Below are 72,089 nucleotides of genomic sequence, written 5' to 3'. Positions count from 1 at the left end.
CAATAAATAGTCCTGACACATGTGGTGAATTATAAGAATCAATTTTCTAACATGAATCCAAGCTTGTATTTTTGGAATAAATGCAGTCAGCTCATGCTGAATCATCACTTTTTAAACAGTGCTAATTTGCTTTGCTTGATTTTAAGACCTTCTTCCATAGGACATATTGGCCTGTAAGTTCCCTTTCTTATTCTGTCCTGGTCTCAGTATCAAAATTATACCAATATCAAAAAAAATTAATTTGGGAGTGAAAACTTTTTTTTAATTCTTTTTTATGTGTGTTAAAATTATTTCCTTAAACTGTCTCTTTATTGCATTAGGCTGTAGTATCAACCTCAAATCACTTCAGTTAAGTTTCCTGCCATACAGGTCTCCTGTATTAACACAACCTGAAGTGAAGGGTGATTGTTTTTCCTCTCCTCCAGGTGCCAGTTTAAGACAGGTTTTATTTGTTTTTTTTGTGGGTTTTGTTTGGTTTTGCCGTCACTTTCTGCTTAGCAGTTTCATTTTCCTTTTATCCTTCTGATGCCTGTGAAATCCTTTTCTCAACTTTTCCTATAAAGTCTCTTACTTGGGCCCCCACCCTAGGTTAGACTTTCTCTCCTTATTCTCATTCCCATACAACTATCAGAACAGAAATTCAAGGTGTCCATGTTTTTCCAGTGCTGATTAAGGGGAAAACAGCCTTCCTCTGTGGTTTACCTTTGTGGAATTTAAAAACCTCATTTAAAATCAGAGATGGGACAAGCTTGTAGGGGTAGCTCTCATGCCCTGCCATCCATTAACAACTGCTCCAAACAGGAAGAGACATAAGCTTGTATCTCGACAGGAAGGTTTGGCTCCTCTACTGTCCAATGGTGGAAAATAGACTTCTCTCCCACTGAGGACAGCCCGACCAGTCAGAGACTGGAACAGCCAATAAAAGGCTTCTATACATCAGACTCTCAGCTTCCTCCAGTGAACTCTTTGGCTATCACAGACCCTCTCAATTCTCCCTTTTCCCCAATAAAAGCAACTTCCCCTTCCTTGTTCTCTGGGTTTGCCTGTGGTTTGCCATAGTTTGCGTATCACGAATTGCAATCCCTTTCGCTACTCCTGAAAAAAAAACCTCACTTTTGCAGGTAAAATAACTATTTTATTATTAAAGTGGATACCTTGTGGATCTTCTGCATCTCATTTTTGTTCTCTGTGAGATTCTTCCTGTCTTGCCACCACCACAAAGCAGGTATAAACATGTTTATAGTCTTCTACACACACACACACACACACACACACACACACTCCAGCTTTCCAGCTGTTCCAAGTAGGAAAGTCAGTCAAGGTCTCAGAGTTGCTTTCCGACCAGGAAGAGAAGTGACAGAGGACACTAGATCATCCCTCCTCTCCTTCATTCAAAGTCTCTGTCATTAAATGGGGTCAGTTATTTAACTCTCTTATCACACACGTCAGTATAATTAAAATTTGTTCATTACTTTTACAAAAATGTACAACAATGAAATGGTAGTTAAGCATCACTTTCCAGGGAATTGCTTTATTCCTTTTTTAAGTGAATGTGTTCCCTCAGAATATACCAGGTTACGTGACTCAGCTGTTTATAAATCTTTTCATACTCACCTTTGACTACGGAATGCTGCTCCTACTCCTTCACCTTACATTCAGAGAATCTCCAAAATGGCCTCAGTTGACCACTTCTATGGTTTTCCGCAAACATTTCCTTCAATTCCCGGTTCTCTGCGTCTAGCTTGGCTGATGCTAATAGAGCAGTCTTGGTTACTTCATGAAAATTCTCTTCACTTTCTCGACCTGCTGCCTGTGATACTGAGATACTAGCTACCTGGACTGGTTTCTGTTCATATATCTAACTATCAAGATCTTACCCTTAATAATGAATTCAGTGATACCTCAGTCACTTTTCAGATCCACTAGCCATGAGTAATAGTGCCCTCATCCCTATTTCCAAAAAAGTTTTTAAAACCTTTTCAAAATAATTTCATGATTCATGTTATACTCATTGCTCTAGCTGTCTATCCATCTCCCTAAATCATGTCACTTCTGAGAACGAAGACCGTGCTTCAGTCACCTTGGAATCACTCTAGGAACCCAGTACTTTACTCGTTAATGTATTTGTCAATATACGTTTATTGTATTCAATTATATTTACCCCTTTATGTGTCTTTTAAATCACAGCATGATAAACTTTAGATTCCTAAAGTTGTGCATGTTAAGTATTGGAGATATTTTCCCCTAACACTTAAACTTCAAAATAAAGTGAAATAAAAAAAAAATATTAAATTAAAAGTAACATAAAATAAAAAGCATAAACGACACTAACAAAACAAGGGGATTTTTATGAGTGGAAGGATTTAACCTAAAAAGCAGGAATCTCTGCGGGCCTCTTGGAAATATGCAGCTGTACTGCTGGCTGCCATCTGAAGTTCAAGAGATATTTTCTAAGTCTGTTGTTGTTATTAATTTGTGGAGAAGAGGTCTCTGTAGAGGAAAAAAATCCAAGATTTTTTGTTTCCTTTTCCATCACTCATAGTCACTGTAATGTCAACACCATTTAGGTCAAATTTCAGGCATTCAAAATGTGCAGCTTCGTCCAGCTGCAAGGACTAAAACTCTGAGCACTGCAGCCTGACCCATAAAATATGTCGAAGGGTGTTAGTAACAATTAACAGGTGTGTACCTTCCCCAGAAAGCTTTCAGATGACATGAAATGCATAAAGTAGTGTATGTGGATCTCATAAGAATTACATTTAAGCAAATATGTATGTTTTTACTAGTGGACCTCAAAGAATTGAAATTATTCAGCCATGTAAATTAAACCATGTAAATATATGTTACAAAATGGCCCTTCAACCTATATCATTGTCAGTGTGCTCATTGGTTGGTTCTGCTGCTCTGGGCTCTACTGCCCAAGAGCCTGGCCCTGAATCTCTTCTCTTCCACTACCAGGAGGATTAAAACCTCTTCAAGCTACTTCATTTATCTAATGTTTGGTTTCTTCATACATAATGTGGAATAATAATACAACTGATGGATGGCGTTATTGTGAGAATTCAACATGGTAACACAGGTATTAGTTTTAGCCCAAGATGAGCAATCATTAAATGTTAGCAATCCTTTTTTTTTAAAAATTATTTTAAAGAGAGACAGACCCCTGTCCTTCCCCCCTCGAGTCTTCTCATCTGTCTCCGTCTTCACCACACTCTCTAGCAGCTCATCTATTCACTCCTCTTCTTGGCTGTGAGCCACACCCTTCCTCTCCACTCTCCCAAAACCCACAAAATTAATCAGGTCAGTAATGCACTTATAACCTGCTCAGGTCTCCCTCCTCTTTGTTCTTTTGTTATTTCCACTTTACCAATCCCTACATTTCAGTAACCCCTCTTGCCCAGTTTCTCTTCCTGTGTTCATAGACTGCAGCAAGTCGCTAAACAATAGTGACCAAGTCAACTGACCTCGGCTGGGCTCTGATTGTATCTCAGCAATTCTTTTATTTATCACTTGTTGACTCCCTATTGCATTCCTTGCTGCAGCTGTTCCAAATGTTTCCGCTCTGCTCAATTCCCTAATCCCAGCCCTCCTCCCTCCCCTCTTAGTACATAACCTCACCTCCTACTGAGAAAATTGAAACCATCCCAACCTAAGTTTACACCATTGCCCTCCTTTTCTGCTTAAAAAAATCTGTGCATCTCTTGCTCGTTCTTTCATATTGACTTGAAGAAATGGCTTCCTTTGCAGGGAAACAGCATGATGTTATGCTGGAGGGCTTTAGGTTTAGCGTCAGATAGACCAAGTTAGGAAATCTGTGTTGACATAGTAAGACATAGACAAATGTTTCAATTTCACAGCCTCACTAGCATTGTCTCTAAAATAGAGGTAATAATTTCTACCTCATAGGATAGTAAAGAATAATTAACAGAATTTTGGCAGATAGTAAATATTTAACAAATTGCAGCCATTATTTTTATTTGAAAAGCCAAAACTCTTAACCTGAATTCTTGAGTTTATCTATCCTAATGATGATGCTGATAATGGTGATAAAGGTAAATAATAACCCCCATGCCTTTCCTATTAAGTTCGTTATTCAATTATCTCTTTTCTTTCTTAATGCTTAACTCAGTCCAGGTCATTGCTCAGTTCTTTTTTTTTTTTTTTTTTTAAAGAAAAATAAAAGGACTGCCTTCTTTTCAAGCTAAAATCCCAATGACCCAACTTTTGGCCAGTATCCTTGAGAAAATTGTTACTCTAGCTGCCTTGTCCAAATAATTCTTAAAGCCCATTAATAATAACTTTTTCATTGTATTTAAACTGTTCCTTAAAAAAACACCATTGAATATATGCTCATCCACCATCATTAGATTCTTATAGTGGACACATACTTTTTTGTATTCTCTGCAACATTTTTTTTTCCTTACCAATATGAGTACCTGTGAGTATTTTCAGTTTGATATTTACCTTAAGGTCTTTTTTTTTTTCCTGCTTTTTAAGCTGCATAATTCTAGTGGACTCTAAATATTTATACTTTAAAGTCCTATCTAAATTTAAATTGAGCATAAAAATATAAATTTATCTTATTTCATGGAACATGGTCTTCTTGAGTTCTTTATTTCTATTCAATAATTATATCATATTCCAAGCCACCCAAACTTGAAATCGTAAAGATGCTAAATCAGCAACAGATATTCATTGATCCCTTGTCTGTGACAGATACGGGTACAGAGCAATGAGCAGAAAAAAGTGGTTCCTGAATTCTTAGAGACTGAGGTCTAATATGAAGGCACACATTGAGCAAATGATACAACTTCCTATGTCTTTGCACCACTCTCAAATTGCAGTTTCTGAACGGGAGAGTACAAGATGCAGTGGAAGTTTTATATGCTAATGAGAAACTTTAGTCTGTAGAGCTAGTGAAAAGGTGTCAGTGGAAGTTACCTGAAGGAATAGTTATGTACAATTGGGAAAGATGAAGAATACAGGCAGAAGGAAGAGTATGTGTGAATGTCCTAGTATAAGAACAAGAGTGGGGGCCTGAATAACTAGTGGAGACCAGCTTAAATGGAAGTAAGCAGAAATATGACCTTAAAGAGTTTCTAAGCTGCGTTAAACTTTATTCGAAAAGGCAACATTTATTCTATAAGGCAAGGGAAGTCATTTGAGACTTTTAAGTGAAAGACTATGGAGACCTCCATCTGTATTTTTTGTTTATTTTTTTCTTTTCAACTTTATTGAAATATAATTGACATATAACATTATCTAAGTTTAAGGTGCACCATGTGTTGATTCGATACACTGATGTATTTGCAGTATGACTACAACCATAGCATTAGCTAACATCTCAATCACATCACATAATTACCATTTATTTTTTGTGGTGAGGATATTTAAGATCTACTCTCCTAGAAATTTTTGGGTATACAATACAGTACTGTTTACTATAATCACCATGCTGTACATTAAATCCCCAGAATGTATTCCTCTTATAACTGGAAGTTTGTACCTTTTGATCAATATCTCACTTTTCCCTTCACTTTCCAGCCCCTGGTAACCACTATTCTACTCTCCATTGCTATGAATTTTGCATTTTTGGACTCCCCATTTAAGTGATATTATAGGAAACTGATGGAAGACATGTAATAAGACACAATTACTAAATTATGTATTTATGAGTAGAAGAAACTGCCAAAATGCTAAGAAAAAGTTAAGAAGAATAAAATTATTACTCATCATGTCATTAAACTGTGAAGAGTAATAAAATACAAATTTAGAATAATATTCAATAATTGTGTTCTTATAAATTCTGCCTTGCATATGTCAAGTGTTCTTTACATATACATTGAAAGAAATAAATTAGTAGTTATCGTTTACAAAAAATATTACAAAATGATATGAAATATGTGATGTTTGAAAATTTAATAATTGACTCTAATTTGTACTTTGTTGGGAAACAATGTCTCCAGGTCTATTGATGCAATTTGTATGAACATAAATTAGGTGTGTTCATTATATCTGGACTCACCCCAGTGTTCAAATCATTATCAGCTCTTCCTCACATTACTTTGGTGACAATGAGTAGGAACTAATTAGGGGGATTGTATTTCATAATATGCCCATATTAAATTGACAGAGAGGAGGTATAGGGGCTCAGTGAAATTTGCTGATAGTGTTGGTTTTTTTTCTGTACAATGACATCAGTTCTTACTCCTAATGAGTCAAAAGGTAAAGCTGGAAATCAGATGATGTTGAAATTACTCTCCTTTGTGATGAGCATTAGTCAACTATAAAGTGTTCCCTATTAGAAGGCAGCTTTAGTGAGTGACTATTGTGAAAAACACATTATCTGTGTCATCAAAACCTGGATTTTAGTCCACTTCAGCCATTTCTTATACATCTGACCTTGTACACGTCATTACCATTTCTAAGCTTCAACTTCTTTATCTATAAATGAAGACTAGTAGACAGTATAAAATTCAGAATTTTATAATTTACCTAATGATACCATGATACTAAGTTTTTCTGTCACCAATAGAAGAAAAAAATAAGTAAACAAGTAAACATCTCTTACTGTTCACATACTTCTGGGGAGAGAGGGAATAAAATATGTTTACCTTAGTTGAAATCACTCTTTGGCAGTACTCAAGTACACTGAATTCCAGAAACCATAAAAACAAAATGCAAAGCAGTAGACGGTATACACTATGGAAACAGTATTCTCCACAACAGACCTCCTGAAGCATTGTGCATTTCCCTAGGACTGTCTCCAGTTAGGGCAGAAGCTAGATGTGGTGAAATGAACTGGACAGATCAGGTACATCTGTTTAGCCAGATTTCTACATTCTGCATTTGGCTTTGTGCTTAGGCAGCACCACACACCAGCTCTCCTTTTCTTCCCAATGAGAGGCTTAATGGAGTGAAGTCATCTATGTGTTGCACTTGTTCTGTGTTCATTTTTGCAAGTCTGCTCTCAAAACTCATAAAAAGTCCAAAGTGGTGGATCATGTGGTGACTGTCACAAGAGTAAATTAATTACACTGACTGGAGGTTACACTTTGACTCACTTGATTTATGTAAACATACTATTTAATAAAATGTTTATTTCACACCCAAGTAAATACAAACTAAACTACAAAGGCATGAACATTACTATAGGATGGAGTGATTTTAATTCTGAACTCCTGGGCTAATAAAATGCTCTTATCTGATTTTGGTAGAGCCTGAAATGGCCTTTCAATTATAAATAATAAATGCTTACTACCTAAGATCTTCTCTCTGAATTATTCAAAGCAGTATGTACACACCAACTTATTAAATCTTCATAAAAACCTTGTGATGACACAGCCTGCTATGATCAACAACATCTCAACTCCATCTCTGTCACTGTGAGTAAACTCTAAATCTTCCTATGTCTTTGTACCACTATAAAATTTCAAAGTCCCATTGGAAACATATGATTGGCTGAGCCTAAATTATGTGTCTAAAAGTTTCAGGGATTGAAAGAATAAGGATTATCTTCTCCCCACTCACCAAAATCCATCTAATAAAAGGTTTTCCCCAAATAGAAAGGTAGTTTAGAACTAAGTTGGCCACAGCAATTACTGATATCTAATATAGCTCATCCTTTTGATTACTCAGTGCTTATATGACCCCTGCCTTGATAATCACTTTACCATAAGGGAAGACCCCCACAGAGCAGAATACTTTCAAATTTCAGGCAACTGAAGATATGTTCTCACCCTCTCAAAAGGGAAGCAACACGGAGTCCAATCACATATCATCTCCAGCTCAAAATACAGGTTCTCTAAGTGATAAACAATCCTTCTCTATTTCTGTCATGATCCCATATTCTATAATTTGTGAACTAAGTTAAGAATATAAGCAGATAAAAAAAAGAATATAAGCATGATAAATAAACCCTATTTTTTTAATGGAGAAACAGGCAAAGCAGACTAACTGTAAGGGAAATACGGAATATTACTGGACACCAATCATCTTTGAATAATTTTCTTGTGTTTAAAAAAATCATCACATTATGAGTCATCTCCCACTCTGTAGAACTAAAATTCTGAACTCCAGATTTGAGGAATGGTCCAGGAGCAAGATTATTGTTCTCATGCAGAGGTGGCATCAGTACTGGTAGTGATAATAAAAGTACTGCAGTAAAGTTGATTTACTTTTTTGGCATTTAGTTTTGAGAGAAAGCTCCAGAATGGGTTTCTTGGGGATAAATTTTGCAGCATGGTTCTACATATTACCATCTACAAGTTTAACCTCAAATTTTGTTTTATTTTTGTTTACTCCAATCATCCTAGTGATCCTATTAAATATCTAATATTCTTTAATGAATTCCTTTTTCCTTAAACTGGCCAGCACATTTCAAGTTTTTTTCAACTACAAAAATGACCAAAAGAATAATGACATTGGAAGTGGTTGTGGTAGTAGACATTCAATGACAGGAATCTAGGACTGGTCATTCGATAGGCATAGATCTGGACACAGTGAGAATACAGCTACAATTAAAGAATAGGACTCCACCAGTCCCTTACATGCAGAGGCAAAATAGTGCATTTTAGTATCTGTGTTCTCCTATGCCCATTAAGTATGAGTTTTGATTAAATGGCAGCTACCATTGAATGAAATGTTGATCATGGAATCCTAGGAGTGTGGTAACCCTTTCCCTAACTGACTTGGGAGACCTAAAGAATGAGAACAAAAAGATCAAAGTCCTAATTCTTCTGGACACTCTTCAATAATAGTTCTTTACTGACTGCAACAGAAGGACTGAGGAAGCAAAAGGACTTGGCAAATAAAATATTAATAATATTTACAAACACACTGGCTGACCTGAGGAAAAAGGCAGGGGCATGAGGTAAACTGAGAATTAGAATAGTCATAGGATTGGGTTAATATAAAATAGATCACTTTGAACCACTAAATCCTAAATCTCAAGCCAACAGAAGTAACTAGTTCGTCCTTGCCTTGTTTTAAGTTCCTGTAATGACCATGCCTAAAGCATTTACCTTTTAAGGACAAGGAAATTCTGCTCACATCCCACTTTTTACCACTCTCATCATTACCAGACATATAACTAGAATACAACTCCAACCTTTTCCTTGAGAAATGTACATATCAAACCCTAGAAGAGATGGTTTATATGCCAAACGGCTGCAGAAATGAGGTTAATTCCCTGTTATTCCTATTTTGATGAGTTTTTTTTTGAATCAGGAATATGTGTTTGACATTGTCAAATGCTTTTTCTCTACCAGTTGAGATATTCATATGGTGTTACAGTTTTTAGTATGTTAATATGGTGAACAATATTACTTGGTTATTGAATGGTAAATCATCCTTGCATTCCTGGGATGAACTTCACTTTATACATTTATGGATTCCCTGTGAAATTTTGTTAGGATTTTTTGTATCTATGTATATGAGGGATGTTAGTCTGCAGTTACTATTTTTGCTGTGTCATTGGTTTGATCACAGGGTAATTAATTTTGGCCCCCTAAAATGAGTTAGGAAGTGTTCTTTTCGCTACAGTTTCCTGGAGAAGTTTATGTAGAATTGGTATTGCATCCTCCTTAATGTTTTTGTTTTAAATCCCCAGTAAAGCCATTCAGTTCTGGAGTTTTCTTCTTTGGAATGTTTTAACTACAGACTCAATTTCCTTAATAGATATAAGGCTACTCAAGAAATGTATTTCTTCTTTGTTTCTAATTTTTTTTTCATTTTATCTTTTTTGTCAAATTTCTTTGCAGAAAGTTGTTTAACATATTCCTTATTGTGCTTTTAATATTCATGGAATCTCTAGTGATGTCATTTATCTCATTTCTGATATTGGTACTTTTTTTCCATCTTTTTTTTTTTTTCTGACTGCTTTAGCTAGTACAAAGAACTCTGTTGGTTTTATTATTTTTTCTCTTTTAAAATTGCTTTCTACTTTATTGATGTATACTCTGATCTTTGTTATTTCCTTTTTTCTGTTTATGTTAGCTGTCATTTGCTCTGTTTTCTAGACTCTTGTGGAAGCTATGGTGATTAATTTGAGACCGTTTAAAAAAATAATACATGTATTTAGTGCTACCAATTTTAAGTACTAAATAAATAAGTCCTACAATTTTTGATGTTTTTTTTAAAAAGTTTTATTCAGTTTAAAAAGATTTGAAATATGACTTATTTAGAAGTATGTTATATAGTTTCCAAATATCTGAGATTTTCCAGGGATCTTCATGTTAATGATTTCTAATTTTATTTTAATCAGAAAATATACTTTATTTAACTTGAATCTTTAAAAATTTATTGAGACTTGTTTTATAGCCCTAGATATGGATTATCTTATAAATTTCCATTAGAACTGAAAGAGAATGTGCATTTTTTTCTTCTTGGATGGAGTATTCTATTGTGTCAGTTAAGTTAATCCATTTAATATTGTAGATCAAATCAATATATGTTTACTGATTTTCTATCTGCTTTTTAATTTTTGAGATAAAGGTGCTGAAATCTGTGACTATAATTGCAGATTTTTCTATTTCTCATTGACATTCTGTCAATTTTAGTTTCATATATTTTGAAGCTATATTATTAGGTACATAAATATTTAGGTTTGTTACATCATCATTTTATCACTGTGAAATAATATTCTTTGCTCTGGCATATATTATGTCTATTATTAATATAGTCACTCCAGCTTTTCTTTGATTAATGTTAGCATGGCATACAATTTTTGTCCTTCTACTATTAACATACATGTGTCTTAAGGGACCAGTTCCTCTGAGAAGTGAACAGTGGGACTCAATTTTGAAAACATTTCGGGAAAGGGGAAATTGGCTTTCTGTTAGTTGGCAAATGTTCCAGTTGGGGCCCTGTTTTGGTTGGAATGTGTTACATTGTATGTACACATATATGGACCAGAGTCTCTGCTGAGTTTATGACATTCAGAAAAGATGGTTGATAAAATCTTGATTTTTGTTTATCAATGAAAGCCCACAGGAATTCCAAAAAAAAAAAAAAAAAAAAACCAAAAAACCATGTGTGTCTTATAATTTAACACAGTTTTGTTTTTTAGGCACATATAATTGCATCTTGCTTTTTTAATCCAGTCTTGCAATATCTGCTATTTTTTTAATCCCATTTGCATTTTTCTTTTTTTTTCCCAGCTTTATTGAGAAATAATTGACATACATCACTGTATAAATTTAAGGCATACAGCATGGTGGTTTGATTTAAATATATTTTGAAATAATCACCACAATAAGGTTCAACTAACATCTATCTTCTCATATAGGTACAATAGAAAGGAAAAAGGGGGGGAACGTCTCCTTATGATGAGAACTCTTAGGAGTTATTCTATTAACAATTTTCCTGTATATCATAGAGTAGTATTAACTACAGTCATCATGTTGTACATTACATCCCTAGAACTTATGTACCTTATAACTGGAAGCTTGTACCTTTTGACTACCTTTCTCCAATCCTCCACCACCACCCTTCACCTTTGGGAACCACAAGTCTTATCTCTTTTTCTATAAGTTTGGGGTTTTTTTTTGTTTTGTTTTGTTTTTAGATTCCATGTATAAGCGAAGCCATACAGTATTTGTCTTTCTCTGTCTGGCTTGTTTCACTGAGTATAATGCCTTTAAATTCCATACAAGTTGTCACAAATGGCAGGATTTTCTCATTTTTCATGGCTGAATATCCATTTACATCTAATGAAGTGTTTATATGGTTAAGTTAAAATCTTTCCCCTTTTTTAACCTCTTCTTTTAGTTTAATATAATATTTTTCATGGTTCTATTTTATTTGGTTTCTTATTTACTATAACTGTTGTGTTACTTCAGTGGTTCTTTTAGAGTTTATGTGTCTTTAACTTCACCATCTGACTTCATGCAACATTATGCCATTTCCCACGTAGTATAAAAACCTGAAACAATTTATTTTCATTTTTTTCCCTCCTGGCCCTTGAATTATTGTTGTCATACATTTACTTCTACAATTTTCACAACCTCCACAATACATTGTTATTGTGTTTGCTTTAATCACTCAATATCTTTAAAATGAACTTAAATAGGAAGAAAATTTCTTTTCCTGATACTTCTGTAATGTTTCTTGTAACTCAGGTCTGCTGATGACAAATTCTTTAAAAAATTTTTTTTGCCTTTATTGTCTATTTTGGCTTTATTCTTAAAGATATTTTTGCTAGGTATATAATTCTAGCCTGAGATTGGTTTTTGTTTTTTTACAGTTTGTTAAACATATTATTCAACTGTTTTATTGCTTACATTGTTTCCAGCAAGAAATTGTCTTTGTGCTCCTAAACATGTATATTTTCCTCTGGCTACATATACAATTTTTTCTTTCTCACTGGTTTGGGTCAATTTAATTATGATCTATCTTGATTTAAAAGTATATATATATACATATATACACACACATATATGTGTGTGTGTGTGTGTGTGTGTGTGTGTTTATTTTGCTTGTGCTTGGAATTGAAGTTGAGGTTTTTGGAACTCTGCATTTATAGTTTAATCAACTTGGTAATTTTCATATCACTATTTCTTCAAATATCTTTTCTACAACTCCTTTTCCCCATCTCAGCCAAACATCATGCTTCCAATTGCAATTGTAACTAGGATTTTGAAGTTGTCCCAAAGCTCACTGATGCCTTGTTCATTATTTAAATTATTTATTTTTCCCTGTGTGTTTCATTTTGTATAATTTCTGTTGCTTATCTTCAAGTTCACTAATAATTTCTTCTGCAATGCATAGTCTGCTGTTAATAGCATCCAATGCATTTTTCATCTCAGTGATTGTAGTTTTCACCTCTAGAAGTCTGGCTATATTTTGATACCTTTTCTCTCACTACTTAACATACTTGATTTTTTTTCCTCCAGCTTTTAGAACATATGGAATACAGTTGTAATAACTGCTTTAATGTCCTTGTCTGCCAATTCTAACATCTGAATCAGTTTCAATTTATTTAAATTTCTCCTCATTATGAGCTTCATTTTCCTGCCTGTTTGCATGCCTGATAATTTTTTATTGGACATTAGACATTGTTAATTTTACCTTGTTGGGTGCTAGATTTTTTTTGCAATCCTGTATTCTCAACCTTTGTTCTGGGACACATTTATGATTCTGAAAAATAGTTTGAGACTTTTGAGACTTACATTTAAGATTTGTTAGGTGAGTCTGGAGTAGTGCTCAGCCTGTGGCTAATTATTCCCCACCACTGAGGTATGATTCTTCTAAATACACTACCAAATGTTCAGTCAATTATGAGGGTTTCCAGTTGGGCTGATGGAAATAGGGTTTTATTCCCCGTGCTGGGTGAGCTCAATTTACTCTGTTCTAATCCTTTTAGGTGGTTCATTTCCAAGCCTCGGGTAGTTTTTCACATGCTTTCAATGATCAGTACTCTGATGAACACTTGTGGGATCCTCTAAAGTTCTCTCAAGTTCTCTCTCTGTGCAATTCTATTATCTCAACCCTCTGTCTTATGAATTTGAGCTGCCTTGCTCTCCCTGGACTATTAGATCTGTGGCAACTCTAGAGAGTCTGCCAAACTCTATCTGGGTTTCTCCTCCTTGCTCTGTGACCTGGGAACTCCCACAAGTTGGTAAACTTAGGCAATTTTAGGGCTCATCTCATTTGATTTCTCTTTCTCAAGAGTCACTATCTGCTGTTGCCTGAAGTCCAGTATCTTGAAAAACATTGTTTCATTTTTTTGTCTAGTTATTTATTTTTCTTAGGAAGCTAAATCCTGTCTTTGTTACATATTTGCTATCCATGTTGGCCAGAAACAAAAACTTCTCTAAAACAGATATTTTTAAAACTGGCACAACCCCCATATTGCCTTTCCAATTTATGGAATGAGAGCAATTTTGACCACTGAAATTGCCTGGAATTTACTGTACCTTTCAAAATTGTAAGGTAAAACCAATATTACACCCCTGGAGGAAACAATAAGTAATTGCCATTACTACAACTTTGAAAGATTTCCAGGCTTGGGATTCCTATTACAAACTTATTTAAACTGCCTACTGGCTGATTCAGGTGATAATTATTCTTAGTATATGCAAGTGAGTTCTTACAAGCTTAATCATCAGTTTACTCCAATTATAAAATCAACACAAATCTCAGGATTTATGGATCTTTCAAACAGTACAGAAATAAAATTATTCTGGTAGAACCTGGCAACTCAGAATTACCAGCTATCATGAATGACTTTATACACTATGCTTATGAATAGGGAGAAAAATCCTGGAGCCTGATACTTCTATAAAATTGCTGACGTTCCAGGAGTTCAGACATGTAGGTTAGTAACTTGAAGGTGGAAAAAAAATCACTCCATTTGAAAACTCCACCCTAGGAATGTCTGTTTGGATTTTAAAGGTTACCTGTTCCACTTTAGATATACTGTTTAGAATGGACCCACTTATCAAGTTGACTCTAAAATCTGCCAACTTCGATTGAGGCCCAGGGGAAGATAAGGCTCTCCGGCTAGTCCAGGCTGCAGGGTTCTGCCACTTGGACCTTTTTAAAGTCCAAAAGCATCTCCTATAAGTATAAAAAGAATCACTTCAGTTGGTATCTGTATTTTGAAAAAGAAGTCATCTAATCAGGTAGTTAAAGGCATAATTTTAAAAAAATGTGGCTCAAAGAAAAAGAAAGAAGTGAAAGGCAGAAAAGAAGGCACACAGAAAACAATTTTAGGGAGTTAATCAGGAAAATGAAAAATAGAGGAACAGTGGATTTTTCTGGAGGCACATTCCAACCTAATTCATGCTCCAAACCCAAACTCCATCTGTCCACCTTAGTTTTCTGGAACAAACTCCCACTTATTCAGACCCACCCATCCTCCACAAACTATTCCTTTTCCCCAGAGAGTCTTACCTCCCACACTTAGAACAGCATCACGTATCACTTAGAATTTGTAATGCTTTTCATTTTGCACATCACTAAAACATTTGCCTCTTAGGCAACAAGATAATCACTTCTCCCTCTGCCAAATTATGTCCTTCTATTTCTCTTCCTGAAGGAAATAAAATCCAGGATAAGAAACTTGACAGCACTTGCATCATCTCCAGGCAGCACATCCAAAATATGTATCTGTGGACTCTAAGGGAAGGACCATATGATCGGAGTTTTTCAATAGAAGTCAAGAGCTGAAAAGTTTGAACAAAAGATCCGTTTGTTTTTCAGTGATACCATACTAGAACTATTTGAAGGAAGGGAAAAAAAGCGTCTCTGTCTCAAAGAGGTGCTTTTTGGAAAAATGGATTTCTTAAAGGAATATCAAATCTCTTTTTTTTTTTAATATGTGCTAAATGCATACCTAGTAAATACACCTAACTCTTCAGGTATAAGCAAACACAAAACTTTATGATGACTTCCTCTATAATATATTTAACATTAAAATGTCAGTACTATTTTTTAAATGAAAATCATCACTCAGTAGGCTGTAACAGTGATACTATTCTCATTCTTAACTTTAAATTGTAATGCCTTTTAACACAACACAATGAAATCTTGGCCTAAACAGTCTTGTTTCTTAGTGTTAACACAGTATTACGTAAAAAGCATAAAATATAATATATTTGTATTCATGGGATTAAAAATTTCAATAAAATAGACATACATTCCTCTGAAAATGCAGTTAAATGAGTATTTGCCAAATACATTATCAGTTTTGTATGTCATTAAATATCATAGGAGAACATATTTGCAGAGATCTAGAATTCCTTTGTGCAAAGTGAGGCTGAACTTATTGCTATACGATTTTTTTCAAGCTGCTTCTATTCATCAGTTTTTCCAAGTGTATAATTTTCATAAACTCACTTTAGGGAATTGGGCAGATCTGGGTTTGAGTTCTAGAATCTCTCTTTTTATTTTTTGATTAGAGGAAGTCGCATAAACGGTTTTGCATGTGGCAATGGGAGTAGCTTACTACTTATTTGATAGATTACATAGCATGCTTAGCCTTGGCTCATAGTTACCAATCAATCAATAAAAATTCTTATGTTGTGATACTCTTTTCTTTTCCTTCTCCGTCACTACCCTTTTCTTCTTTCTCCCTCTCTTTTTACCCTTTTCTCAATCATCATCATCACTATCCTCAACATCTTCATCATCCTCTGTGTCATTCCTGACAATATTGGGAAAATAAATGACATAATGACAAATGCATCAACCTATACTTTTTAAACATAAAACATATAGGTTGAGCTCTTTAGCAATCCTACTAGAAATATGCATGAGGGGAAACAAGAACCATTTCAAAATACTTGATATTTCTGAAAGATGGAAGGGGACAGGTGGAAATGCAACTGCTCCTTGGAGAGCACTAAGGTGTCCTTTATCCGTATTAAGCACAGCACACTGAATTGATAACGGGCACTGATCAGAAACCATTTTGTAAGAAACATGCTTATCTGTTTCTCTATATCCAAATATCTGTGCGTGATTAAAGTGCCAAAGAAGCTAACTACAGTTAGATAACTCTCTTAAATAATGGCCTGTTGGGGTTCTTGATAATTTATAAGGAGGTTAAGCTAATCAAGCTTGAGTAAACCATTACTTAGAACTAATATAAATATATGGAAGCTAAATGACATACCAGAATTTTATAGCATAGTTCTATTATTAACTAACATTTCACTGATAAACTCAGAAAATGCATAATTAGGAATAGCTAAAATAATAATTTTTGTTTGGACAAATCCAAATTCTCTTTTGCTATTCTGTGCTGTATAAGATTTTCCTATATGGCAACCCTAACCCATGAGTTTCTCTGAATGTGTTAGTGACACAAAGTAAACACTTTGTCAGTGTTGATGCTTATTATTGTTATTTGAACTGTTATATTATTGCTGATACATTTGTATCTGGTTTATAAAAATTAATTTTTAAATACAAAATTTAATTGATCTCCTAATTATTCTAACTTAAGCCCATGTACATTCTAGAAACCTAGGAGATACAATTGCTCTAATGCAACTGACTTCTAGGAAATGCCTTCTAGGATTGCAGTGAGAATGTTTTTTACTCCCCTGGTTTTGATGCAAATGAGATTATCTTTTACATTATTTGGTCGGGTTCCAAAATTTGGCTAGACATCAATATTGTTGGAGTGGTATTTTAAAAAAACAAATTCTTGAGTCTTAACCTCAGAAATATTGCTTCTGTAAGTCTTTAGTAGGGCCCATATTCACTGAACTTTCAAAAACTCTATTTAATTTTACTACATAGTAGGAGCCAAGTGTCAAAAAAGCTGGTCTAAAAGACAATTACCTTTTACAGATAAGCCCTTCTTACATGTTTGCTTCTGATGCCCCACATTCATTTTGCCCTTTGATAATGTTTGGTTATTTCATATATTTTTGTTCAGATAATTGTGGATTAAAATCTGATTTCTTAACAAGTATCCTATTTCTACCTGCTTGGCTATGTATTTACTGGAAAGTGTTTCCTTCCAGCATAGCTAATGTTTTCTCAGATGGACTGGGAAGAATTACATATCACACTAATAAACACAAAAGTGGCTTAACTTCATCCCAAGAAAATAATTTTTCTCTAAGCTAGGAATAGCTACTCAAGTGATCTATAATAATGAGTAGGATTAAAAAAAAAAAAAAAGGATTGTTTGCAACAGTAAAAACAGAAATGTTTCTAAGTCTGATTTACCAAGAGTCATGTTCTAGTTGATTGCAAATACAGTACAAAAAGAAGCAAGGCGTGCCTTTACTTAACTTTCTGCTTAGACCTGCGGGGTTTTGGAAGGGCTGGGATATCAGTCTGACACAGTCCATGGTCTGGTCATAGCAACAGGGATCAGACTTGAGGTTACCTACAAGGCTCCTGTCCCTGCCCGAGGACACTGCCAGTTTTAACTGGGTGGATAGGTAAGGAGACAGATGAGGGAGACTTTCACCAGTAACACAGACAGACAGCAGCAAAGAACTCCTGGTCACAGGCCAGTGTCATTGAGGCCCAGAGAGAAGCTAATTTCCTTGACAATAGCCCTGGACTAGAGCAAAGAAAACATTTTTATTTGAAGACAGCATGGCTGTCCCTATTACATTAGCTCTTTCCCTGAAACTGAGGGTTCCAGGCAGCAGATTCTATCTAGCTCCAGCGAGGACACAATGTTCCCTTAGTGTGTTGAAGACTAGTCGGGGTAATCCATATCCCCATGCCGTGAAATCTGTGGGAGGCCTTCCTGGCTTCCTTGAGATTCACTGCCCCTGTGTTTTCACCTACGATGACAGTCAAAAGATTTATTCAGACATTAGGGAGAAGGTCTCTGCCCTATGCCTTGACACAAAGATAGGCTAGGAAAGTATGACTGTCAGTTAAATTGCTCCAAAATATAATAAGTCACTTGAATGCATATTATGTAACATGATCATTGTTTCTACTCCCAGCACAGGACTTCATGTATGCTCTGGGCATTAGCACCTTAAAGAGAATCATAATGAGTGATTGGTTGATGCCAGAAAGGCAATTAACTTTCCACCACATTCTCCAAACAACAAATATTTATCATAAAAGCCAAATGAAATGTTGCAGGAGGTCTTAATATATAATTAAATACTCTCAATATTTAACCTAATCTCCATGAGGGCATTTTAAGAACAACCATAGAATCCCCAGCGCTAGGAAAAGCATGGCTCTGGAAGACAAGGAGGAAGGAGGAAAAGTGTACTTCCTGTTCCTCTGTCATATCTGACTATTTTTTTTCCCTCCCAAAATTGCATTTGTCAGGTGGGTGGATAATTTCTTTCTCTTTAGAGTGTGTATATATTCATACATATATACATATACATACACATACACATATAGACATAGACATAATATGTGTGTCTGTCTATATTATCCATATTTAATTAATTGCTTTTCCCATTTTTGAAATTTAAAGAGAAATCAAATTAATTTCTATATGGTATTGCAAAAGGCATCATTCATCATTTCCAAGGCTTTATATTTACAAATAATTTCCAAATTAAGGCTTCTGTCGTGAGTGTTAACTTATTGAATACTGCTTTCACCTGATGGGAAGTTAATATTCATTTAATGGCATGAGGCCCTGGTTGAAATGGACCTAGATGTAAAGCAGATTCTCTTTCATTTCCTCTCCTGTGGTACTGATTTTGATTGTGGAACAGAAGGTATGAATCTATAACACGATGTGTGATTGAGTAACAGCTGTCAGTAATTCGATGCAACAAAGATTGTAATGAAACCTCAAGTCATGAAAAATTTACCTGATTTTTGCTTCACTACAAAGACCCAAAATCAATCTAGGTTATTGAAACATTTGGCTTAACTTCCGAGTTTCTGCCACCCTGAAAACCCTACCTCAAATAGTTGTTTCTATAAGGGTAGACCACTTGATTTTTTTGTTCATGAATTTGTGGATTAGAGTTGCCTCTCTCCAAAGTGACAGAATGTTACGTTAATATACTTTATATTGAGATATTTGCACTTCTCTGAAATATAGGTCCAGATGATTAAAAATTTTTCCAGGAATGAGTCTGTGTAAATGAAGAGGCACATGAGTTTTCAAGGGTTTTTAAAATATTTATTAAATAGGACTTCATTTTTAAACCTATTGCAATTAAGACAAAATCTTCTTTTCTCTAATGAAGAGGAGATCTTAACTAACAGTTTAAAACCTGTTAAAATTTGCTCAAATAAGAGATTAACTTTAGGGAGTATAATGAAATGGAAAGTCAATTAAATGAAAAGTCAAGACACCCAAATTCTTCATGAATGCCCAGACAATACTTTTTTGTATTTCTGCTTCATTTCTTTTTTTTGAAGGAAGAATACTATTGTGAGAGAATCAGAGGTATCAAAACACTACAAAGCTTTCTGAAATCAGGTAAATAATATTGGCCACAGCTTAGAAATTAAAAGTTCCAAAGTAAGGAAATAAAGAGAATATTAAAACCCATATGGTCCAAACCATTAAAGAACATAATAGAATCACTGTGCATCAAATGAAATGAATATAGCTACCTTACATTTTGTTAAATCTCATTATTACACTTTTCAGTGGATTCATCTTAGTACTTCATTTCATAAGCAACTAAACATGTGTATTCACATCGACTCTCATAGCTTTTGGTTTCTGGAACAGGAACATCTCAACAATTATTTTTATGGTGAGGATTAGCATCCAGATGTGTTTTCACAACTTAACAGTCTGTCCACCTCAGCACTGGAATTATCAAGATAACAGAAGCTTCCAAAGTCCAAAGGACTTTTTATAAGTGATATTAAAATAATTGTCAATAAACTATCAACATGCAAGTAGGTTCTTTTGTCTTCTATGGTGGGAAAAACATGTTTTGGGGCTTTTAAAGAAAGACTCAGAACTGTGGTCTGAAGAGGACGCTAAAATCAGCAGAAATGGAGATAGGCAGCTGGCAAAAGATTATACACACAAAGTATGACTTAAATTTAATACAGTCAGATCAGTTCTTCATCCTCAAGGGCTATAATTTTGCAGTTGGACAGTGGAACCTATTTCTTATAACAGTAAACCAGTAGATTGGGTAAGAATAGGTTTAACTGTCATGCAGCGCTGTCTCATTTAGTTATAAACTCATGAATTAGTACATTATTAGTAAAATAAGTTAACTAGGCTTCAGGTAGTTGATAAAGATAATAGCAGATCCTCTTTTATATGGTCTATTTTATCATTAAAGAATTCAAACATACTGAAAAGTGTTGAGAAAAATACAGACTTTTTTTTATAAACCCACCTGCGTTCAAGACACCTTCACATTTTGCCCTATTTGTTTTGAATCTATTATAATCTTTTAATTGTTTATCCCTCCTTGGTTTTACTTCCCTCCATCTCTCCTCTGAGGTATTCACTAATCTGAATGCAATGATTTTCAATCTGATGAGAACTTTTTATATTTTTACTATATGTTTATGTATCCATAAACAAAACTGAATTTTGTTTTGAATATTTTTAAACATGTAGAATAGTATCATATTGTGTATGTTATTTTCCATTTTGCTTTTGTCACTAAAAATTGTACCTCTAAAATTTGTCCATATTAATTTCCTCCTTAAAGGGCCTGTCTCCAAATACAGTCACAATCTGAGGTACTGAGGGTTAGAGCTTCAGCATATAAATTTGGAGGGGAGGTTGGATGGCAGCACAATTTAGCCTATAATACAGGACGTCCATATTTTGCATTCTTGAGTGACATTGGACAGTTTACTTCTTTCAAAGGATTTATCTACTTGCAAAATTTATTGGCTTAAAATTGTTCATAATGTTCCCTTAGTATTTTCTTATTATCTGTAGAGTTTCTAGCTACATGACCTCTTATATTCTGTCATTGCTAATGCGTTTCTCCTTTGTTCTCGAACATTGTGAGTACATATTTATCAACTGCATTGATTTATTCAGAGAACCAGAATTATTAAGAACCATTTATTTTTCAGAGTTTTAAAAATTGATCTCTACTCTTATCTTTATTTCTTCCTGATTTCTGCAACATTATGATTAATTTACTTTTATTTTTCTTGTCTCTTACCCAAATATTTACCTTTTATGGAGCCCATCATACTTTTTTGTAGCTCCATATTTTTATGTGGTATCATTTTATTTGTCTACTGAATTTATGTATATATGCATGTGTGTGTGTGTGTGTGTGTGTGTGTGTGTGTGTGTGTGTATACAGTATACACAGTAATACAGGCCTGCTGATGATAGACTTTCTCCCTTTTGGTGGCCTGGAAATCTTTGTTTCACTTTCAATTTTGAAAGATGCTTTGACTAGGTATATAATTCTAGATTGACAGTTTTTCCCCTTTTCAATATTTCAAAGATATTGTTCCATTGCCTTCTGGTTTGCATAGATTTTTCATGAGCAAGTGAGGCAGTGACTTCTGAGGACACTACTTTATGCCCAAGTGTTATGAAGGGAATTGTTTGACCTATTGTTTTAAGCATTTTGGTTGCCCCCCTGCCCCTACCCCATGGCCTTGAATAGTTCTCTCATAACTGTAGATCAATACTAACACCAAAATGCAAGAGGCCCTTTCTGAAGATCTTCAGTGACTTGTGAATATAGTTCCTTTCCCTCCATTATGCTGTTCCTGCAAGTTCTAGCTTACTGATCTCCACAATCTCTGAACTTCACCTCCATGAGATAGCCAGGCTCTGTCCGATTTTCCCCTACCATCACTGCATTCTGAAAACCGTCCAGTGCTGTGGGGCATCCATGGTGGTCCCCTCTGTCACTAATTTTCCTTCTTTCAAGGATCACCGCCTTTTGCTGCTTATTATCCAAAGTCTGAAAACCAACGTGTCATGGTTTTTGTTCTCTTTTTAAATTCTTAAAAGAGAAAATTAAACCCAGTACCTGTTACTGCATCACAGTCAGGAGTATAAACCTCTGGATGTACTCATTTTAAACCTTTTCCTGCTGCCCAGTTTGTTCTACCCTTTAAATTTCATCCAGCTGATAAACAGTTTTCTTAGCATCATATTTTTTCACATGTTTTTGAAATTTGTTTTGTAGTCTTATTTGGAGAAGTGGAGAATTTCTGTTCTTTTTTATCTTGTTCTTGTTTTCGTTTTTGTTTCTACTCATTTTTCTGTGTTGAGGTTTTGCAGCCACCTCCACCTGGCCCCCAGGGCCTCTTACAGGGAGGCGACTCTCAGAACATCCGTTTCAGATACTGTTAGTGACATTATAGGTTCAGTCAAAGGGGCAGTAGGAGAATTAAGTCACTCTAATCACAAGTTTGTATCTGTGACCTCTGACCTCCTTGGGCCAGCAGTTTTTTGTAAGGCAGAGCACATTTTTTTCTACTGTTTTTGTGGTAAGATATAAACAGCATAATATTTACCATTTCAACCATTTTGAGTGTATAATTCAGTGTGATTAAGTACATTCACAGTATTTTACAACCATCGATACTATTTATTTCCAGAACTTTTGCATCTCCCCAAACAGAAGCTCTGCACCCATTAAACTATAATTCTCCATCCCTTCCCCAGCCTCCAAGAACTACTTTCTATCTCTATGAATTTGCCTGTTCTCAGGACCTCTTACAAGTAGAATCATACAATATTCCACAAAAGTCAGGCTCTCTTTTCAAAGTTTAGCAAGTGTTACTTACTGTTTGAAACAGAGTATACCTAATCTAGACATTTTACTGTTTTGACTATTTATCAGTAGGAATTTTAGTAGGGTGAGTAATGGCCCCCAAAGATATTAGGTCCTAATCCCTCGAATCTTTAAGGATCTTGAGATGGAGGTATTATTCTGGATTATTAGCTGGGCCATAAACGCAAGCACAAGTGTCCTTGTAAGAGACAGGCAAGAGGATATTTCACAGACAAAAGATGTGAAGGCAGAACAGAGAGAGATTAGAAGTTGGTGGCTTTGAAGATTGGAATGAGGTGGGCACGAGCCAAGAAATGACAGCAGCCCAGAAGCTGGAAGAGGCAAAGAATAGGCTCTCACCTGGATCCTCCAGAGGAAGCATGGCCCTGCCAACACCTTGATTTCTGTCCACTGGTACTGAGGTCAGAATTTTGGACTCCAGAATTGTGAGATACTACATGTCTATTGTGTTAAGCCACTACATTTGTGGTAATTTGTTACAGGAGCCACAGGAAACTAGAACAGTGTTCTTATTTTTTGCATTAAAGCCATATAAATGCATACATTTTAATATATTGAATACAAATGCATACATATTTAAATATTGTATATTATTCACAATTCCATTTGGATCTATGGCATACAGAAAATAGTCAATAATTCTTGTGAATTATGTGACTCTTTATGCTGAAGGAAGAATTAATTTGAGAAATACAGGGTTCGCTCATATCTTCTCCTTCTTCCTCACCACCCACATTACCAAGCATTTGTGAGTTTATGCTTTAAGGAGCTCTCAACTATGTCAAATTCTATACACATCTGTTATCATTGTAAACCACCACATTAACCCAGAAATCCACCCTTATTATTTCCCTAGAGCAACAGTCTACTAACTGGCCTCCTACCTTCCAACCTCACCATTCTCATGTCTACCCTCTACCCCAAGTTGGAGTAAACTTTCTTAAAGTGCGTATCTAATCACATATTACTTCTAATTAAAATTCTTGGCTTCCTCCTTTAGCTTTCTGGTCAAAATTCATGCTTTAATTTAACTCACAAGGCCTTTGTGATTAGGACTGTGCCTAACACTCTGGTTTAATATCCTGTTACTCTCATCCCTGAACACTCTGTTCTAATTCTACTTTTATCGCCAGTCTGCATGATTTAACTGCCCCTGTTCTGTGCTCACCTAGGAGCCTACAAATGCCTTTAGCATAGCTATTATCACACTATATTGTAAAAATGAATCCACCTGTCTCACTTGGTTTAATAATAAAGTTTCCTTAAGATAAGGGTCACATGATTATTCTGCCAAGTATGCTCATAAAAAGTGTAACACTTGCTTCAGTTATGACTAGTTAATGAATGTTTTTGAATGAAAAGATCTGTATTAAAGCCAAAATTTCTAAAAATGTACAGATTTCTTCTAAATGAAGAAAAAGTTTTTGGTTAAGAACTATAACAAACACTAGGTAAACTTATGACTTTGAATAGAACAAGAGTAAGCATTAAAAATCATTTTAAAATGAGAAGACATACCCCCAAAATAAAAAAAAATTAAATTAAGATAATAACACAACACTGTAAATCAACTATACGTCGATAAAAAATAAAAATTAAAAAGGAATAATGATAAATATATGAGAGGACACATATGTTGTGTTCAGTTACTGTTTTACATCTCTGTCTTTAAAGGGAGAGTATAACTGGTTATATAAAATGAATGTGTGTAAAATTCATGTAAATTTACATAAAATGAATATAAACTGCTAAGCACGTATTTGAGTTGTACATTCCTTAATAATAACCTATTTTTCTTCCATAATGGAGTGATCAATTTAGATTCTTTTTGAAAAGATAAAAAACTTAATTTTTTTCCCTTTGGATTTTTTTGATGTTCCTAGCTCCTTTCTCCTTTTCCTACTAATACCATTGATATATTGCCAAGATTTATTATGGCAACTAATGAAGTTTTAAATATAAGACATTCAGTCCAATGTTAATAAATAATTCAAGAATTAACTGCCTCTAAGAACAGGGTTATCTTTATTATTCAAAAAGAGTTTGTTTTATGGATGTTTTATTTCCTCACGTGAAAAAACACTGGTAAAAAGAAAAGAGATACATTGTAGAAACTAGTTTTTTCTAAGTTGTATTTCAGTGCTTTAAAAGAAATATATACAGGAACAGATGTTACTGCCGTGTCAAGATACCAAATAGTAGACCCAGTTGGCCCTAATTATTGATAGCTTTCCACAGCGCTAGCCTTGGCTTCTACAAAAGCGGTAGCAGAACTGACAGCAGGAACACACATGATTTATTCATTAAGAATGATCTATAGCTTCCTGCAGGTTAAGCTCCAGGCACTCGCACTGTACAGTGCCGTGTCATTCAGCAAGAACCAGCCTGAAACAGGAAGCACTTTAGCATGTTTACAGAAATACCTTTTAAAACAGACTTAACTATCATACAACCCCCTTGTAAAGCTTTCGCTCTATGAAACTTGGGTAAAAGATTATCACTCCACACTCACGAAAATCAATTTTGCAGACTGACAGTTGTTCCAGACTGATGTTGGATTTCCTTTTCTCATTGAATTGAATTTCCTGTAGACTGTGAATATACTAACATGCCCCAGGTGCTTTTTCCTCTTACTAGTGATTTAAAAAAGAAAAAGCCATTAAATGGCCTCCTTATATTTTATCAAGCATTCTATGTATACAGCGAAGAAGACTGTGATTGATAGGTATTTAAGAAACCAGCAATTGGTGAAAGGCAAGCCTGCCAAGTTTTGTACATAAGCTAATAAAGATAACATTAATAATAATACTAAATGACACTTGTTGAGGACATAGTACATGTCGGGCATCGGCTCAGCACCTTACATGCATTATCCCACTTCATCCTCAACTGAAATTCGTGATATTTATTATCTCCATGTTACCGATGTTCCTGCCGAGGCGATGATGTTTTGAGTGTCCTGCCCAAAGTGACACAGAAGTTCCTGGAGTGGTAATTAGGCAGCAAACCATCAAGAGTCCAAGACCTGATTTCTCAACCACAGTGTTCAACTGCAGTTTTGATATTTAGTGTTCCTCCCCTTCCAGGAGTCAGTAACACATGAATTCAGCCACTGAACAACAGAGATCATTTCGGCGTGAACGATTTCCAAATTTGTCTCCAAATTTTAGCCCCTTCCCGAGCCGCCGTCTGTATTTCCCAGCGCCTACCAACTGCTCTGACAGCACCACGCCCTTTTATACTAACGCTGCCACTGCCTTCGTTTCCTCTCATGTGTTTCAGCTTTTCTTCAAACAAACTCAGACTCCTAACAAAACCTATGATCGATCTTCCTCAAACCTCAAATTGAATTTTCTCCTTTGTTTAAACAGCCACCATCTAGAGCAAAGGTGGAGACGTGGCTGTCAGAAGTGGCAGGAAACAGCTCTGGCAGTTGCAGGGGAAGCAGCATCGTGGGGCTCCTCCGGTTCGCCTTGTCTGCTGTCATTCGCTTTTGTGCTTCACCTCTCATTTCCCAGCCCATCCCTAGGATGCTTTGCCCTGGTGTCCCATGCACTTCTTCCTTCTTCACTGTAAACAGATGCTCTTGGGGAAAGATTTGAAAGCAAATACATAAATGAACAAACCACAGTATTTGAACTGGAGGAAAGGACTGAGACTACGGCTCTAATGATGGAATTTCATTTATCGCAATGCCAACTGGTAGAGGTTTTGCTGAGCAACAGGACCTCTGCTAGGCTTTTATACTCATAACATGTGGATAGATATTTTCTCAATAGCATGTTCTCAAGAGGAGACTGAAGCAGTAGGGACGAGATCCAGGTGTCAGAGTTCTCCAAGAGATGCCATACACTGTGACGATGGCTGTCATTTGAACGATGACTGCAAGAGCCCCTGGCATATTAAGTGATATTCCTTTGAGTATCTCCAAGTGGGTGAACAGATTTTAAGTAGTTGGAGAAGAAAGAAATGAAATAAAAACAAACTGGATTTCCAATGTATGTTCACAACAAAAACAGCAAAAATCATTGAGCAGCAGGAATTTTAAAGCAGCTGGGACTATAAATGCATACGGCCTGCTCATCTTAGAAGTCTGCCACTATAATGCCTCAGCTCCTCAATACTTCTCAAGAAATTCTCCCAAGTAAACAGATTTGTCTGACAATAAGTGTATAGTTGTCAACTCACCTAAGGATTTAGTGCTTCTCAATAATCTTTTATTTCCTTTAAGCAGTTTTCTTTCCTATTCCTTAAAAATTATTTCAAATGTTAAAAATTTCCTACACATCTCCTATTCAAATATCTTCCTTTTCTCTATTGAGAGAAAATTGTCTGGGAGAAAACTTAGGTGATCAGTGTTTGAACTATTTCAAATTTTACCCCGACTTTATAAATGTATCTACACTTCTGTTGTAGTTCTTCTTTTACAATCTTAAAAAATGAGTTGTCCTTCTTCTTGTTTAAAATCGACCTGTCCACCTGTGTCATTTGTCTTATGCTGTTTCATCTGCTGCATTATTTGGCTTCATCGGTTTCCTCCAGCCACCGCTGTGACTGCAGTCCATTCTACTCGTGCTCTCCCTCTCTGAAATGTATAAATATAACAACATCCTCCTCACCCTTAAAAATATCCCCCTTGATACTTCATGTGTCTCTTGATTTAACTTTTTTTTTCAAACAAGCCTCTAGGAGGTGTGGGGTTTGTTTGATGTCTCCATCTCAACAACCCTTATTTGGAGGTGACCTCCTATGTCATAATTATCCATTCCCTTGTGTATCTATTTGTTATGGACTGGATGTTTGTGGCCCTTCCAAAATTCATATATTAGAATCCTAGCCCCCAATGTGATGGTATTTGGAGATGAGGCCTTTGAGAGGCCCATAATTAGGTTTAAATTAGTCCATAAGGATGCATCCGTCATGATGGATTGCTGACTTTATAAGTCTATAAGTAGAGGAAGAGAAGGAGATCTCATTCTCTCTCTCTCTCTCTCTCTCCCCCCTTCGCCCCCTGCGTGTAGGCACGCATGGAGCAAAGACCATGTGAGGAGGACCCAGTGAAAGTCATTTGCAAGCCAAGAAGAGAACTATCCCTTGTAATAAGCCATGCTGGTGTCCTGATCTTGGACGCCGAGCTTCCAGAAAATCAATGTCTGTCATTTAAGTCACTCAGTCTACAGTGTTTTGTTATGATAGCCCAAGCTGACCAGGACCCTATTTCATTAAGTAGAGAATGAAGGAAGGGGTGTAGACTTTGTTTCTCAGCATCTAACAAGGTAACTGACATACAGCAGGTGGCAAACACTTGTCTGCAGAAAAAATAAATGAATACATGATTAATGGATGAATACAAGGTGCTAAATAATTTTTGTAGAGTTAATTGAACAAATAAATTTCATACAAAGAGCACTTAGCCTTATATTGAGTCATTAATGGAGTTTTACAATAAGCCATAATTTTGTTTTATTTGAATAAATATAGTATTTCCATCCTACTTCAGGGAGTGTATATGTAACAATCTGCAGACAGAACTAAATGATCAAGTGAACGATAATAACAGATTCATCTGTTCAATGAATATTTATGTGCCAGGAACCGGAAAAACAGTAGTGAACAGACAAAATCTCTCCCCTCATCCTGAAAGCCTTTTATCCATTCTCCCCAGGGTTCTGTTAACTTTGTTCTTCTTCCCTTCACTACTTCAGGCCCTCAAATGTGGATGATAGTCTGATTGCCAAGTGAGACGTTCACAGGGCCAGGATGCAGAGTATCTATAGTTTCTTCATCTTAGGGATTAGGAATATTTTTTTTCTTCCCAGTCCTATACTCAGCAGATCTTCTGCCTTCCCTGGTTCCAAATGAATAATTAACCTGGTAGGTGGGTCTAGGCGGAGTCTACCTGGGCGGGCATGGCCATCGTCCCTTGCCCGGTGATACTCATTTTCGCTCAATTTCTCTTCTGGCTGGTTGGCCAGTTAATCCACAAAGGGTTAATCAGTTTTATAAATTGAGTGATGGTCCCCTCCCCCCCAAAAAATGTTGAAATTCTAACCCGAAGTACCTCAGAATATAACCTTATTTAGAAGTAGGGTCTTTTAGAATATAACTTTATTTAGAAGATATAATTAACTAAGTTAAAATGAGGTTATACTGGAGTAGAGTGATGCTCTAATCCAGTATGTCTGGTGACATTATAAGAAGATGGCCCTGTAAAGACAAGCTCACATGGAGTGTCATGTGATAACAGAAGCAGAGAGTGGGTTTATGCAGCTCCAAACCAAGGAATGCCAGTGATTGCTGGCCGTGGCCAGGAGCAGGAGGAGGCAAGAGAGGGTTTCCCCTACAGGCCAGAGAGGGACCATCATGCTAATAACATCTTGATTTTATATTTCTAGTTTCCAGAACTGTGAGGCAATAAATTCCTATAGTTCCAAACTATCCAGCTTGTGGTACTTCGTTATGGCAGCCCTAGGGAACGAATACAATCAGCTTTACAGAACTTCCTAAATCTGAATTGACTGAGGAGACCAAGTAGGGGGTCTGAATTGAGGGGGAGATGTTTCCAGAACTTACCCAACTATAATAAAATCCCACTACATTTACCAATCTTTGTGTGTATACTCCCTCCATGGGAACTGCAGAAAGAGCTAGGAGAGGAATTATTAAGGAGGAAAAGAGAATATGATGGGCCCCCATATTAGTCTGGATTCTCCAAAGAAACAGAACCCACAGAATGAAACAATATATATATGATATAAATATATTATATAGAGTTGTTACCACGGGAAAGGGAAAAAAGGCCTTGGTTGTCTTACCTGAGAGAAAGAATTCAAACAGGAGCCTGAAAGCATGGTATAAACAGAAAATTTTATTAGTAGGGCAAAAGTTATCAAAAAAAGAGTACAACTTCAAGAATTGAAGGCAGGCCTACCCAAAAGAGGGAAAATGGCGCCGCTCTTTTGTTCCTCCTGCCTTGGGGGGCGTTCTCATGATTGATTGACAACTCACGTCTCTTGAGTGCTTAGGCGTGTTCGTCTCCCTTGTGCATGCTCTTACCCAGGATGCACACAGAGAAACCTAGGGGAGGGGGCCCAAACCGCAGGGCTACTTACATGCTAATAAGCATTGGGTTACGTCTGGTCCTTCTCTCTACTGCACAGCCACCCCGTCTCATTTTAACCGGCTTCTTTGCAGTCCCTCATTTAGAGGAAGTAAAACTCTTTGAAGCCCTTTATCCTGAGCACCGGCATACTGTTATTTTCTGGATTACTCCCTCCCCTTTCCTCTCCCCTTGCTTGGTTCTCATTTCCATCTAACTGCCTAACAGAGTTAGTATCTCGTGTATACATGTTATTAACACAATAGGATTTAATAAAAAATTGATTAGTGAAAGGGTGGTAGAATCTTGCTTATATCCCTCACCAGCTTTGAGACCTCAGGTAAGTGGGTTACTCTCCTGCAACCTCAGTTCCCTGGAGAATATGATAATTCCTGCCCCTCCAGCTCACAGTGTTGTTGTGAGAATGAAATGAGATGAGGTACGTAGTGCTACTTTTTGAGCTCCAAGCACTGTGCAAGTTAGGAGCTCATCCAATTCACAAGGCCCCAAGGTCTTCTGTACCCAGGCATTACTGGGGCAGCTGAAGAAAATCAGATGGTGACGACATAGTCTCTGAGCCCTAGGGATTCAGAAATGTAGGTGAGGAAATAGATATGCTGGGTTAGGATCTACAAAGAGTTCAGCGTGAGTAGGACTGAATGAGTACCTGGAAGTGTGATAGAAAATAAAATGATAAATGTAGTCAGGTTCCAGTTTGAGAAGGATCTTACCTATCCTGAGTGGGAGCTTAGATTGTTATACTAAAGAGAGCTATTAAGGTATTTGTAGCATAGAAAGGACATGGTCAGATTTATGTTTTCAGACACTCCCTTTGGCAGCAAAGTGAGCTATTACCCTGCAGAAGACTTTAAGCTCAATGGATTAAGGAATGTTAACTCATCCCTGTAACTAACATATTGTTGATTTTGGACCTGTATTTAATATAAACAAAGATAGTGATACAACTATTAAAATTTCAAATCTATGCTAGTAGCTTAATGTTTTATCTTCACACTTGTATTCACACCTGTGTCTTTCTTTTTCTGCCCTTTACAAGCAAATGTGCTTATCTCTAGTCCACAGCTAACGAAACTAAAGCACAAAGATTGAATGTCATGAGATAGCTGCCAGCCGTTTTCAGAGTCAGAAATAAAATACAGCATAATTCCTTTCCAATCATCAGTGCTGTCTCGAAAGCCAGGTGACAGCAGAGCATCCTCTCGGCTGTTAGTCAAGTAGAAACATCTCAGTGGTGTCTGGCTCTGGTTGTCTGAGGTGGCATGCCGCCTGCTTCTGAGGTGTGGTCCTTCTTCACACCTAATCACAGAGAAAAAGAAATGCATCTGACACATCACTGAACTTTGCTCAGGCCTAGGGGACCTACCACAACTTCATCTGTAGCTCTTCTGTAGGAAAGAGGTACATCTAAGTGCAGGTGCAAATGGTCACAGAGGCTAGTGGAATTAGCCTTGCTCGTGGAAGACTTTTTGTCCTTGCAGCTCTTGGAGGTCTGTTGTCATAGCTTTGCAGTGTTGGGAGGGAGAAATTGAGGTGCTTATATGTGATGTACATGGGAAATGCTCAGTAATTATAGGCTAGGTTCTAATCATTAGTCGTGTCTTAGCTATGCCTTAAGAGAAATCTATGCATAAACAATCATAAAACAAAGACTGAAGTCTTCAAGTGAGAGAGACAGATGAAAAAAGACACGAAAGACATGAAAAAAGACAGATTATGATACTTCACAGAATATAACTACATATTATATAGAATTTGATTGAGAAGTAATAAAGATCATTTTATATCTCTAAGACCAATAATACTAACACATGGAAAAAATTATAGTCCATTTGTTGCCGTGGATGAGTCTCAAAGGAGAATATGTAAATGAACAGGAATTAACCGAATTTATGTCTTATACAGAAAGTTAATTAGGCTAATAAGCACATGGTTCCCATCCTTTGCAGGGCTGTCTCAGTGCTGCCTTGTCTATGAAGTCACCCAGAAACACTCTACCCAATATGTATATTGCTGTGTGAATTTATATTCATAAAAAAAGCAATTTGGCATAGTGGCAAGACTGAAAATGGAGGAACTCGGTACCATTTGACTTAACTCTCGTGCTCATTTACTGAGCAATCTTAGGTAACTGTTTAATCCCCCTAAGTATCATTTTTCATCATCTTTCTTTCACAAAATTTTTTGGAACTGGTAACCCCTTACATGGAGGTCAGTCCAATGATTAACTGCAGGTGTTATTCTCGGCCTATTTGCTCTGCGTAAACCTTGACTCTTCAGTGAGACTGCAACTTTTCATGTTTTGCAGAGTAGCTAGCATAGTATTAAACACATGGATGACTGACTTAAGAAATCTGCTTTTATGTTAACTTTAAATTCTGTCTTTTTTATTATTTTTAAAATTTGCATCCTATCGTTTGTTAAATTGATAATCCAATATGCAACAATAACTCTTCTGGTTAGATTTATACATACAGCCAGACTTTTTGCATAAGTTGGAGTCACCCTTGAGTTTCACGAATATCTTGTGACTTCAATGCTATATGTTAACTGCTCTTTTTAAAGCATAATAACTATTTGGATTATTGACTGCATTATACACGCATATTATGATAAAATAAAGATATAAAAAGTTAATTATTTGCTGTTTAATTTCTATAATTCCAAGGAAAAATTTCTCTAAAGAATTGTACTTTTCCTGTAATTATAGCATGCAACAAATTATAATGAGATTCTAAAACAAAAGGGATAACTGTATATTTATACCCTAGAGAAACTGTGAGAAATATGTTAAATACAAAAATCCTAATTTCAGGCTGAAAAGGTCTTTTTAGTGCACTCTACCACAGGAGAAGCTTTCTGCTTAAAAAATCCTTAACAAGGAGCTGGTCAAGAGGCCTCTGGAGGCACAGGATGTTGCTTAAGTGAGAAGTAAAATGGCAGATGGAACACAAAATTTGGAAAGAAGGGTCAGATACTCTGCACTCGATTTTCAAAAAGGTTGTAAAATATACAGATAGATTCTATAAAAAAAAAGAACAGAGCCTAAAAAAGCACATGATATATGACAAGATAGTTTGAAAGCTCTTCTTGTTGAAGTATTTATTTTGGTTGGGTTATGGGATAGATGATAACAATCTTTTAAATTTAGAGGAACAGTATATTGTCATTTGTACACTCAGTTATTTCTTCCCAATCCAATAAATGAAACTGAGCCTGCTATATTAGAGTGAAGAAATGGAGCATCAAATCAAATGATGGACATAGTAATTACGTCTGTGTCATGGCTCTAAAAGGCACAGTGAAAAATTGTAAGTAGTTATGGAGATTCTGCATAAGCCCAAGTATCGTGAAGGATTTTAAAAAAAAAGAGGGGGAAGGAGTGATTAGCTACCCTTTTTTCTCCCCACAGGAACATTTAATTTACATTTTACAGGGATGCAGTTTATAAACACAATCGAAATAATAAAGTTAATAATATAAATCATGCTTTCCAATAAGTTTCACTAAAATAGATTTTTAGGAAATTGATGCATTTAATAAATCTTAATAAAAATGTATAAAATAGATTCACTTCAAATTAAAAAGTTTATCTTCTGTTATAATCTTAATGTAATTTTAAAGCCTAGAAAAAGTATTTATATGTAAACACGTAATTTATGATCAATACATGAGGAATATAAAAAGTCTGAAGCATAATAAAAACTGCACAGTAGATTTATATGTTCATTTTTGTGGTTTATGGATAGTTTATTATCTACTTTTACTAACCTCAAAAGAAAACAGTTTCTTTAAGGAACATCGACTTTTTATATTAAATCAGAACAATAAATAACTCAGGGAGATAAAGATAACTTCATTAATGACGAAAGGAAGCTGGCTCGGATATAAGTAATTTCCTACTCTTATCTCTTGTTTTTAGTCTCAACTTCAAAGGAGTAATGAAAATCAGCTTTTCCTTCTCCCGTTCCTCTCCAGGATCTTTGTAAATGTCCTGGGGAAGTTTTAGGTGCTATGTAACGCTAAGATGACATTTGGGAAAGAAATATATTACTATGTTTTTAAACAGCATCTACACCCCCTATGTCTTATCAGCAGTGCTAAATACTTACTGGGAAAAGAAAGCCGTGACCTGAATCACTATCCAGCAATTAAAAAATAAGAATACAGGTTTGTGATCTTCTGTTACTGTGATACATGCTTCAGCCATGAGAATTAAGGGCACAAATACCTAGGGCTCCATTTAATTAACTGTTAAATATTACGTGTGAAATGAGGATTATTTCACAATGCTGAAGGTAAGAAGATTTGAATGTGCTTCAGGATACAACCTGGCAGCCAAACATGTAATAAAGTTAGGTGGGTTTTATTATTAACAGGAAAAATTTTGGCTGAGATGTAGTTAATGTAGAATGAATTGTAAAGTTGAGTTCTATTAGAGGACTGAGCTTATTGTTTTCCTCTTCTTCTCCTTTCTCCTTCTTATTCTTTTTCAACTCCTCTCTTCAGTTTCGGAGACGCTTTCCAACTCAAAAGACCTCGGAACCATCTGTGAGTTAAAAAACAGCAACCCCCATCCTTCCTCCAGATTCTAGTTCATGGTCCCATTTACTCTCGTCATAAACTCTTCCCTTTCTCTTGGCAACCATGCCTCCCTTGCTCACATCCTTCAGTCCTGGCCTATTCAGATAGCCCTTCATACCCAGCATGCCTTTTCCTCTGCTTGTCAATGCCCATCTCTATTCTTTAAGAGTCTTTTTAAACAGCACTTCCTCCATTAAACATCTCCAGATTCTCTCATATAACATGGATAATTCAGGAAACAAGAAGATGGATGTCTTGACATTTAAGGTATTTAGGATGACGTTAAGGCTAGGCGGGAACCATGTCATAAACAATTTGGAGGGGTAAACCAACAGATCTTAACTTTATCATGGAAGTCATGGAGTGCAGGAAGGACTTTAAGCAAGAACATATTATATTCTTATTTGCTTTTTAGAAATATTCCTCTAAAAATAAAGGATAGATTGGGAGTGAGGAAGATTGGAGCCAGGGGGAACACTTAATCTCTTTCAATAATTGCATATGTACACAAAATAGACTATGGGCTTTTTTTTAACAGTAGACTGTGTCTTATGTATAAGGATTTCATTATCAAGTGACACTGTCCAAAATTTACACTTGGAAGGATAACTAAACTTTAATGGTCTATGTAAATTTTATGACATTTTAAAGTGGAGAGGAACCAAGATGTTGTGAATCTTTCAACGATTAATTCAATACATTTCTTTCTTACACACACATCCTGTTATACTGAAATTGACAAAGGTGCATTTTTGTTAATCAAACTTTAAAAGGACAAATAAATGTATTAAGTGTCTATGTAACCATAATCATAATTGTTTATGGCCTGAGAGGCAACACGTTCTAAGCCCTTGCACAGAGAAAATTTTGCAACATGTCTTTGGTCCAAAGGTTATAGTTGGCATTGTCTCTAAGTTACTTGCCCCCAGTATTCTTCATTATTACATTTCAGTTCTCAAAATCTTGGTCTTATTCATTTACAAGGAACAGGGCTCAATGCTTATTGCAAATAAATTTCACCTAAATTCTATAAAATGATTCATGAAAAAGCCTAAGGGTGAAAAAAAATAATAAGCAAAAGCATTGTACTAAGCAAATAGTAACAAAATAAAGGTTATTTAATAGGTGAAAATTCAGATTCTTTTAAACTACCAGAAATAGCATAAAGAATTCAGTAAATGAGAGAAACACTGAGTGACAGGTATTAAAAGAATAAATTGTCTTTTATCTGAAGATCGGTGGATAATGACACCACACTCTTACACACACGCACATAAATCTTGTATGTCTGAGTATTTTGTGTGTATGTATTGGAAATTTTTCATATATAACAACTGTGGAATCTGAAACACGTATCTTAGCAAAGCCAACAGCAGTTTTATATTCCATTTTTCAATAAACTTGGCGAAGTTTTAACAGATTTGATCTAGTCCAGTGAAATCTGTTGGCAATACCTGTACCTACCTAGATGCATGGGAGTCTAGATAGATTAAGATCAGGTCCTGTAGTTGGCGCATATCCACAGAAATGCCCACAAACCTAGAACAGAGCAAAAGAAAGTGAGGCTTTTTAAATTAGACACATTCAGATTTCAATTCCAGTTTGACCACGTAGCATCGAGTGGCCTTGAACCAGTGTCTCAGCCTTTCTTGAGCTCTGTTTTCCTATTTGGAAATGGAGATAATAATGTTAACCTCAAAAAAAAAACTATTGTAGGGGTAGAATGAGGGAACACATGTATTACACTTAGCCCAGAGTCTAAAAGCAAGACATGTACAATTAAAAGTAGCTACCGTGTAGTTGCAAACAGAATTGTCAAAAAGAGGAGACACAAATGCCATTCAGGGCACAAAATAGTTAAAATGTGGTTCCTTCTGGAGGGAAGGGTATTAATGACGGAAGGAAGATTTAGAAAAATTAACTAATAAGAGTGTCCTCAGTAGAATTTTAATTTTAATTTAATTTTAATAGAATTTTAATATGCAAAATTTATGGAAAAGGGAATTTCAGCAGAGAGAACATAGGGAAAGATGCCAGAATATTTGGATGCTTCAATATGAGTAGGTGGTAGTGTTTGACTGGAGTGGGTCTGAGTGTAGGCCACATCAGGAAGAATAATTCAGTTTTTGAAGAGCAACTGACATGTTTTTAAACAAGTAAATATCATTACCTAATTTTTTTTCCTTTACCAAGACTATGTCTCCTCATTTTGATTTTAAAGCTGATGATTCTATTAAGAACAGCTAACAACTCACTTTTGAAATATGTAAATTAAGAAATTATATATATTAACATTTAATCATAGTTTTATACTGTAATATATTTAAAAAGTGCTTGGGAAAATTATGTTTGTACCCTTAGCAATGCTATTTTAACAATTTTGTCTCGAATATCCTGATAATGAGAACTAGCAGTTGTGGATGAAATATGTTTTTAAATGCTTTATAAAGAAAAATATTCCCTAATTTGAGGATGTGATTTTATCAGAGCCACCAAAATCTGTCTGAACTCATGATGACCCATTCTTCCTCTCTCCTTCTCAGAAAGGCCTCGTAGGTTCCTTTGAAGCAGATCAAATTTCCCCGCTACTGCATCACAAACACTGGCTGGTCTCCCATCCAGTAAACATTCAACGGAAAGAAAACAGCTGGTGTATGAAAGAGAAGCTTACTCACACGTTTCAACTTCCGATTAGATTCATCCTTAGATTATTCCAACCCACAGTGTTTCTAGCTTGAATATAAAACATATTGAGTGTTTCAGGAAAGAGTATTTGTTTCTGAATGCCAGACTCTGTGCTCAGCCTAGCAGAAAGGCTTCTCATCTCACTGGACTCCCACAGGCTTGTGGAATAAAAGTGAGTTGTGCATCATTGGTTTGCCGTGGGCTCCAAACCCATATCCAACTGCCTGTGTCATGCTCTTCATTCAACAGATGGAAAATATTGTCTTGCAGCTCAGTGCCAGGGAGGGAGGCTCACTGGGAGAGGTGAAGAGGGGCCCATGGAGGCATCCAGGCCATATGCATTCCAGTTAGGGGTTAACGGTCAAGGAAGACTGAGTTCAGTGAGGCAAGACAGAGAGAAATGGCCAAGCTGCTTTTGTGATTGATGGTCAGCGGAATGCAAAGGAAGAAGAGAAAGTAAGCACAAAAAGACACTTGAGTGCGGGACACAAGCATGGGGAATGACTGTTACAGCTACCCCTGATGATGATTTATGGCGTGGCTCCAAGGCAAATCCGCTCATCTTGGGTTGCTAATGATATACAAACCATGGGAAAATGTGCAAAAATAAGAGCTCATCACAGCCACTAAAGTTCTCTTAAAATCTTACTTCTTCTTTTAGTATTTTATGTCCTCGCTCAGTATCTAAAGTCATCCATCCAGATACAATTGCACAATACCTGAGTGGAACAGCAGTGAATCATATTCCCAGCATCATTTCTCCACTTCTCACTAGCTTCAAAGTTTAGTAGACTTGTATATATCTGTCTTTCCAAGCTACACTTTAATGTGGCTGCTTTCGTGTTTTCTGACTTTACTTTCTCCCTTAGTATGGCATTTCAGTACTCCCCAAAGCAATAATGACAATGCAGTCCTAATGAGACAATTTGTTTGCTATCGTACAAATCCAGATGATGGTGCTCAATAAACATACTCCACTCCACTGAGGAAAAAACCACAGGCTCTTCCCAGGAAGGGAAAACTATCATAATCTATTCAGTGCATGAAGACGTCTTCCTACTCCTGAATGGCCTTCACAGTGAGACATATGTAGACCAGTTTCAGGGCAACATACAGGACAGGTAGCATCAAATTCAGGTGGTCGCCTAAAATTCCTGAGCAGCCTAGCAACTCCCAGGAAGACATATATATTTTCTTTTGGTAGAATGTCTTTGTCCCATTGAATGCCTTTTGTAACAAGTTAGAAGGTAGATGAATGATAAATAGATGATAGATAAATGATAGATAATATGATGGATAGATTATAGAAGATAGATGATAGATTGGTTCATAATAAATAGATAATAGATATAATGATAGATGATAGATAATAGATGGCATATAGAAGGTAGATAATAGATAAATGATAGATAGATATATGATAGACAGGTAGATAGATGATAGAATATAGGTAGTAGATAGGTGATAGGTAATAAATGATAGATAGATAGATAGATAGATAGGCAGACAAACAGACAGAATATCTTTCCCTCATAATACTGGAAGTTGGCAGTTAGTATGGCTGACTGTATCAGATACTCCACATCTGTATTTACCTCTCTTGATCCCTATTTAACCCTACAAAGTGGGCTCCTTTCCTGGCTACATGTTGTTTGATATGGAAATGGAGTCACAGTTTCAAAGTCGCACAGTCACAACATGGCAGAGCTGGTGGACCCACTCAAGCAGAGGCCGAAAGCCCACATTCTTAACAGCTCTGCCAGGCAGCTTCTATCGGCTGAAAAGACTCAAAGTATGAATCTAAATCCAAGGAGCTTTACTCCTTTCTGACCTATCATTGCCTCCCTGCAGTGCTCAGGAGCTCGACAGACTGACCTGACTTACAGACTTACATGACTGAGCTGGGGCGCTGAGACCAAGACGGAATAGAATAGGCCTCAGTTAGACTTGTTCAGCCAAGCTCTCTGGTTAAATATGTAAATGTTTTCTCTATATTGTCTCTGTTACCTCCACTCATTGGGTACACACACATGCAAACACACACACATAATAAATGTATATATTGTGTGTATACATATTATATATATAATATAATTAGGCTAAAAATAAAAATCAGTTTGAAAAATCTAAAAACAGATGTCACTTCTATGTTTCCAAGAGGTTGTTAAATAACAAACTGCAATGTATTATTAACATGTGTTTTTACACTGACCACATCCCTTTACTTGTCTGCTACTAATCCTTTCCTGTTTCTTTTTTAAGACTGAAAACCCTGTGTGTGGTATTTGTGTGTGCATAAATAGAAATCTTAAAAAAGTTAGCAAATCACTATTCGGTGCATGAATAATTACTAAAATGATTAGGGAAATGAAAGCTAATAACTGGAACTTTGCATCTACAATGAGATATGGTGAGGATTAGAATTAGAGTTAATTACTATCAGTTAGAAAATAACGGGCATTTCCTCTTATCTCTTGATCTAAAAAAATCAACAAAGAAATAGCCTCAAAGAAAACTACATATTCAGAGGGAGATTGAAGGATAGAACTCTGCACTAGCAAACCAACAGCCATACCCACTGCAGTGTTTTGATGTGATGCTAAGGGCTGAGTGGTTGGTTTACATCCTGTATCCCTTGGTCCCCATCTTCTTCCTGCAGATCTCTTTTTCTAGAACAGCATTAATAAGTTCTGGTATAGAAAGTCTGATATTGGCAGCAGACTCAATTCATTTCACCTCTGCTAAAGTGAATATGGAAGGATTTGGTACCATTTCTCTAAGAGTTTTCCATATTATATGTTAAAACTAGGGTTAACTAGAATTACTGTAAAGAGATATTAAATCTGTATAACAAAAGCATTGCCTTCTGAAAAAAAAAAAAAAACAGACAATAACCAACATGAAATGAAGGCATTAGAGGCAGAGGTGGCTCTTAATATTTCTGATGGAAAAGAAGTTACATGTAGTAAAATCCTGGAAACAGTAATTAACCTGTAAACATACAGGCAGACAGCCATTCTTTAATTTAGAAAATGAATGACTTGAGTTTTCAGTCTTAGTCTTCCCATCATAAACAAAATCAACATTATCACAGATGTCAAAAACAGTAACAATGATATTGATAGTAAATTCAGCAGGACTTAGGAAAACAAATTAATAAAAACTCCTTTAAAACAGTTTTTAGGTCTTGCTAGCGTCACTACTACAGCAAACAATGCTGTTTATGGCACGTTGTCATTAGATCAGTGGATCCTAAGTGTGATCTCGGGACCGTCAGCACCCGCATCCCTTGGGCATCTGTTAGAAATGCCAGTTCTTGGACCCCACTACTGAATAAAAACTCTTGTGGAATCTAAAAAGCAAAGCAAATGAGCAAACACACCAAAATAGAAAACAGATTCATAGATACAGAGCACAAAAAGGTGATTGCCAGAGTCGGGGTGTGGAGAGGTGAGAAGAAGAAAGAAAGGTAACTATGTGAGGAAATGAATGCTAATTAGCTTGATTGTAGTGACCATTTCACAAAGTACATTGATATGAAACCATCCTGTTGTACACCTTTCATATGTACAAGTTTTGTCAATTATACCTCAGTAAAGCTGAAAAATGAAAAAAAAAATTAAAACAATTTTTTTTAATTCTAGGTTAGGGCCCAGCAATCTGTGTTTTAACAATCCCTCCAGGTGATTCTGACTCAGAGTAATTTAAGCCACTGGGTTACATAAAGCCACAAAGGAAGTTAAATTATTATTTTCAAACTGTAAAAGAACACCAAGAAAGGGAGAGGCATATTACGACACAAACTAACTTTGTAAGCATATTTTCCCAAGAGTTCAAATAAGAATAGAGATACTGTGTTAAATAATAGTACTGCCTTAATTTCAGAGCATTTTACAATATGTATAAAGCACTTTTCCACATAGTATCATACATTATTGTCCTGATTACACCCATGGATTATTTGTTAAAACATATCTTTAAAACCAGTCAATCTTCTAGAGTTCCTGAACAATAAAAAGTGCTGAATATCAGCAAAATAATTTACACAGATTAGTGATACTGATAGCAAGTTCAGCAGGACTCGATTCAGGAAAATTAATAAAAATTCTTTTAAAGTTTTTTTGAATTTTCCAACTGTTCCCATTAAAGAGAACAACTGCATTCAAGAAAAAATATGGCAAAATATGAAAAAATGTTGAAAATGGAATGCTGCAGTTCAGAGGATAGGTCTGGGTATAACTGTTGCTCTTTTTACTTTTTCCTTTTTTCTTTTTCTAGTCTTCATATTGGGTGACCTGCAATTACACTCAGGAATATTGTCCAGAGTATAATTTTTCAACAACGGGAAAAAATTATTGTAACCATATTACTAATCCTCATGACCTACATCCTTCATAAGGAGAATTCTGAATGAAGCCTTAATGCTTATGAATACTTTTAGCCCCATGGCCTGTTCGTTATCCCTAGGAGGCGGGTATTTAATCTGTCAAACATTTGTAAAACACCAAAAGCAGTATGGCCTTTGACCTGGGTCACTAAAATTGCACCCCATTCTAGTGACTTTTTTGATTTCACCCAGCAGGTCCCATGCATTTGTAGCATGCCTTATGAAGCATTCAGGCAGAGTATGATCTTTGACTTCTGGCCACCTGTGTCCCATACTTTTTGTGTGAAAGAAATAAATGACAGGCTTAGAGATTAAGTCCAGCTCTCCCTTTTTATTCAGGTGTATTGCCAGCTGAGTTGAATGACCCATGGGTGCTTTAATTTATAAATTTTTTTACTGTTATAACTTTAGCAATGCATGTGTTACTGACAAATCATCTTAACATTCTGTGCCACAATCGGGTTCTATTCTTTGGTAAGTAGGTATTTCAATCCAATAAAAAAAAAAAATCTAACATATTACATGCACATGTATATATACATCATTAATTACTGCATGTGTTTTCTATATTAATGTCATCATCAGTGTTTTTAAATCCAGGATCTTTGACATTTTGGAATACTTTCCATGGGTTTACAAGAACATTGTTCTATATTACTATTCCAGAACCCATCCTGGGGATAACAGTTGGATATTTTGTTCTGAGCAAGTTTCGTTTTATCAGTTTTAAAACATTCTATGAGAATCTACAACAAAAGGAACTCACTTAATAAAGCATAAAATCTGTTTCTCTTCAATCGCTCATTCTTTAATTCACTCAGCCAAGGGATAATTATTGAATCTCTAGAATGTACCAAGAACTATTCCAGGCACTGTGGAAAATACAAAGATGAGTTTCTTCCCTTTAAGAATCTGATGAAGGGGCTAAAACAGATGTGCTAGTGACTACAACATAGGGTCAGATTGCCCATGTCCCAGACCAGAGGTGTGGGCAATGGTTGGTCTAAGAAAGATGGGGAGGCCCTTCATGGAAGAGATAACTTTTATCCTAAGACTTGGATGATGTGTAAGAATTCAAAAAACATAAACAGAGAGAGAGAAAATAACCTGAGCGGAAGTGAAGAGCGTGAACCATTAAACAGAGAAAAAAAAGAACTGTTAAGCAAATGTCAAATGGTCCAAACGGAGTTGATAACAAAACAATAGAAGAAAAGTTGTGAGACTTCAGTAGAAAAACATGGAAGGAATTGGATGGAGAATACTGAATGCTATGCTAAGGAATTTCAGCTTTATAGGAATATGGAGTTGAGAGTCATCAGATTTTTTTAAATCAAGAGAATACATTTTAACTAGAGGTCTTCAAAATAAGATTGTGCCAGTAGAAAAGACCACCATTGTCAGAGTCATGTCGAGCTGCTTTCTATTTCCAAATCTTAAACTTGGTAGTGATATTAGTAAATATGTTTCTTCTTCTTCTTGTGCCTCAATTTTCTCACATGAAAAAATTAGGAATGATTACTTTTCCCTGTGAGAATTTATTCAGTTAATACGTGCAATGCATCCTAACAGAGTATCTGGACTCATAGTAGGTGAACAAAAACATTGCCTTTCTTTATTTTTCTTCAGAGTTTTAATGAATGGAGAGTTAAAGACTGGGATTAGAAGAATAAAATATAAATGTGAACTGAGATGATAACAGAATATTAATACCTTATTTTTAATATAGGTTTGTATAAAGTGTGTGTCCTCAATATAGACTAACCTATGTGTTTATAATATATGGATGCAGTAGAATATTTAGCTAGCCAAATTTACCTTACCTCATTTCAACAGAATGGATGAAAATTGAAAATTACAGTTTAGTTTCAAATCATAAACCTTAAGCACATAGATAATGTGCTCCAATATTTGTTTACACAAGTTGAATGAATCTATTTATTAAATGCTTGGCATTGTCTCTTAATTTTCATTAGACAACAACCATTCTACTTTGACAGAATTCTGAACAGTGTTAACCCTTTAAAAAAAAGATCACCCCTCACACACGTACATATATGCAAGATAGTATTTTACATAATATTTACATGCACTACATATAAAATAGCATAAGCAAGTAAATCAACTTGTTAATTTGTTGTTAAATGTTAACAACACAATTCCTAACTCAGATCCGAGCAGTTTGAAAAATGTACATAACTTTTTTTTCTACTTCTGAATTCAAAGAATGCATTAAAAAATCAAAATAGGTCACTGCTAATGACTAAATGTCTCCTGTCACAATATCTGATTTAGCATTCCATTTATAGCATCCTCCACCAAAAATCCTCTTTAGTGAATTGCACTGCCTTTTTGAAGATTAAGTCATCAATAATGTGACTTCAGATTCTACCAATTTGACTGTGTTTGCAGAGGCCACCAATTCTGTCAGATGTCATCTGGAGGTTGTTACAGGAGGGACAAGTGGTTAAAACAAATGTAATTAAAAACAAATGTAAATAAATAAGATTAATAAAATCCAAAACACGTATGTCCTGAACATTGCCAAATCTCACTCTCAAATTTTGCCCTCTAAAACCTCTCCCTGACCCTTAATCCTCTCCACAGATCTTTTCTTGGGAAAGTCCAAGATTGTAAAATGAAGCTGGTGAGGGTCTGAGACTAGAAGCCTGACTGACTGAAGACCACGGAGCAGAGGGTGGCAAGGGCAGGGAACAAGGGACACAGCTGAGGGACTGCAGGCCTGCTGAGAATCTCTGCACACAGGTAATGCCCCTCCTATCTGGAGAAGCATGACCTCCCCTAGGCCCTCAAAGTAATGGCTGGCCCTCACATACGAGTTCTGTGTGTGCACATTCCTGCATCCTACAGTCTCAGGAGTACCTGGTGTGTCTCTCCTTGTCCTAAACAAGAGTCATTTCCAGACTTCAGGATTTGAGTTTGGGACTATTCCTGTATTGCAAAAATTTTACCCACTTTATTGAGGTATAACTGACATAGGAAAAGCTGCACATATTTATTGCATATAACTTGATGGGTTTGGAGATTAGTATACACCTCTGAAACCATCACCACATTCTATGCTGCAAACATATCCATTTCCTCCAAAAGCTTCCTCCTGCCATCCTTATTTATTGTTACCATTTGGGGTGTGTGATAAGAATACTTAATGTAAGATTTATCTTCTTAGCAAATTTTAAGGTCTACGGTACTCTGTTGTTTCCTGTAGTCACCATGCTCTCCAGAAGATCTCATGTTGTATAACTGCAGCTTTGTCCCCTTTGACTACTCCCTCCCCTATCCCCCTCCCCCAAGGCCCTGGCAACCACCATTCCACTCTCTGCCTCCATCACGTTCCCTAAACGTGGATTATTTCTATAAATGTGGTGGTTCTTGCACTCACATCTGCTGAAGCCTGGGATGGATTTTTTGCCCAAGAAAAACCATATTATTCATTTCTGAGTGGCCAACCTGCCCTTGCAAACCTGCAATAGTTCTTTTACTCAAAGAAAATAGGTCATGCAGCAACTTTAACCAGGAAAAGTTTATACAGCTTAAGTTCTGCATCTAAATATATTCTAGAAACATACAAACCAAATAATTACATAAATATATTGCCATATCTTACTGAAAATAAATGGACAGAGGAAGACATGAAGGGAGGGGGTATATCCAGTCTTGAGTTTCCTTCTTCCTTCACCACCTCCCTCCCCACCCTTCATACCTCTTCTTTCTTTGTTCTCAGTCTCTTCTAATAATTCAGGGGTGGGGATTGCTACAAGTGCAAGATGTTTAAAGTGTGCAATGTGATGATTTGCTATACATACATATGCATTGTGAAAGAATTCCCACAATGTAATTAACACTTCATTACCTCACATATTTATCTTTGGAGTGATGAGAACATTTAAGTTCTACTGTCTTAGCAAATTTCAATTATGCAATACACTTTTATCAATTGAAGTCACCATGTTACACATTGGATGCTCAGAATTTATTCATTTTATAACTGAAAGTTTATATCCTTTTACCAATCACTCCCTGTTCCCCCCCCCCATGGCCACTGCTTTTCTACTGTCCATTTCTATGAGTTTGACTTTTCCCACACTCTGTTTATTTCAAAATCTTTATTGTTATTGTAAGATTTTATGAGAAGCCAATAAATCTTAGATAATAGGAAGACAAGATAAACTTGACTACTCTTGGGCATATGCTCTGATATGCTCTGACTTTGTATGTTTAATATCAGCCAGTGGAATAATGGGATCTTAGGAAGATAACAAACATATTTTCTATTTAAAGGGCAGTCAGAGAAACTGAGATTGGGAAGGCCCATCCAAGCAAATCTGCATGGCTGCAACTTACCTTTGCAAATTAATTTACTGGAATTCTGTATTATACATCACTCTAGAGTCCTTAGTTCATATTATGGCATGGTGAAAAATGTATCTTTCCCCTGGGTCAGAGCCCTCAAAGCTGACAGCCAGATCCTGGACTGACGAACATCACCTGCTGAGACCTCCTGGGAAATGATTCTGGTATACGTCGTCCACAAGGTATACCTAGCCACCAATACTAAGTGTGCTTTATTTTTTATAATTTTATCCAGGCTTATTTTGACTTATACCTGTCATTGGTCAATGTATGAAAGTATTTTATACTGATACCATTTATTATATATTTGGCTAAAACATTAAGGCCATAATGATAAAATAGAATTTATTGATAAAACATTATATAACTCACTGTAAAAAAAAAAAAAGCTGAGAAAATGAAAATCTTTGCAAAATACCTTTAAAATTTGTGCTTCTAAATGAAAAGAAACTTTTTAGCAAGAACTTTTATCCTCTTATTTATCTTATAATCATGTACCAAATAAATTTCTATATATTCTTTTCAATTATAAAGGAGTACTTAGATGCTTCAGTGACAAGAGGCATAGTTCTGGGTGCTGTGGAGAGAACTTAAAAAAATGAAGCAGTCCAGTGTGGGCGGTGGGCCATGATAAAAAGTAATCATTGTCATGCCAGAGTTAGGATAAGTCATTAGGAAGAAAGAGATTAAATCCAGGTGAGCTCGGGAAAGGCTTCCGGATGGAGATGGTGTTTAGACCAACCTTCGAAAGATGGCAGTTCTCTTTTGGGTCACGTTCTTAGATACATCTGTATCAGACATCTGATAAAACATTTTTCTACTTTGTGTTAGTTAATATATCTGAACTGTGCTGTCAGCAGCATCCCTGACTTTGCCTAGTTTAGTCAGCCCTACACAGATTTGTTTTATGAGCTAAGCTATATATTGGAATTTCTTTGTTTCCGTTTGCTGACCAGAATCAACAGACATTCACAGATGGCTCAGGCCTGCCTCTCTGAAGAAACAGCAACATCTTCCAAACTGAATATTAAGGGCTACTACCAGTGTCTGATTAAAGAAACAATTTATCTAGCATTACAATTAACTATTGATTGATTAATACTTGTGTGATAATGTTGACAGTTTGAATTCTACAACTTAAATTTTACAACTTAACTAAGGTTTATTGAACACCTTGAATGAATTGGAAATTAACTTGGTAGTATAATTTTGTGTATATGTGTTTTTAAAGTAATAGTTAATGTCACAACACAACACCTACCATAAGGTAGGCATTTGATCATTACCCGTTGGATTAATTTAAAAATGACTTAATTGCACACTTGATTAGCCTCTTCTTGGAGCCATTTTCCTCACACACTTGCCACTGTCAAAAGCAGCAACCATGAGAACACTAGAGGACTTGAATAAATGGCTCTTCCAGGAGTATCAGCAGATAGATCAAATTTACGGTTGAACGACATGGAGGTGTCAAGCATGATCCCTGATCTTCCGGCCCCAGCAAGCCTTGATAGTCACCAAAATCCAGAAGAGACAAGCAAGAATAGGTGGATGGGAGAAAATAAATTTAGGTTTTGAAAATGTTGACTATGAGATATTGATAGGCTGTGAAAATATAAAATAATTAACTGAAATTTTGGAGAAGGTGTGAGCTGGACATATTGATTTGGATGTCATCAATACACTTACAGAAACTGAAGCTATGGTGAAAGCTGAAAATTCTAAAGTGCATGGGGTAAGAAGAGACCAACAGTAGTCGGGAGCTGGGTGGTCTGTCCAATACCAGATACCGTGGAGAAGCATATTTATCCAGTGCAACTCAGCTCCTACTCTTTATGCAGCTGATGGGCCCACTAGAGTGGGAGATGGAGGGGCCTCATCTGAGCTACTAATGGTGCTGTTCCCCTCAACTTGATTAAACTTTAGGAAAGCAAACATACCCACATGCCTAGAGAGTGGCACACCCAGCTCCATGGGAACAGAAGCCCCTGCACTCACCACCTTTTGGACCTTGCCCTATGTGCCTCTTCATCTGGCTTATCATTTGGATTCTTTTAAAAAAAATTTTTTTTAATTGAAGCACAGTCAGTTACAATGTGTCAATTTCTGGTGTACAGCACAATGTCCCAGTCATGCATACACATACATATATTCATTTTTATATTCTTTTTCATGAAAGATTATTACAAGATATTGAATATAGTTCCCTGTGCTATATAGAAGAAACTTGTTTTTTAAAAATCTATTTTTGTATATAGTGGCTAACTTTTGCAAATCTCTAACTCCCAAATTTATCCCTTCCCACCCCCTTTCCCCGGTAACCATAAATTGTTTACTATGTTTGCAAGTCTGTTTCTGTTTTGTAGATGAGCTCATAGTGTCCTTTTTTCCCTTTTTTTAGATTCCACATATGAGTGACATCACATGGTATTTTTCTTTCTCTTTCTGGCTTACTTCACGTAGAATGACGATCTCTAGGTCCATCCATGTTGCTGCAAATGGCATTATTTTATTCTTTTTTTATGGCTAAGTAGTCATTTGTATTCTTTATAATAAAACTGTAAATATTTAAAAAAATATTCAAGGCTCCACCACATCTTGAACAACTATCACAATCTTTAGTAAATATCTGTGTGTATCTTTGCCACTAAACCTCCATATATTTTGATAAATGCATAAGCTTTTGTCTGTATCTGCTTTAAACTGTGCTTCCCTTTCAAAGGAGTGTGAAATATAGTTTATATTTAGTTAATTCTTGTCTCAAGATTTTCCACATTTTATATATATATATGTATATATGTGTTTATATACATATACATAAAGAACTATAGTAAGGATAAAATGGAATAATGTATGTGAAAACATTTTTATTAATTCTAAACTTTATGTGTTTTGTATATTGTACCATGCACAGGTGCATGTGTGTGGCTGCAAATCTTCCTGCAATATATCAAATTACCATCACCATCACCATCACCATCACCACACATCCAGCTGCTCAAACAAACTAAGGCAGCAGTATAAAAAGGAATACTTCAGTAATGTGGCTCAAAAATAAGGAAAATGCAAAAACACTTCTATCATAATATATATGGTAAAAGCAAATATGCTAAGAACAGGCCCACCTGGGAAGAATTTAAGTCCTCTTGTCCTGCACATGCTCCAAACACAGGTCCTAAAATGACCCCTTGGCCACCACTGCCCACATGGTATCATCTGTACTGGGGCTGAAGGGACTGAGGCTGTTAGGAGGGGAGGCAGTGCAGCCCCAGAAGGAATCAAGCATAACAGTTAGAAAGATGAGAGAAGAGAGAGTGAGCCCAAAAGAAAGATCTGGTTCCCTTCCTGTGAGGGGAAGGGTGGCCAGAAAGAGCAGTCTTGAGAACTGAGATTAAAGACCCCACACCTTGGAGGAGCTAAGAGGGTATACTGAGAAAATGTAGGCCAGCAAACCCCAAGCATCAACTTTGACGAACACCGTTTAGGTTAAAGGTGCTGACTTGATTTCTGTGATGTCGCCGTATTCCCTCCATGTGGTAAATGCTGTGGTCAGTTCTCACTCCTCCTCCTGGGTCAGGTCTCAGAAGTGCCTGCCATCCCTGTTCACTCTTCTTCTGGAAACAGGCCTGGCCCCTGGAACATCCCTCTCTCAGAATGCGGATCTGCCTCAGGGCTGCTCCTTTGGAGCCTCTTTTTCTGCCTGTTTCTATCCCTTTAACCTTGCTTCCATGGGACTTCATTGCATTCATTTGCATTTTTGGTTTATCATTGAGCTGATGCTGGATTAAGATATTCAATTCTCACTTCTACATCTGTCTAAAAATTTTTACCCTGATCCAGTATTTGGATGATGAATCCAGCTTTATTAATTTTACATAGCATACTGTACTACTTTTGCTTTCTTAGTTTGAAATTCTTATTTTCTGATTCTGTACCTGCCCTTGCGCTTAACCTGAACATTCTTAAACTTTCACAGCTTCATGGTTTGATTTTTCTTCTCCTTTTAAAAGATTCGTATGTTTTCATTCCTTATACACAGGCCTGTTTAAGGGCTTCTTCTGTAACCTCTGTTATGTACTCACTTTCAGTATTGTTTTGATTGGAGATCAAAGAAGAAGCAAAGCCAACTCTTCTAAACTCTGATCTCTATCCATCTGGGCATTTTTAAATTAGCATATTAACTCATCCTGGTAACTATTAAGATTCAAGCATTTAATAACTATTGTAACTATTCCAGCAAAATAAAAACATTAGTCCAACAGGTGGAGTGAAAACTCTTCCAAGATAGAGAAATAATTTTCTTGTGTCTGTAATTTACTTAAAAAGTTTTTCAGCGGTATAAATGTTCTGTTAACTCCAGAATATACTAACTTAAAATATATCACAGAAAAAGTTAAAATAATAATATTATAGAGGAGAAGACATTTTGAGTTGACTGATAGACCCATTAGAATGTTTTCAATATTGCTGCAATGGAAATTTTACTTCTTATAGTTATGAAGGTACTGCCACAAAATGAATGAATAAATACCAAATTCTGTCTGCGCTCCATAATGATGTTTCTTATCATACAATAACTGCTTACTTTAATAGCTGATAGAAATCTTGCTAACACAAGTCTTCTAGACAATTCTTCCACTGTGTCATTAATAGTAATAGTTCCTGGTTTTCTTTCTTTGATTCAGATGAAGCACTAAAAGAAAGGCCACAGACTCAGAAATCACTTTATAACAGGCAGCATGACTTGGGTTCTACAACTTTTTCCATGAGACAGGAAGCAATTGAATGTCTCCATGGCTTTATTGGAAGTTTTTATAAGTCTAGACAAAAACTTACACAGAAACCATTTGCAACCCTGTAACGACAGAACGAATGTGTTCAGAATGACTCTCCATGGAGAGTCAATAATTCCAATTAGACGGCTGATCTCTAGGAGTAGACCGTTTATTTGTTTGTAACTTAGTTACAATTCTAAATATTTTTAGGCTCGAGTGAAGCCTCACTAAACTGGAGATTTCATAAACTAGTAAAAAAAAAATAGCCTTGGTATTATTACTTCATTTTATACTTTAATCCACTTGTAACACTATTATAAATCGACATTTTGATATGTTCATGTTCTGATTTTTTATCTACATGCAAACAGATTTTATTAAATTTAAATAGAATGACTACTGCATAGAAATGCAAGGTATTTGAAATGCTTTTTATAAGATCAGAATATTTTTCAAAAAAACCAATCTGTACAAAGATAAGGACAAATTATTAGGCAATAACCAAGATGACTTTGTAAATCATCAGTAGTATTTTATATTAATAGCCCACTCATACATTTGAAACTGCCTCTTAAACAAAAAGAGTAACAAATCAAACCTATTTGTCTTCTGGTAAAGTTTGGTTTAATCCTGTGTGCTGTATCTGTCATTAAATCAGCATTGCTAGACCTAAAGATGTATAAATGGATTATCAGAAGAATAGAAAATTATGTTAGCTAAGATAAGTAACAGAAAACAATCATAACTATTTTAGGTAGAAAGTGATAATTCAATAGAAGGACACAAAAATTATCTTGGAAAAGTCAATGCCGCCAAAGTTTCTAGAAACAGTAAATGATAAAGTTCCCGAATTCTTCACTACCCCTGCATACCTGCTATGACATCTGCTTCACTTTTTCACTCTCAGGAGACTGACTTCCTTTGCCTCTCTCATCCGGAGGGTGGGTGGATCATAGTCCTCCAGATTAAAGGCTCAGCCTTGTTCTTCATTCTGAATGTTAGGAGAGACTATTGGTAACTGGTACTTTCTCCTGGTCCAATTATTATTATCATTTTTTTTATTGACGTATAGTCAGTTGCAATGTGTCAGTTTCTGGTCTACATCATAATGTCCCAGTCAGTTAAAGACAGACGAGGTCATACTCTGCCCAAACATAATGGAACAGGGTGATGTGGGATAGAGTTCTTGCATGTACTGGAGATAGTTTTGGGGAAAAGGCAAATTATGTGACCTGGGAGGGGCACAAAATTGAGTCATTTTTATGATCATTATCAGATTTATTAGCACATTAATGAAAACACTTTCATAACTATTTTGAAAGGACTTCTCATACAAAAAGCTTCCCTGTAGGTAGAGAAATAGAAAGATTACGTAGATATGGCTCCTCCTCTCAAAGCGCTTATAATCGGATGTTTGCGGTACTTTAGAATTTCTCTAATTACGTCACTGTCTGCTATGTGGTTATCATATATTCACAGTACAAAATAAATATTTACTAAATTGAAAAGGAATATATATTTACTTTTTAAGTATATGCATAACGCACAAGCAGGCGCACGTGTATGTTTATTAATAATAGTTTCAGTAGACCAAGGAAGCGCCAATAAGGGGCAAATTATTTAGTAAGTCAGGGAATCATTAACTTAGCAAGTAATGTGATTGCTGTTTTACAGATCCAGGAGGTCTGTAAGACACAAAAGAGTGGATCCCGTAACTCTTCGAAAGAGCAAGAAGGCCAGCTTTTTGCAGTCCATCAGCAATTTTGTTTTGTTTTCTAAAATCGTTAGAAAAGAAGATCTATACAAAAGTGTGAAGGTGTGTGGAAAGTCACCTCTGGAGAAGCAACGGCTGCCTTTGAGTCCCTCACTTTTACTCTGTAAAGCTTTTGTGAATCACACCCTTCCTCAGCCCCAAACCCTCCACACCCTCCCACCTTAGAGTGAAAGACAGACTTCCCCATGGTCCCAAGCCCCACAAAATCCGCTCCTCCCTGTTGGCTCTCTGAAGTGTTCCAGAACTTCCTCTTGCCCATTCTGCTCCTGACACACTGCTCTTCTCACTGTCCTTCAAGCGTTCAGAGCTTTTGCATTTGCTGTTCCATCTACCAGGAGTGCTCCTTTCTCAGATTTTTGCATGGCCCTTCCCCTCATTTTCTTCAAGTCTTAAATGACACCCTTTCCACATCCAGCCTTTTCTATCCTACCTGCTTTATTTGTCTCTGTATCTTGCAAACTACATCTTCACTTAAACTAAAGAGTGAGGAACTCAGTTTAATCTAATTACATTTTTATTCATAGAGAGAGCTTTAGATAATTATATAAAAACATAAAACCTAGGAAAGCTGTGAATTCACAATGTGAGATCTTTTAAAAGTGTTAGGTTCTTACCAGTTTAGGAGAGTTTATGAACAATCTAGACTCAAGTTGGTAAATGAGTTGAAATTACTTCACATGGCCGCGATATGGATGGCTGGTAAGTTTGGGGGTGGCCTGAGTGTTATCTGACAAGCATATGGGATTTGGAATCAAAAGAACAGAGTTCAAATATTAGTGTTGCCACTTCCTTGCTTGCAATGTTGGGCAAGGTCATAAAATAGTACATAAGATATTAGTAACAAATGCTTAAAATAAATGAATAAATAAGTAAATGAACTTTTGTAAGCCTTAAACTTATTAAAGGGAAGTAGAACTTACAGTATCTGGCTCATTTGGTTGTAGCAAAGATGAGATAAAATATTAAAATGCCCTGTAAAGTGAAAACAGTGTGTATTAGTTATTATTACTCTTAGTAATCAGGAAAGTAATAAGGTAGACACATAGTTGAAAAAAAGTTTATACAGCCTCGTGTAGGTAGAGATACTGGTCAGCACATTGATATGCACAAGTCTAATCACAGTATAATTGGGAAGGTGTAATAAAGAATAAGAATATTTATCTCAGGTAACTATATGCCAGCTACTGAACCAATAATTTTATAGCATTATCTCCTTGAATAACTACTGCAATCCTATAAGGCAAATGACTATTAACATTTCAATTTTACATAGGAGAAAATGGAAGCGTAACCAGCCACCTTTCACACAGCTAGTTAATGCTTCAGCAGTGACTGAAATTGGTCAATTTATTAGTCATTTGGTATTTTACGCACTCGTACTAATTTTATTAATCTAAACCCATAATGATATGTGCCCTTCATACAGCTAACTTCTAGTTCCTCTCTGAAAGTGGAAATATAACAGATAAACAAAATTAATTAACATTTGCTAGGATTCAAAAACAAACATACAAGTTCCTCCACACATGAAAAAAAAAGCTGTTGCAATGAGTCAGAAAAACATGAGGTCAGAGGTGTTTACATAAATTTGAAATAAATATACAATAGGATACGTCCTCAGTGGCATTTGTAAATTTTATTGCAGGATGTGCATCTTAAGGAATTTGCAAATAAAAGTCATCAACAGTTCCGGCCCAGCTGTCCCTTACAGAGCACAATGACTCTTTGGCCCTCTGCTCCACCAGAGGTCACTGCACCACCTGCCAGGCAAGGGCCCCAGGTGCTGAGGGCAGAGTCCCCCTCTCTGCCCCCGTGGTGACCTCTGTGCACACAGTGCCTTCCTGGGTCTCAAGAGAGGATGATCTGTCAATGTAAGTGAGCTTCCTGCTACCATAGAATCCACAGAACATGCAGGGATGTGATTAATTGTCCAGACCCTGAAATTACAATACACCTCTTCTCGGGCTTGATTATATGAAAAAGAGCAATTAAAATTGCAGAAAAACTGTTCTTTAAATGAGGTTGAATCTCAAGGTCTAGAATGTAACAAAACTGCCATTATATTCAATTTTTATCATCTGAAAGATCAGTTCCACTGTGAGTAACCTTTAGACGTTACATACGTACATTTTTTTCCCCTAAAATGATTTTTAACTTCAATATTGATGACAAGAAAGAATTAAATACCTTAAGGAGGTGGAAGAAAGTATTTACAGGGGAAACAGCCATCTGATTGTGAACGAGCTCTTGCATATTAAACAGGACAGTTTTGTCCCTTGTCTCATAGCTATTGAAAAGCTGAAAGTGTTTGGAAGGGAAAAATTAGGGTTGGGAGGAGGTGGGGGTGACGAGGTCTGGTTTGTCTATGTGACACATTTCTTACTGGCACCATGCCCACAAATTTTTTTCATGCCCTTTTGACAGACAGAGGTTGTATAAAAAGCTCTAAAGAGATCAACTTTCCTGAGAAAAGATTCGAGACAGGACAGTTAGGGCAACCCAGCCAGTACTGGCCATGAGACCAGACCAGACCAGATGGTAGATCCTGGTCAGTGCTGTGAAAAAGGCCAGAAAGAACAGTAGGGTGAGATGCCCAGGGATGGCATGGGCCCTAAGGTCCTCGGAGGACACGGGATGGGGGCAAGGAGAAAGTGCAGCTTTGTGAATTTGGGGCAGGGGGAACTGTAGAAAAGGAAAACACTCATTATTTTTAAGCCAATGATTAATGATCCCAGGGATCACAAGGAGACTTGGAGATTAAAAATAAGTGTGAGGGGGGAGGTTTAGCTCAGTAATAGATTGCATGCTTAGCATGCACGAGGTCCTGGGTTCAGTCCCCAGTACCTCCATAAAATAAATAAATGAGTAAACCAAATCACCCCCACCTTCAAAAAACCACAAACAACAACAAAAGTAATAAAAAATAAATAAATGTGAGGATTTACCCAAAGGAAACAAATATACATGAATATTTATGAACAAGGGAATTAGTTGCAATATTATTTATAATATTGGAATTTTTAAAGTAATCGATGTGTCTATGTATATGTATATGTTATAGTAAACATATATATGATATGTGAGAATGTAAATATCAGGGAACAATACATAGCCACTAAAATATGTTTTCTAACAATATTTTAAATCTGAAAAAATACATTAAGTTTAAAAATTCATAAAGCAGCACTTACCCTTATATATGTAGATGTATACATATGTCATATATATACACGTACGTGAAAAGAGAAAAGAGAAAGATAATGAAACAATACATCAAGATGTCACAATAATTTCCTTTAGATAATGAAATTGCATATGATTTTAATTTACCTTCTCTATGCTTCATGGAGTCTTTCAGATTTTTTTTTTTTTACAATACTAGAGTTTTCCTTTATATTTTATACTTTCTTAATTGTAAATGTCATTAAGGAACATTAAAGTTTTCAATAATACTGAATATTATTAAATGAAGCATAAAGTTCCCCTGCTCCATTTCCTCTCAAGCCCCTGTAACCCTTTGAATCATATCTCTTGGTGGCCCTGTATTTATCCACATTTGTTTTCAATTCTTTAATTAATTACTATCAGGATTCTAAATAATATATTTATATTTTATGCTAGTTATTCTACATATGTCTCTGATTCTTTCTCTCCTCTTTATTGAGCAATTCCACTCTTGGGTATATATCCAGAAAAAAAATGAAACACTAATTTGAAAAGCTACATGCACCCCAATGTTTGCAGTAGCACTATTTACATTAGCCAAGATATGGAAGCAACCCAAGTGTCTGTCAGTAGACAAATGGTACACACACACATACACACACACACACACACACACACACACACACACACACACACACACACACAGGACTATTACTCAGCCATAAAAAAGAATGAAATTCTGCCGCATGCAGCAATGTGGATGGACCTAGAGAACACTGTGTTTAGTGAAATGTCAGGTAGGGAAAGACAAATACCATATGATATCACTTATATGTGCACTCTAAAAACTAAAACAAATGAATATATATAACAAAACAGAAACAGACTCACAGATATAGAAACCAAACTAGTGCTTACCAGTGGGCAGAGGGAAGAAAATAGAGGTATGGGATTAAGAGATACAAACTACTATATATAAAATATATAGGGATGTTCCACTCTGGGTCTTCTGGCAGCATCTCACCAACAGGGATGATCTCCGTCCCCTGTTTGACAGATGCCCCCAGGAGCTCCAAGGGGAAATTTTGAGTGAAGCTTCAGAATCTGAGTAAGCAAGCAGTGGGCACAGTGTTTGAAGCAGCTGGATTCTAGTAAATTGGCAGTACCTATGAGGAATTTTTATCAGAGAGATGCTTTAGGCAGTAACAACTGGAGAAAGTTGTCCCAAAGATTTGCCCATCTCCTCCTTAAGTACATCATCTAGTCAGTAGTCATGATAAGATTACTCGGCAAATCGTCTTAGGCTCAGACATTTGGGGACAAAGAGTTTCCCAGACTTATATTAAAAAAAAACTGAAGGATGCTATGTAATCTTAATAATAAACCTGAGGTAAGGGAATGGATCCCACAGGTCAGATTTTGCTGGAAAAGCGACATATGCAAACCCTACATAGTTTATGAAATAAACTACCTATAGAAATACATGAAAAATTCACACTATTAACTTTCACAGGCATGAGGATACTTGTTCTGATTTAAAAAAAAATATTTTTGTTGTTTTGTAGGAGATAATATTAGACAAGCATACCTTACTAGTTCTAAAATAATGTGTGATACCAGCTTTATCGTCCCTCCCTATAGGTGATAATAGGACATAGTATATCAAAACAGAATCTAAATTGGAGGACTGGATTACGTAAGAAATGCAAATGGCCACAAAAGACAAGTTTAGGGGCACCTTTATTCAGTGATGGGGGCCTACTTCAGGCAGTGTTGACACCCTATGTATAAATTATGAGCAAATATATGGGAGGATGGAAAAACTGTATGCTGCTCTGTGTGATTTTTCTAAGCCGATGAAATTTGAAATCCTCCAAGAAGTATCTGGGGAGTAGAAAGATTAGAAACTGATAATTTAGCCTATTATAAATGCAGGTAGAGAGTTATGAGAAAACTTTGGCCTATCTTTCAGAGTGCTGGAGTGTGAGGGTACTGGCCTGACCCCCAAAACCCAGCTCTTTTCCATATTGTTCACCAGACAGCAAATAACATGGCCTGGGCTGGTCTGCTGCTGCAAACTTAGGGCGGTCTGCCGGGCATGCTTTTCCATAAAAGGGAAGGAAGTTCCTGACCCCTACTCAGAGTAAGTTTAGGAACATTTAGTGCCAAGATCAAGGCAGAGAAGACCAGTCAAACAAAGGGAACAGAGTGCAGCAAACCCCCTGGTAAGCAGAATATTCTGGAGGTAAAAGCAAGTCTTCAGAGCTTATGATAAAGACTTCACTCCTGACAGTACTGTGTCCCTGTGACTAAGGAAGCAATTTTAGCTGTTACAGAAGCTTCGTGTTTAGTTTGCAGAGAGCATTTTATTCAGGAAACAATGCCTCTAGAAACCTTTCAGTTTGCCAACCTAAGACTCACAAATAATGAAACAGTGCATCTACAAGTTGAAGCTCTTGGTTCCAATTCACTGAAATGCTTCATTACATTTAAGTCTCCTTTTTTCACCACAGATATACAACATCTCACCAGCATACATTCTATTGTTATGGTTGGATGCCCTGCCAACTCTAAGTTCAGTGGCGTGAGAAAACCATCGTAGACACTGATGCTTTGTCCATGGGTCCCAAGCTTCCTTCAGACTGGATAGTATAAACTGTAATCAGTGTGAGAACGGAATTTAACAGCACAATAAGGAGTGAAAAAAAAAATCTGAGACATTTTCTAAAGGCTGTACCTCTAACTGCAGTAACTCAGTCCTCTAGGGCCACGCTGAACAGAGTCAATTAATGAAGGAAACTGACATCTAGACTGTTCCGCTGTCTAATAGGAGAGAAGATCTCTAAGAGTAGAGAGTAGATAGTAGCTGACAAAAGTATTCTCATTTTTAGAGGCATGACAGAAATGAGAAACAGATCTAGGGAACATTTCTTGAAATCAACTAAGGCTACTCTAGAGCTGCAGTGTCCTGTTTATGACAGCCCTTCACGCCCACCTTGATGACTGAGCCTAGAATCTGGCTTGTGTGCCCATCGTAACCTACAGATCTGCAAAAATGCCATAAATGAATAAAATATGCAAAGCATTTTCCTGGCACATGCAATTAACATATAAGTAAAATAGGCAGCTCACTTGGTAAACATGACGTGTAACAAACAGCTATTAGACAAGAGTGACAAAAATCTAAACTAAATGAGCTTTAGCAAAAAAAAAAAAAGTTAGGGGGAAAGAAGGAAGGAAAGAAAGGAAAAGGAAGAAAAGAATAGGTTTCCTCATTGAATTGAAAAATCTAGGGATAATGTTTTTCCCTCTGCATTGGCTCCATCCTTGGGCAAATTCTAACAATGACAAAAATGGCTGCCAGCAGTTCCAGAAAGTCTAGTTGAAAATATGAGTTCTTTCTCAAGAGCTCTAATGAAAGTTCCAGAGTTGAGACTCACTGGCTTCATCGCGTCTCATCGCCATCTCTGAATTGTGGCTGGAGGGATGGAATACTCTGTCTGGGCCTGGATCATATTCATGCATCTGGAGGCAAAGGAGTAAGGCTAACATAAAATTAGTATGAGTACGGAAAATCAGGGAGCTGTAACCAGTAACAGAGAGTGGATGTTATGCAGGCAAAAGGGGTTTTACTGCTGAAGGGTGCGTAGAATTTATACCTCAACAAGGGAATAGAAATAACATGAACACAACATATTAGCCCTGGCCTCTCACAGGAAGCTGACACCCCTGTCCTGTTTCTCACACATCCACCAAATGGGACCAGCTCCGGCCTCCTCCTCACTCATCCTTCTTCCATCAAGAATGGATCATTATCAAAGGCAGGAAATGTCATTTGGCCTCAGTCCTAATGGGTGGAGAGTTTTTGGTGCGGAGTTAACCCCCAGGTCAGTAGTGGCGGGATCTGCTCCCACATGTTTGGCAGGTGAGACCAGTCTGGAGCCAGTCCCGTTGGGTAAGTGGCTGAGGAGGTGATATTACATTGAGATTCAGGGCAAAAGCCATACAGTGATGAAGAGTCTGCCTCAGCCTGGCCTTGCCCTCTGCACACACATCTCCCAGGCACATTGCATTTGGGGCAGTGTGGGTTGAAAGAAGAATTCAAGTGGTTGATATCCTGGGTCCTGGCCCAAATACCATCTCTTTTCACCCTTTAGCATGATTTACACTTGGCTCTGTTTCTGCAGATCGTGTATGTGCGGGGAACTTGAAATTAGGAGGAAAGCTCACCCAAAGAAAGAGTGAGACTCACGCTTTAGGAAAGGCCTCAGATGTTTATACAAACCTGCCAGTGCAGCTGCTCCTGCTGAGTAAAATCCCACATGCAGCCGGCAGGATCTGGTGTGAGTGGGGAGAGGGATTTATTTCCCCTTCCAGACAGGCTCTCCTGGGAACTTTAAATGGTAAAAGCAGTGAACTTCCATATGGGCTGGCGAAGGCCATAAGTAGTCTCTCTGCACATGCGATTTTTTGGCCATGAGCCTCCTCACCTTACTTTGAACTCTGTATTTCCTTTCCTTTGCCAGCTGTAAGCCTATGTCCAGGATCAACAACGGATTTGTGGTAGGGCTAAACTGGGGGACTCGTGTGGCCTGCTTAGAAGATCTCTGAAACAGCCACTCCATCACCGGCCGGTCCATTAGAGAAACCTTCATTTCTGAACTTTTACAAGGGATGGTCAGAAAGAGATGAGGAAAGAAAACATTGTGTTAACATGAATGCCTTGACCACAGAATATCCAAAGCCAACCCTCCTTCATTCTCTTCCATCGGAGAGCCACATCGAAATTCAGTAATTCCTCAACGTGGTGGCAGTTTTCAGACACCTCTTCTGTGGGTTCAGCAACATTGAGGAAAAAAATTCATCCCTGAAAATATGCTGCTGGTGCTTCTTGGAATTAAGAAGATGAATAGAAGCTGTTGGGGGGTGGGGAGGAAAAATCAGTAGTGAGTCATTTAGATTGTATTTAACAAATCAAACCAAGGTAGTGACATTTGCAGCACGTATGTGTGTGGCTTGCATAGCAGACCTCCAGAGGAACACCGTCTAGGATGCATCTGCTGGCTCCTTGTACAGCAGGCACTCTGGCGTCTGTTCCCTTTCTGACCTAGCATCCAACAGTGCTTGAGACTCACTTCGCAGATTAAAAGGGCCCTTGGAGTTCCAAGCATCAATTCAGCATTTCAGATAACAAGAAAGAGGAGGAAGGGAAGCGTAAAATGCCCACTGTCCAGCTATCAGCTCCCTTTCAGTGCTTTTCCCAGCTTTACTAGTGAGTAGTCACACTGCCTCAGCTTGCTGCTAGCCGACCGAGGCTGTGCAATGTCAGGCTGAACAGAACTGTGTTCAAACCAACAGCCTCTGCCACAGGATGCAGTCCCACATCCCTCAAGCCCTGGCTTTCTAGTTCTCTGGTCGTCTTCTCCCCCCAAAAGCAGCATCCACATCCCCAACACCAAGGCATTGCTATTAAACCCACTGGATGGAAAGAGAAATAAATGCTGGGGAAGATATCAGCCTCAAGGAGGAGTTTAAGACAGTATCTCACTTCCTCATTCTCATTTCAACTTCCCTTCTCATTCTTCTTCCCTTCTCCTCCAGGAATTTGTTAAAATCAAGGGAAAAGAGTTTATTGGGCCCCAGTACTAGCACTGACTTTTCGTTTTGACAAAGAAAGGATGAGTCATTCAGACCTGAGAGGTATACACTTTTCTCTCTCCTCTCCCCATAGCGTCAGGCTACTAACTAGAATGGTCCAGGCTGTTGTCCCAATCAGGAGCCAATTTGCTTTAAGATTCGTAGTACCTTTCCCCTACTTTGCTCTACATTGCAGGAACTATATTCCTCAGCTTCCTTCACCTCTGGGTTTTTGATTAAGCAGCCAATGGGAAACCCTAACAGAAGATTAGGAAGAGAAGAAGGAAGGAATGGCAGTTACCCTATTGCACTTGCTCTCTGCCACATCTCTTTCTAGTTCCCACTAGATAGCCCCTCCCTTTATTGTTCCAGTTTCCAACAGGCAGGCCTCACTGTGGCCCCAGCTCTCACTGTACGGCCTTGACTTCTGGGCTAATACCATCTTCTCCCTTTGTTCCTCTGTTCCAGAGGAAGGGTAGCAGCTTCTTATAGGTAGTCTTGAGGTTGCCTTACTGTCTCTGGTTGTGTCTACACGTACATCGTCTATGCAATCAATTTCCTGCATTAAATGCACTCAGTTTGAACAATCTCTTTTCTGGCAAGCTCTTGACTGATAAAATTATGCTGCCATAATCAACAACACGTTCCCAAATCTCAGTGGCTTAACACATGAAATCTGGTTTCTTACTCACACAGTGCTGGTGCAGAGCTGCCACCTCCCAAGTGGTGATTCAGTGGTCCAGGTGGCTTTTATTTTTAACTATGCCATTTGAAGCATTTGGTTTCTACATCACTGCGGCAGGGGAAGATAATGAAGAGAGGATTCAAATCTACTCTTGTTTGCTTGATCCAGAAGTGATACATGTTAATTTCACTTCAGTCCATTGGCCCAGTCGTATGGCCCAACATGATTACAAGAGATGCTTGGAAATGCACTCTTCTGATTTATTTATATACGTGTGTGTATGTATGTGTATCCACATGTATGTGTATACATGTATGCATACATACACACAGAGATAAAGAGGCATGATTTTGGTATTCTCCTGAAACATAAAGTATATAAGAAAAAAACAAGATTTGGGTAACTTAGATTGTGAATCCAAGACAAGTGATCTCCTAATCTGTATCTTAAGAACACACATTTACTCTTGGCAATGATTACCCACTTCTACTGATTTTTTTTTTTTTTAACATCTTTGTTACTTGACATCCAAAGTCTTCCACTACAGAAATGTTGTAGAATTATTTTCCAGCGTATGGCAAAATGACACCCACTTTCTCATCACAACTTCTCTCTTTCCCTCTCTCAGCTCTGTTCCCACTTGTTGAAAAATGAATTTGAAATCTGAGTAACACTTGCTCCTGGAGATATGTCATGATTTTTTTTTTAAGAGAAAACAAACAGCTTTATCCAAGTTCATTATATAATTGTAGCTCCAAGTTTTTAAGAAGTTTAGAACTATGAAAACTTAATAGAAAATAAATCTCAATGAAAAATAATCGTTGCATAAAGTTGAATAACCTCCATACATACCCAAATAAAAAGGTTCCCAGAGTTTCACTCAGTCAAACTTTTTAATGTCTTCATCCAAAGGTGTGGAACTTTCAGGTAGAAGTCTTGAATCACAGTATTTCCCCTTTATATTTATGAGCTAGATCTCTCCTATAACTTTTCTTCTGTGTATGATTTTATTTGGTGGGTTACAACTTACATATGAATGAGGTAAGAACAGCACACCAAATCAATATATTACAGTGTCTGATGCGACAAAGACCATTAACCCCAGTACAATGCCAGAATTACATCCATTAAATATATTGGGGGATTAAAAAAAATGGGTAAATTAAATTGAGACTGACATGTAAATTTTAAAAATACTTGAGCTTTTTCTTTGTTTTTCGTTTATGAGAGAAGTGGATGTGTGTACAGAAAGCAGGTTCATTTAACACATCCTTATTTACTATGTACTATGTGCTAGACATTGTCGTAGCAGTGAACAAGGCAGACATGTCTCTTGCTCTCTGGAATCTTTTATTTCAGTGAAGGATATAGACAATGAATAATAACAAACATGAAAATGAAAAGAGATCCGGGATCTTTTTGAGAAGAAAAAAAGCAAGTATGTCTGGAGCATATGAGCAAAGTTTAATATGGTAAGATTGGAAATGTGGACACAGGTAAGATTATATGTGGCTCTGATAACTTGGAAATTATTTTGGGTTTTGTTCTCAAACGGAAGGCATTGAAGAGTTTTAAGTATGACTTATGTTTTAAAAAGTACCCGGATTGCTATGTACAGAGTGGTTTTGAGTAAGAAAGATTAGGGGCAAGGACAACAGTTAGGAAGCTATTAGCACTTGGCCAAGTGAGAGATGATTAGAAGTGTTCTAGACTAAAAAGTCTTTTCGTACTTGAATATCACCAAGAAGGAGGGGGAGTGGGAGGAGGAGAAGGAGAAGAAGGAGATAAGGGAAATATTATCAACTCCTCTGATAGATGCAAAAACTACAGTATTGCAAGGTAAAAGCTAAGTCAGGATTCAAGTTCTCTGCTTTCAAATTTAGAGGGTTTTCCCCTCATTTATTCCCAGGAGAAGTTCAGCCAAGAATTGGTATAGTTGTGTAAAAGTAGAATCAAAGAATATTATAAAGACTGAGTGGTATTTTATAAGCTTAATCAATTTTGAAATATTTTACAAATGTAATATGTTATATACGAAGCATTATGAGACAAGGGTAAAGCTTCCATAATCACTGGGGCATGGACTTCTGAGAGTCTGGATTTATGCTACCCTGAGGGATCAAGGGTCTCTGTGGAATTCCACTTGAGTGGTGCCATCTCGACATCCCCTGCCCACAGCACTCCCATCCTCCTCTGCCATCTAGTGCATATGTAAATCTGCTCTCACCCCAATTCATTTCTTGGTGTAAGATTTATATCCTCTCTTTCCTGATTTGGAGTGGCCTCAGAAAGAGGAAAAAGTTTCAGTATAATCGCTTATTTAAAAACTAACATTTTTGTCTGGGGTTGGGGTGGGAAAGAGGATTAACTGTAAAAGGATATTAAGGGTCTTACTGGCATGATGAAAATTCCTAAAACTGGATATAGTGATGATTGCATAACTTGGTAAATTTACTAAAAATCATTAAATTTTATACTTAAAGTGGGTGAATTTATGATATGTAAATTATACCTTAATAAAGCTGTTTTTTTTTTAAATGAGAAACCTAACAGAAATAAAGTACCTCAATTTATCTGAAAATTTGAGAATCAAGTGAGAGGCAGAGATTTACAAATTAAGTTTTTTTTAATTCAGAAAATATCTTTCAAAGTAGATTAGTTTTAAAAAGAAAAAAAAATGCTTTTAAACAACACCAAACTATGTGTGGAAAGTTAAGTTTGGATTTATTTGTGAATACATGTAAAGTGATTCCTTCTGTTCCTGAAATGTTCAAATCTGTCACTTCTCATTATTTGCTTCAATGAGTTTTTTTTACATTAACAAATAATTATTTGTATATATTAAAAATAGTGAATAAAAGCATTCAATTCATTTAAGTCCAGAAATTTATTTTCTGCTTGAGCTAAATGTAACTCACCCATTATCTGACTGGTATCAAGGTCATTTCTTGAAAAAAAGATCATAATAACAGTAATAAAGTGACCATTAATCAAAGCCTAGTCCTACTTTGTGTCATGCATAATGCTGGTTATTTTATAGTGCCAAATTTAACTTTTGCAGCAGCCTTATTAAGTTCATTTATTGGACTATTCCCATTTTAAGCATAAAGAAATAGAGTCAAAGGATAGTAGTTCAAAAATAAGTTTTAAAATTCACATAATTAATTATTACCAAAGCTAAGAATTGAACCCAGATGTCACTGAATCCAATGCCCACACTTTATCCATCAGTCTATACTGCTTTCTTTAGGAGTATAGGGAATATAGTCTCACATCTCCCTTACAGTCAGTTATAGATATATGGCAATCATATTTCTGAGAAATTAAATTGAGTAATGAGTTCATTTTTTTTGCCTAATTGGATTGCATCATTGTGAACTTAGAAAACTCGAAGGTGAAAATAATAAACTGCTGTTTGGAATTTGTCCAAGAGAATAAGAAATAGACATGGTGCTAAAAGATAACGTGATCATGTCATTTATTGTACAAACTAGGACCCTGTTAATCATTTTTCTAAGACAAAAGGCATAAACCAAGACTATCTTGAGCAAACTGGGATAAATGATCACCTTTCTCAAAATTAGAGATAAACAGTATACCACACGTAGAAAAGAGAAATGATATCATGTCTCAAACTATAACCCAGGCTATTTTGATGTAAATTTCCAGATAAAATAAAATGCAGAAAAGATTACTAACTACACTATCAGTAAAGATAAGCATAAATTCCCAAATACCAAATTGTGCAATTCCAGCTATAATTCAGATGTTAGCTGAGGTCATACTATTCCGTAATGTTAAGATACATTTTATTCAATCCATGTCTTGTGGAAAATCTCAAGCACTCAACAAGGTTTCTGGGAACTCCAGAGGCGTTTACACAGTCTTGGTCATCCGTGGTTTCAAGTTTCTGGCTCCAAATTTCTGCCTGCTTGGATCCTTCTTCTTTTTTTACTTTTCAAAGTAATACTTTATCTCTGTACTGGAATCCACGTAAATAGATAACTCAACCATTTGCCTTAGTTTTAAGCAAAATAATCTAACCATCACAAACTGCAAATGCACACACACGTATAAACACACACACACTGTTACTAGCAATTGTTTGTGTGTAGCACAGACATTGAAAGTAGATGTGTTGGAAGGGACTTAAAATTAGATATAAATTCGAATCTAGAGTTTTTGGTTGTGCCACTTACTCCTCCTTATGCGATCTTGGTCACAAACTTGTAAAATGATAGCAATGAGGAGTTCATGAGATAACGCGTTTTATTAGCACAATGACTGGACACAAAGTAAGAGCCAATAAATATAAGTTATCAATATTAGTACATTGTAGTTAAGAAAGCAAACAAATTGAAACTTAATCTCTAGTCATACAGGTCCTTTAGCCTGTTTGCAATGATACTAGACCCTCTTTTCTCTTTTCTCTGTCAAGGTACTTTAATCTACTGTCTGCTTTCCCTTTCCTGCACCAAAAGGAACAGCAACAGCAAAAAAACCCTCTGTTTTCTTCAGCATCTGCTGAAAAACCAAGTTCTGAAATTTCTGTTACTCATTCTAAGCTTTAAGAGGCTAAGATTCTGAGGCTAAAAATGAAATACATACTTGTGAGCACCTGATTAAGTGTGCAGACAGAACACCATCCTCGTCTAGATGTAGAGGATTTAGAAAAGGTTTCCTTCTTCCAGTTCCATAATCTCACTTTCTTTGTAAGAAAGATTCCCAGATTGATGTGAGCAAGATTTACATTCGCACGAAGATTTCATTGGTCAACCGTTACAGCAGCTTATTCTATGGTTGCACATTAAGAAGTAAAAGGCGACTAAGTGGTAGTATGTTTTAGTAAATTAGTTGCTAATTAACTATCCCTAAAGAGAATAATAATGGAACTGATTGCTCCCTAATAGCAGATTTTTGGAGATAGAGCTGTTGACTCTAGGACTATTTGAAAACTAGTCCACTTTACGATTTGGATGAATGTATCAATAAAAAGAATATACTAATTTAAATACATACTCATATAGATAAATGAATATATCTATAAATAAATATATCTATTAAAAATTTCACACAGGACACACATACACACACACACAAAAAGCTGGATATAAATTTGTCCTGAGGTTAGATCAAATCTTCCTACTGCGACGGTACTGCAACAGAATGTAACAGCACAATAAAACTTTTCAGTCCAGCACACTTGCCTTCAAATCCTAGTTCTGCCACTTGATAATTATTAGAACTAAGCTGAACAATTTAACCCCTGCCCACTTCAGTATCTTAATTTGAAACACTGATGTCATGATATCTGTGTCATAATGTTATGAAAATTGAAGAAATGACATATGTAAAAAAATTGTATTGCTCCTAGCACATAGTTAAGTGCTCGGTAAATGTTGTTTTTAAGAACAAGCTGTTAAATTCTTAGGCCATTGTAAACTGTTGCAATGTACATTATTTTGATTACAAAATATAAGTATATGTAAAATATAATGTATATTATTACAATTATAAAATATTAAAAAAATTTTTTCTTCAACTCCCTTGAGGAAAACTTCTCAACAATGTTCTGCTGAAGGCAGCCAGTTGTGGGTTTAGGGCAAGGGTTGGAGAAGCTTGGTAAAGGCAGGCCAGAAGAACAGTTGTTCTGATTATTCAGAACAGATCTCTGAGTCAAAACTAAATATGCGTAAACACCTTCAGCCCGAGGGTCAGGGAAAACTAAGGGTCAGAAGCCAAACAGAGTTTGAAAAAAGATAGACATGGTTACCAGAAGGTGGGACAAGAAGGTAGCTTCAGGGTCAGTTGGGAAAGAACACTTTGAAAAAGTTGGAAACGACAAGGCAAAGCCAACAGACTAGATCTGAAGTGGCAATAATAAAAATGACTTTGATAACTAAACAGTACTTGCTTTAGTCAGTGAGGTTCTGTATGCTCCCTGGTAGGGATGTGTTCACCACTGTGTATGGCCGGAAGTGGAAACCCAGGCCCTCCGGTGACAGAACTGAGGAGAAGGAAAAAGAGAGAACAGAGGACAAGCCCCTCCAGCATGGGGGATGGTGACCACGCTGTGAAGGCAGCAAGCTCTTGTGCCAACTAGTGGATATTCTAGTGCTTTCTCTCCGGCCTTAAAGAACTTCCTCAAAAACTCTTCACCCCCTAAAGGCATTTATTTCAGTTACCTTCTTACTTTACAATCAATTCAGAATATCAGAGCTGAAATGATCATTCTATTTTTGTTTTAATCAACACTCAGAGTGAATAGGACAAGTCTTTTGAATTTCAAAGTTGCGTGTGATAATACAAAGTAGGACATAAATTCTAAATATGACAGTGGTATGCTTGATTTCATTAAAAGATAAATTACATGTGGTGGCACTTAGTAGGAACATTTGGATAATTTTAATACACTTTGAAAATAAAAACAGCATCAAGGAATAGATCAAATGAAAGCTAGATAATATCTTAGAATATTACTTTATAGAAAGGAAAGTAATAAAGAATATAATTCAGTTTGACATTTTATACTCATTGCCTTCATTAATTTTTTTTTGTGACCACTATTTCATTGATTTCTCAGAGAACTCATTTATTCCAGCGGTAGCATACTATAATCTAGACTCAAGGGCTAGAAATGAAATAATAAAAAAGCAATCACCTTGAAGGCAGAGGAACTGCCTTCAGCCTCCAGCTTTATTTATTTGTCAATATGTGACCACGGAAATTTCACTTATCCTCTAAGCTTTTCAGTTTTTCACATACAAAATAAGGGAGAATTATTCTCCTGATATTTTAGATATTTTCTAGCTAAAAGAAAGAAAGAAGGAATAAGGAAAAGAGGAGGAGAAAAGGAAATAGTTAATATTTTCTAAGTCATTTAATTGTCTATTTACTAAAACACACCTTTAGTGTTTTAATTTTTAAATCATACTTTCTTTATCTCCTAAAGGGAGTTTTTGTTTTCTGATAAATACAGCTACCTCTATTCCAAAGTTTTCTTGCCTAAAAAAAATCATAGTTGGACACTCTTATTTTATGGATGATAAAACTGAGCCTGAAATGTGAAATAATTCACCAAAGGCAACATGATTAAATCCCATTGATAATAATACATTAACTAGATATTATTTGTATCAATTATTACAAATATTCACCTCAATATATCTAATTTTTTAATAAAAGATATTTAAAGCACAAATATGGTTCCACATATTTCAATGTAATTTTGAAAGTCTATTTATTATGCTAAAGAAAGTACTTGAATGGCTAGCATTTGTTATAGCAGTATTTTTCCTGTAAAGTCAGAAGATTGAATGCAGGAAATAAATTATCAACCAGTTACTATGTATTTTTTTCCAAGTCTTACTCATAACTTCCCTAAGCTGTCATTTCATATAACCATACCTTACCTGTAAATTAAGCTCTCCTTTTATCAAACTCAGCTGGGGGTTATTATACCAGCTTTAATGCCTCTCTAAAAACAGTACTGAATGTGGATTTATATCACAAATGGAAAATCTGAGAGCGAAGGACATTTTCCATGTGGCAGTCTCATAAAACTATCACTTTTAACAAACAACTCGAATTCAAGAGAAATTTGCAAAAATCTTTTAAACACATTCACGGTCTTAGGAGGAAGTGCTAATATGGAGCCTGTCTGCTCTGCTGCAGCTGCTTGATTTATGGAAGCATAAACAACCCTGACTCATTCTAGGGAAGTCATAATTACCATATGGAGTGTTAAATGTACAGACACTTCATAAGGAACAAGGCCGTAGCTTAAATTATAGTCATTATGCTATCCCCACTCTCACATCTCCACATCTTGGTTTAGTGCCTGCTGAGGCAAAAAAAAAAAAAAAAAAAAAAAAAGCCCCCTACTCAATACCTTTCTTGAAAATAAATATACATGAAGACACTTTATAAAAGAGGTAAGCTGATTGGCATGGTGAGATTTATCCGGCTGCTTCCTCAAATGTTTGATAATGGTTTTCTTAGGACACCTGCTCTATGAGGTGCATCACAGTGCACAGTGGGTCTGCTAATATGACTGTTACGTGGCCAGGCTGGATCTGTTTAGGGTTGCACAGTGTAGTGGGAGAGGCAAACAACCAAACATGTGACATAACTGTGATGTAATCATTGGAAATATATTCCAATGAATTTGTGCTAAGTGCTGTGTTCCTAAAAAAATCAATAGTGAAAACACTGCTATACAGACAATGAGATTAAAAAAAAAAAAAAAAAAAAAAAAAAGCTAATAGGCAAGCTTTTTCTTGTCTAGATTCCAAAGAAGCATTTATTTGCCTTATATCTTTCCAACAGTTGTCCAGCTGGCCACTTGGTATCTTAAAAGGCAATCACTTTTGTCAGTATTTCCTCCCATCCATACTCTAAATTGTGTTTACTGGACTGCAATATCTGAACAAATCTCAAAGAATCTTGGTTATTTCATTAAGGTGTCCTAGAGCCAATGGGAACACAATGATAGTTTTTACTGGAAAAGTATTACCTACTGCTTAGTGTGTGCCAGGAACCATTCTAAAATCTCTAAATATACCAACACATTTAACCCCAACAAACTCTATGTGAGGCGCTGTTATCACTGCAGCTGGGTAAGCTGAGGCACAGAGAGCACTTATGTAAATTGCCCAAAATCACAAATAATGTAGTCGGAACTCTAGGCTCTCTGGTCTGCACTACTGTAATTCTCAAACAATAACGTGATATCAGGAATGAACTTTGAGAGGATATTATGGCATCAATGTGTAACATGTATTAAATAGGCAAAAAACTGGAGAGCAGGCTACTAATTAATGATAGCCATATTCCAGGAAAGTTAATACATGTAAGAAAGGATATAAAAGTGATTTCAAAGTATCCAGTGACTAATTGGATATTGAAAACAGAGGAAAAAGAATTGGAATATTACTAAGGCTTTCCACTTTAGAAACCGGGAAGATGTCTTAATTGAAATAGAGGTGAAAGTAAGAGTGGAGGAAAGACAAAAATCACATTGAAACCTCCTGTCACCGGAGAGAAGCTGTGTAGCAAGCTCATGCTGTGTACACAAAGGACAAGTAGCCATGCGACATAAATCAACCATCTTCATAGGTTCTGTTCCTTAGGTGGTTGGGCATATATGAGAAGCAAGTTTTACAAAGCATTTTCAGTGATAGCCTATTCTTTTGGAACATTTTGCAACTGCATCTGTAAATATATATTTAACCTTCAGGAACTTTTGCTGACTTGCAGGTAGTTAACATTATTCAGGCTAAATGTTCAATGGGGAAGAGTCAACATGGCTTGTTGTCCTGTGGCATAATCCATCACATCCCTCTTTAATTCCTCTGCACGAAGTCAGTTGGTTTTGGCTGTTTGAAATTATTATCTGGCTGACCAAGGAGCAAGGCTAAGTGAATCACAAAGGTGGAAAAACCAGCCATGGGAGCACAAAACCGCGTCCAGGTAGCCAGGTGGTCTGCAAATGCCTGCTAGCACATTTTCTTCTAGTTGGCCTATAACATCTGTTTCTACGGTGAAAGGGTGTGAAGAAAATGACACAAGTGGTAAGCACTGACATATGCAGGGGAAAGGAAGTGATTTATTTTATATTAAGATTGTTACTGTTGCAAAAATAAGAGCACAACCTGAATATGTCTCTGTAAGACTTGTATAATATGTGTGTGTGTTTAAGAGAAAGATTGTATATTTTTATTAAATCATAACACAAAAATACAGGGC

At 36.4% G+C, this 72,089-nt stretch overlaps 1 long non-coding RNA gene across 1 annotated transcript; it reads right to left on the bottom strand.

The window, feature by feature from the left end:
- Positions 1 to 30,010: 30,010 nt before the first annotated feature.
- On the bottom strand, positions 30,011 to 61,333 carry LOC123618626 (uncharacterized). Its single transcript, XR_012511744.1, has 5 exons — positions 56,047 to 61,333; positions 53,776 to 53,827; positions 51,954 to 52,072; positions 36,328 to 36,402; positions 30,011 to 31,578 (listed from the first exon to the last, which is right to left on the bottom strand). It is a non-coding gene; the product is annotated as an uncharacterized LOC123618626 (long non-coding RNA).
- Between the last annotated feature and the right edge of the window lie 10,756 nt (positions 61,334 to 72,089).

This window comes from Camelus bactrianus, chromosome 14 (assembly GCF_048773025.1).
Source record: "Camelus bactrianus isolate YW-2024 breed Bactrian camel chromosome 14, ASM4877302v1, whole genome shotgun sequence".
NCBI classification, from domain to species: domain Eukaryota; kingdom Metazoa; phylum Chordata; class Mammalia; order Artiodactyla; family Camelidae; genus Camelus; species Camelus bactrianus.
This window is presented reverse-complemented; position numbering and strand designations above follow the sequence as displayed.